Source organism: Schistocerca americana, chromosome 6 (assembly GCF_021461395.2).
Source record: "Schistocerca americana isolate TAMUIC-IGC-003095 chromosome 6, iqSchAmer2.1, whole genome shotgun sequence".
Lineage (NCBI taxonomy): Eukaryota > Metazoa > Arthropoda > Insecta > Orthoptera > Acrididae > Schistocerca > Schistocerca americana.
The window spans coordinates 259,320,426-259,392,514 of record NC_060124.1 but is presented as its reverse complement, the minus strand read 5'-3'; the positions used below and the strand labels follow the sequence as shown (position 1 = coordinate 259,392,514).

Sequence of the window (72,089 nt, the reverse complement as noted above, 5' to 3'; positions counted from 1 at the left end):
TTCTGACACGGTGTCGCGGACAGGAAGCATTAGCTGGCGCACATCAAGAGCCCTTTTCGCCTGGTGACCGTGTCGAGAAGAAGGCGCGCCAACATTCAGCTTCTGCAACAGCGACGGCCGACAATGAGTGACTGTCGCCGCCTCCTCGATCGACGGCTTCAAACCTTCAATCAACCAACAAGGAAGACTGGAAGCACGTAAAGTTTTAGAACTGTATGGCAGACCTCAGCTTTTCAAATTGTTCCATTTGCGTCGGAAAATTACAGCAACTTAGCAGGAACCTTTGTTGCTCATTGTCCCAATTGCATTACCAAGCAGGGTCCCTTCCTTTTCCGAAACGAACCCGAGTGTCGTTGAAATTCAAACGCCAGCATGATTCCATTTCAGTGCTTTAATTTCAAAGTTCAGTTAAAGTATTCATAGCTGGCTACAATACTTAGATTACACAAGCACAAATTAAGAGTGCTAGTTTTGTTACCATATTTTAGCTTACCTGTGACTGCAGCTCAGCTTGGTACGTACTAAATTTTACTGTTGTTAATTGTTCAGAATCATTTAATTCAAGTCCAAAGTTAAATCTCTTATTTATAAATTGCGTAGATTCAAGTAGCTTTTGAAATGATTGTTGAGGTAGTCCAAGACTAACCGTATTTTACTGAATTTCGATGTGCTTCAGAAAGAAAGCTCACTATTAACTTCAGTCACTAAATTAACTTTCGATTTTCCGGTTTTATTAATTCTATTGCTAAATTATGTCAGAGTGTAGCGAAATTTATTACTTCTGACAAACTTTCAGTTTTCACACTACACGTGTCAACCTTCAGTTGCCACGCTTCTAGTGCTAATTATAAGTGTAATTACCTTTCTTTTTCAGTTACTATAGTAATTGTCCTTAGGACTGGCTACCGTAATTTCCCCCAAATCTCAAATATCTAATTACCGCTAGTTAATTGTTAACGTAACGGCCGCACATTTACTTTCTTCATTAACTTTACCCCTTTTCAAAATTAATTTCCACCAGTTTCATTTGCATTTTTCCTTTCATTTAGATGTAACCCTTTCCTCCCTCTTTACCGACAGATTAACTTCGGTGACGATTGCTTTTCCCAAATTTCCATTAGGTACACGCGGTTTAATTTTTCACTGTCATTAAGGTCGATAAGTGAGGTGGAGGTTACAACCAGAAACGGAACTAGTGCAGGTATAGTGTTTGGGTTGCATACTTCACAAATCAAAGTGCCGCCGTTACATCACTGCTAAAGGGTTTCCTTCGAAGTCGTCGTAGTTCCGCGAATATTATGAGTCTGAGAACTCACGGTGCTGCGGTCGCTTCGCACTCGTCGACTCGTTATCTCTTACTGAAGCATACAGGAGTGTAAGGCTGGTAGCGCCTTATCTTTAATACGAAAGTACCAATCAGGTTCCTTTCGGAGCATGCTGTTGCAGCAGCTCGATACTTAGCAGTCATATACAACGCTCGACGAAAGATCCGTACCCAAAGACTCAAAAGTTACACAGGTCACACCAATATTCAAGAAAGGTAGTAGGAGTAATCCACTAGATTACAGGCCCTTATCGTTAACGTCGATATGCAGCAGGATTTTGGAACATATATTGCGTTCGAACATTATGAGTTTCCTCGAAGGAAACGATATATTGACACACAACCAAGATGGATTTAGAAAACATCGTTCTTGTGCTATTGACAAGGGATTTCAGATCGATTCCGTATTTCTAGATTTCCGGAAGGCTTTTGAAACTGTACCACACAAGCGACTTGTAGTGAAATTGCGTGCTTGTGGCATATCGTCTCAGTTTCGTGATTTCTTGTCAGAGAGGTCACAGTTCGTAGTAATTGACAGAAAGTCATCGAGAAGAACAGAAGTGATTTCTGGCCTTCCCCAAGGTAGTGTTATAGGCCCTTTGCTGTTCCTTATCTACATAAACGATCTGGGAGACAGTCTAAGCAGCCGTCTTAGGTTGTTTGCAGATGACGCTGTCCTTTATCGACTAATAAAGTCATCAGAAGATCAGAACAAATTGCAAAAAGATTTAAAAAAGATATCTATATGGTGCGAAAATTGGCAACTGACCCTAAGTAACGAAAAGTGTGAGGTCATCCACATTAGTGCTAAAAGGAATCCGTTAAACTTTGATTACACGATAAATCATTCAAATCTAAAGGCCGTAAATTCAACTAAATATCTAGAAATTACAGTTACGAACAACTTAAATTGTAAGGAATACATAGAAAGTGTTATACGGGAAGGGTAATCAAAGACTGCGTTTTATTGGCAGTAGATTCGGAAAATGTAACAGACCTACTAAGGAGACTGCCTACACGACGCTTGTCCGTCCGTCCTGTGCGGTGTGGGATTCTCACCAGATAGGAGTGACGGAGTACATCGAAAAAGTTCAAAGAATGGCAGCACGTTTTGTATTATCGCGAAATAGGGGAGAAAGTGTTACTGAAATGATACAGGATTTGGGGTGGACATCATTAAAACAAAGGCGTCTCTCGTTGCGCCTCAATCTTCTCACTTGGGGTGGACATCATTAAAACAAAGGCGTCTTTCGTTGCGGGAGAACCTACTCACGAAATTCCAGTCACCAACTTTCTCCTCCGAATGCCAAAATATTTTGTTGACACCGACCTACATAGAGAGAAACGATCGCCGCCATAAAATAGGGGAAATCAGAACTCGTACAGAAAGATATAGGTGTTCGTTCTTTCCGCACACTATACGAGATTGGAGTAACAGATAATTGCAAAGGCGGTTCGATGAACCCTCTGGCAGGCACTTAAACGTGATTTGAAGAGTATCCATAGAAATGTAGATGTAGATATAGATGCGTACACGATCTTGCTGCAATAGAATAGCACTGACAAGGCGAAATAACCGATTGTCGGGATCAGGCAGCCTTGAACGAATCTGTGATTTGTGAGATTGTGGAGGATATAAGACGAAAATTAATCGATGCAAAGTACACAATTTCAAATGTGTTTCATTTGAGGAAGAGTAATATCTAGAATAAGTTTTGCGCAGTGAAACGCCTGGTTAAATCCGCAGGACAGAACGTTAGCTGGAATTGTGGAAAGGGGCCAGAAATGAGAGACTGTCAGTTACACCCGAACACATATAACTTTATTTAGTTGCCCAAACTTTATTTAGTTGCCCAAACAATACAGCGCAAATTTCCGAGCTTAACTATCGACTGAATATGTCACACAATCTTATGGCTTAAGGGCACAACCTCTTTAACTTTTGAAACAGCTGAAGGCCCGTGATTTAAAACACAACTACAATAAGTTTTCAAAAGGCAGAAGGCCCAAAGCTTTATCTTTAAATAATTTTTAAAAGGGAGGCTGAACGCCCAAACAATCTAAGACTTAACAAGTAAGGAATTTTAATTTTAAGACGGCTGAAGGCCCATGATTTAAAACCCAACTAAAAGCATACAGATTCAGACTATCGGCTATGAGCCATTAAAATACACAATCAAACACTAATAAGAAAAGGCAGTACAACCAGCGGCGCTCAGAAGTTTCCAGGGGTCGGTCTGCACTTGAAATATTAACGTTCGCATAGGGGAGACAGGTTGTCGGCCCAGCTATATCAGATCCACCGGCAACCCAACCGTGAGACAGTCAACGTACCAATCGACAAGACGACTTGCTTTCCACCCGACCAGTACACAAGGAACTCCAAAGCCAAATCGTAAAAGGCGTAGCCGCCCACAACCAAGTATACATAAGCTGTCAAAACTACACATACGTGTTGGACAGCGACAACGGCCAGGGCAGGTAACCGGAACGCTGGCTGCCACAAGGCAGAAAATTCCGTTGGTGCATTTGGACTCCAAATAACCAAAATACAATTAAACTCCACCTGATGGTGGTCAAACTTTCGCCAACTCGAAAACTCACTGTTGATCACGGGAATACCCCCAACAGCCAACCATGAAAACCAACGGCACAATGTGAGCACACTGGCTTCGGTAATTAAATCACCACTCAACTTTGATGTCCTGGGTCGGTGAGCCACGAAGCTCGTAGCAATCGAAACAGCTCCCACACACTCCGACACTGCGAAGAGACCACCAGTGGGCCCGGCCATTTGCTCCGCGCGGAAATTTCCTTGCTGATCCACTCGAACTGACCGGCTGCCGCACACCGGCTAGCCGGAAACTATTAGCACCAGACCAAAAATAGTACAAGGGACGAATATCGATACACATCGCTGCTGCCACACGTAGAAAGGGGGAGCACCACGGCATAACCGCAATAACCGCTGGAAACCAAACGCGGAGTAACAGTCAAGGTTTAAACCAACGCATAATCCGGGGCCGGCACGGCTTACGCAGTAATCCACACTTCAGACGAAAAACACACAAATTTCGTTCAGTGCGAAAAAATTGCATGTATTGTTATATATTCCACCTACATCATGAGAAAACATTCGTGCTGCGTCAAGTGAATTCTGGACGCAGACCACGGTCACTGTTGTATCCCTGCGCCAAAAAAAGCGCCCTATTCCTGCACTCATTTGGTCATGGAAACTTGCGATTATGGGCTAACAGCGAATTGTGTAGATTATCATTAATTTCTGTGATTTATTTTAACAGTTAATCACGATTTAGAGATTGCACTTCATCCTCATGTCAAGTTTTCTAGTATTGTCGTTACAGCCTCGGTAACACCCCGAAAGCGTTTATATGTCAACATAATTGTTAGACGTTCTTGGAATAGACATTAAATATTAAAATAAATTTAGGGCAGTCTTCGAAAAACTTTTATCATATACACTCCCCTCCATAAGTTTGGAAACACCTAGTAATTATAGACAATGGAAAGGAAATACAGTATAAAAATGCATTTTGTTGTTTTCCAAATGTTTATTAAGCTCAAATAATACACAGGAAGATGCAAGAATTAAATTTTCGATTTCTCAAAATAGACACCCTTTGCTTTCATCGCTGACTTGCACACTCTGGGCATGCGCTGCGTCAATTTTGCCAAGGTTTTAGTGGGAAGTAATCTCCATTCTCCCACAATTGTGACCCACTCATGATTTCCCGTTTCCGGATCCTCCTGTCCAATTCATCCCATAGCAGCTCGATTGGGTTACAATCAGGGGACTGGGGCGGCCATTCGATGTTTTTCAATATTTTACGAACCTCTAGAGACGTCACATAGTTCTGACACAAGCGAGACTTATGTTTCGGGTCGTTGTCTTGCTGCAAGACAAAGCCTTTCCAAATCACACGCAAACCAAAAGTCTTAGCATGTCGCTGGAGAATGGCATGATAACCTTTTGGTTCGTTTTTCCATCTATTTTCACCAAATCTCCGACTTTATTTCCTCCAAAGGATCCCCATACCATCACAGAACCCCCTCCGTGCTTCACAGTTGGAATTAAGAACTGAGGATTCAGGCGTTCATGGGGTAAACGGCATACAAATTGACGGCGTTTACCTCCAAATATATCGAACTTGAATTCATCAGTGAATAAGACTCTTTCCCAAACCCCCGCTGTCCAATTTTGGTGTGTCTTAGCCCACCGATGCCTTTTCTTATTGTTAACAGGGCGTAACAGTGGTTTCCTTGTTGCTACATAAACTCGGAGGTTCTTGTCTGCTGGGCCGGCCGAAGTGGCCGTGCGGTTAAAGGCGCTGCAGTCTGGAACCGCAAGACCGCTACGGTCGCAGGTTCGAATCCTGCCTCGGGCATGGATGTTTGTGATGTCCTTAGGTTAGTTAGGTTTAACTAGTTCTAAGTTCTAGGGGACTAATGACCTCAGCAGTTGAGTCCCATAGTGCTCAGAGCCATTTGAACCATTTTTGTCTGCTGGGCGTCGTCTCACTGTTGAGTCACTCACCGGTGTATCCCTCGTTGCGTTTAGTTCAGCAGTCAATTCACGGACAGTTTTTAATCTGTTACGTATACTGGTCACTAACAATTATTTTTCCTGGCGTTCTGATATTTTACTAAGTGCTCCTGAGCGAGGACGATCTCCATAGGAGCCTGTTTCTCGATGCCGGCGTATGGTTTTGACAACTCCGCTGATGGAAATCATCAGATTCTTTGCTATTTGTCGGACACTGTTGCCTTCTTGGTGCAAAGTGATTATCATTACCCGTGATTCATGAGGAATCTGGCACTTTGGGGCAATTTTCAATTACTTTCGCGGCATGTTATACTTTTATGCAAACACAACTACAAGTGAACAGAAATGTAAACAACGTAACTCTACATAGCCAAATGCGTTCTACTCGCGCCACCTGGCGTGTTTGGTAGAACTGCTTGTACGGGTAACGTCGGTTTACATAAAACTGAGCAGTAGTAATATGTTACTAGTATGTTCCAATATGTATGTATATGTACAATAATTAAGTGTACAATACCGTACGTGTCATTATTAACTATTATTATTGGTTGCTATTCAGTATTCTAACCAATAACTCACATAGATCACTTCCATCTTGCTCCGTTGTAATATGCAGCATGGTATTTCCAAACTTATGGAGGGCAGTGTAAATGTATGTGTAATCAAAACAGTATTCACTGCTAACCAGTCAGTTGTTGTATTGGTATATGAATTGCTTCTGTCATTTAGGCAGGTCAGACATTTTGTGAAATTTCACCTCCACTTGAGAGTGGCTGTAGAGCCGAAATCATAATTGTATGAAACAGTAATTTTCAGTTGAATGGCGGAAATTTCTTTTGAAACGGTTGCTTAGCGAGAATGCTGCGAGTCCGCTGTTATACTGGCGAACTCGTGTACTCGCTCTCCTTTCTGAGCGAGTCGAGTCCACTTTTACCCGACAAAAGACTCACGTGACGAGTGAGCAGCGGAGACGGTGAGTTCGGAGATGACGTCACAAGACTCGCTGGCAAGTTTAATGCGAGTCTACGGAGCTCATATCTGGTCCGTGCTGTACTCTACGCCACAGTGCCGCCAGCAGTCCAGCAATATTGCAACATATAGTTCTTAAAGGGACGAAAACTATACTAAATTCGGTAGATCCCCAAGTGAGAATTTTAGGGTCCTTGCTCTTTACCAATATACACGGCCTGCCAAAAAGGTGAAGCACCCACAAAGGGAACAGGAAACGAAATGAAACTTCACGAATTGATAGACTATGTGAAATTTTCTTTGTGATAACAAACTCGAGTCAAATTTACAAGGAACTTGGCAGTATGAGCCCACTTATCGATATGATGTAGCACCCCGTCTAGGCTGAATACGTGCAGTGATTCGACTGGAAAGGGTGTGACACAGGCGTTGTACCTTCTCTTGATGTAAGCTGGCCTACAGTTTTTGTTACTGGTCCTTGATATCTTGGACGTTGTCACTGGGATGAGGATGATGTCCGAACTGATTCCAGACACGTTCAGTGGCGGATAGACCTGGGGATTTCACTGGTCACAGGAGTACCTTATCTTGCAGACACATGCCGTGAATAGACGAGAGTTGTCCTATTGAAAAATATCATCACAGTGGTGTCACATGAGAGGTAACACATGATGACGTAGGATGCTTGGAACATAACGTTGTGCCGTTAGAGTTCCCTGAGGCTCTGGCAGCCATGACCTGAAATCAAACCCGGTAGTTCCCCACACCTTGACGCCACCAGTAACACCACCACGCCTCTCCAAAACCTTGTAAAAGATGGGATATTTTGCCAGGTCGCCGCCATACTTGCCAACGACGGTCATCGGGGGCACTGAAGAACGCGATTCATCGCTGAACAGAGTGTGACGTCCTTCGACAGCAGCCCATGCTTTCTGATCACAGGAATCCTCCAGACGCAGTCGTTTGTGTTGCGGTGTTAAGGGCAGGATACCTACGGGTCAGTAATACCCAACTCCGGCAGCTCTTAGTCTTCGACCAATGGTGCGGATTGACACACAGTGTTGCAGAGTGTCCATTACTTGTAGAAACACATGTGAAGGAGATACGATATGCTTGGTGCACAAATGGCGAGCCTCTCTTTTCTGGCTCGCACATCGTGAACCCGAACCTTGACAACGAGTATTCCTGCCCTCATTTTCACGTGCAGTTCAACACTGGACCATTTTTGGATACGAATGCCCTGAAAATCTGGATATTGCGAGATTCGACCATTTGGCCAAATGGAGTCCCATGATGAGACCCCTTTCAAACTGTCATGTGCTGATAATTCTGTCTCACACGGGTAAGCGGCATATCTGTGTTCTTCGCAGTGATCAGTCAACATCGGACTCTGTTCACACTACTTATATATCCTTTGAGGCCTGGTAATAAGACTAATGCAACCTGTGACGCCGAATGTGTGTAGTTGTAGAAAGTTACATTGACGTCCGATCTTGTTTTCTGGGTGCTTCATATTTTACATCAGACAGTATGTAAAGGATCTAGAGCGTAGCGGTGCAACACGCCATATGAGCTTCAAAGCAAAGCTCGATTAGAACGCCTGCCGTGCCAGTACCCACGTGAAACATACTGCTCAGCTGCCGTAAAAGTGTCGCGCAACGGTAACCTAGCAAGTATCCTGACTGCTAAAATAATTAATGTAATAATAATCTAGGCCCTAGTAACAGAGTTATGGCGACGGAGTTCCCATATAGAAGAAAGGGAATGTGCGAAATCCAGTCACGAAATTAGGTTCGTTGACCAAGATATTATAAATGTTTTAAAGTGCTTTCCTCAACAACAATTTAAGTAAATGCAGGCTATAAAAAGTAGAACATATAGAAGAACATATCATAAACCACAGTAGTAATGACATTAACGTTCAGTTGGTTTACTGGGAGGTAAAACCAAACTGGCAAGAAGTAAGCAAATCAGTTTTGCCATTTCTCAAACGAAAGTAGGTCACATGTACCTGCTCGATTAATTACTCGATCCCAAGGGAAGTAAGAAACATAGTCTAAAGCCTAAGATTCTGTGGTAAAAAACTCTGACCTCTCTTGCAAACACATGCACCCACCATCTAACAACTCACGCTAACTGTATTGTAAATCGACCGTTCCCCAACTTCATAACTGACTCGTAAGTTTTGTCTTACCATTGCTGAACTAACGAATGTGGCAGCAAAGTGGCCATCATCACCGCTAAAGATGCTCCACTATCAGTCACGATACGGCCAGATGTATGTCACCAACTTCCAAGTCCAAGACTGCTTGCCAATGAGTAGAACAACCTCTCTCGAGCTCTGTCGGTGACCGTGTAGCCTCCTAGACTTGCTCGCTTCTTTCCTCGAGTTCTATATTACGTTTTCCGACAATTCCCCGAGTCAATCGGAGCGCCGGCTCAAAAGTTACTACCAATGAAAAGTGATTTGTCCAGATATCTACTACAGGAGCAGGCAGTCAAAGTAATACAAGTGTACTCCTTTAACACAACGTTAACAAAATCTTCAAAGTAATATTGAGGTAAAATTCTTTTAAGTCTCAAATTAAACTAAACACTTCCAAAGCGAATAAATAAACAAAAGTTCTTCGTGGCAATCAAAGTTAAAGATCCCGGATCCCAAAAACAAATAATGTGGTTTCTCAACACGTAGAATTAATTTCTCCAGGGATTTACACCTTGTAAGTACATTGATGGTGAACACGGGGTCCCGAGCTGATTCTGGTATAGCTTCCACATACTTATGCCAGATTCATCTGTTATTTATTCTTCCTATCTGGCTATCCACGCCCTCCTCTTGCTCTTTTCCCACGCCTATGTCATTAGGTTTCGTAGGCTAGTATGTCTTTCGATTCTCCAACGCTTCTTCTAAAACGCTTGGCAACAGGCTTTGTGACAAGCCTGCCGTAAAACCACTGTCACATACTTATGGAAATGCTGTCTCAAGGATTCGAAACCACAGTTAGGGCGCCCCCGAAAGCGAGGCGCCTTCTCAGGGCCCAGTCAGCGTGGCAAGAATGCAACGGTTACCGTCGCAAAGGCAGCGACGACTAAAAAAGCGAGCCCACGTATTCTTTCTCGCATTACCGAACTTCGGGAGAATGACTGAACGATGCAGCGAACTAGCTAAGGCACTCGAAAAGTGGAGCATCGACGTCTGTGGGGTGCAACAAATAAGGTAGAGTGGGCAAAACTTATATGATATTGTTTGTGGGTACAAACCGAATACATTGGAACCCGCATATCAACTAATGGCGTCAACATTGTCCTATCAAAGAAATTAAGTGGTTCTGAGATCGCCTTATGAAAATTTTCTGCATCGCAGAATGACGAAACGTCCATTTATTCAGTTCCTATGCCCCAAAAACCGGCCTGAGTGTAGAAACCAAAGACAAGAGGACTGGTGAGGTCCCAGCAGAAGACTACCTCAGCGTCACTGGTGACCTGAATGGACACATCGGACAAAGAAAAGATCATGACGCCCATCGTGGACATAGATATGGAGAGAAATACCATGACGGCCAGCGAATCCTGGATTGTGCAGAAACTCATGACCTGGTCATCACCAACACTTGGTTCAAAAAACGTGAAACTCATCACGCGCTATTGTGGATCAAATGCAACTCAGATTGACAGTGTCCTGTTCAAAAATCGGAACCATAGAGATATGTTACACGCCAAGGTTGTTCCATATGAAACCGTCGAAATGCAACATCGACCAGTCATCTGCAAGCTTAGAATAAACCCACGAAGACCTGGGTACTCTACCAGAAACGGACCATCAAGAATGAAATGGTGGCCCGTCAAGGGGAAGGAGGAGGACATTATGACAGAAATTACAGTGCTACCAATTACAACAATCGAAGAATGCTGGAGTATACTGAAGACCTCTGTTCACGAAGCCGCACGCAATATTCTCGAAACTACGAAACCAGGCCGACGAAGGATTTGTAAAGTCACTTGGTCTTGGAATGACGATGTAAGGGATGTCGTACGCAAGAATAAGAAATTATACCATGAGTTTCTTGCAGACAAAACGCTATCTCGTTGAAATGCCTACAAACAAACCAGCTGAGGCGAAGGTCGTTGCAGTAACAAAAGCAGAAAAGTATTCAGAACTCTACACGAAAACTAGACACACACAGATGAGAACGTGACATTTATCGACTAGTCAAATCAAAACATCAGGAAGGAGAAGACATCCAACACTTTTACGGTATCAATGACGAAATGAGTGAGCTGCTGGTATACCAAAAGACAGCAAGGGAACGCTGGCGGAGCTACTTTCAGCGAGTTTCGACCAAAGAATTTCTCCTTCCACCAATACCAAACATGTCTGCTGTTGAAAGACCAGTTAAGGATATTAACATTGCCAAAGTCGAGACTTCTCTGAAGAAAATGAAGAGAGGAAAAGCTACTGGCCCCGACGGTGTTCCAAACGATGGAATGTGGCAGATTGGCTAACAGATCTTCCCAACCAGATTAACTACAAAGGTGAAATATCAACAGATTAGCAGTGGAGCATTACTGTGCCGATCATTAAAAAGAAAGGAAGCTATGCTGAATGTTCCAATTACCGTCCGATCAGTTTACTGAGCCATGCGATGAAGATTCTTGAACACATTGTCGACAAAAGGATTCGTGATATAGACCAAATCAGAAGGAACCAAGTTAGATTTGTGAAAAGATGTCGCACAACTGGCACAATCCATGCTGGTTGGTAAATACCGCGAAAAGAACCAGACACTGCATCTTTACTTTCTAGACCTGGAAAAGGTTTTCTGTCGGGTACAAAATGACCTAATCTGGTTAGTGCTTTGGGACCATGGCTTCCAGAGTACCTTGTTAACTGGGTATGACTTCTGTATATAGAACCGAGGGGCCATGTCCAAGCAACAGCAGAAGCCTCTGATGACTTTCGGATCACAGTAGGAGTCCACATTTTCACCACTGCTGTTTATTCTTGTGACTGTCACATAAGATCTGCACAAGGCAGTAGCATGGACTCTTCTTTACGTTGATCATGTCATGTTGATTGCGGAGAACAAGTTTGATCTCCAGCACCAAATATAAGAGTCGAACGACCGACTTGCGCTTTCGGTTCAACAGAAGGAAAACTGAGTACATGACATCAGATTCACGAGAAGCTGGGACCATCAACACTGACGGAGAAGATTTACGAACACTAGAAAAATTTAAATACCTCGGTTCTACAATTACTAGCGATGGTCAGCGTACAGTCGAGGACAACGCTAGGACGTAGGGTGTCTGCATGAAGTGGCGAATGACAACAGGCGTCACTTCCGACCGTGGGGTTAAGGATCATCTGAAATCAAAGATCTACTGGACTCGTCCTGTTGCTACGGCACTGACTGTTGACGAGCTACAAAAGAGGCAAAACGATGATTGGGGTATTGGGGATCATGGAGACTAAGATGCTTAGACGGACGGTTGATAACACTCGTCTGGATCACCATCAGGAAACGTTTTGGGCTCGCACCGTTCCAGAAGAAAACGCGAGAAAGTCGGTTACGATGGTGCAGACACGTACTGCGTGCAGTGGAAGATACTGTTGTGAAGGTAGCACACAAAGTGTAAGTCATGGAAGAGAGCCAAGGGATGACGTAGACAGCGATGGGCCGACACTCTGCAGAACGACCTGAAGGCTGTAAATCTTCATCCAAACACGGCCGACAATCGAACGAAATGGAGACAGCGAATTCACTCAGCGGACCCTGCTACCAGGCCGGACAAAAGCTAAAAGAAAAGAAGAAGATCATGTGGAATTAATCACAATATTCTTTAAGGTAAGCCAAATATTGAAATATGAATGATGTTGAATTCGATGTGAAGCAAGATGCTCAGTTTTTGGGTTTGTAACCAAAGTCCACACTCTAGCTGAAGTCACAGAAACAAAACATTTTCAACGTATGTTACAGCAGCACTTCTCAGGAGAGGCACCGACTGTCAAACATTTTAGAAGAATGGGTAAGTCTGACAAGGATGGCCGCACAAAGTAATCTTGGTACTACCTGGTCGTTAAAGAAAACAAACAGTAGAAATTATACCAAGTCCCAGCTGGGATGTGGCCGATCAGACTTAAGAGTAGAGACAGAGGAGGTGGCGTGCTGTCCTGGAGGATGGTGGCAGAGTCCAGATTGGGGCGTAGAGGAGTTCCGGAGTTGGGAGATACCGCGGCGTCTGTTCCGTAGGAGCGAAGCTCGCGGCAACCCAAACGACTTAGTTGTGCGGGGTGCTACCTGCGCCTGATGTCTACAGCACTTCAACATTCATCCTCCCCTCCTCCTCCTATCCCCCCCCCCTCAACCCTCCCCTCAGGCAACATTTCAACTCCCAACCTTTGAATCTGTATGGAAAAGCCAATCAGAAACTTACTCGAGAATCTTACCCAAATCTGTTTTCAGGTTCTGTGCCCGAGTGTCACTTCCCGCCGTTAAGAGTAGGGAAAAAATAAGTAGTCCTGAGTGCTGATCCCTTTCATGAAACAAAGGAAAGCTGTTATCTGTTCAACATGGTCTTTCAGTTGCTTACCAGGGGCTCACCTATTTTCAGCAACAGAACGCTGTTCTAGTTTCCTCTCACCTTTAAGTATCTTCTGAAAAGACATTGCATTGGCCAGCTGAGTCCCTCGTATTGTTTGCAGTCGTATTGCCGGAGGAAGCCTCCGTCCTGGTGTTGCAACTCTCTTATTTCGCTAACAGTCTCCTCGCTGACTCCGACGTCCTCGTGCCCGTCACTTCAGAGTTCGGCCCCAGCTTCCACTGTCTCCTCTCCCACGTTTCTTCTGAGGCTCGACATTGTGGCAGGTAGGCTACGGCTGTAAATATCTCCCCGTTCCGCTAACACTGAATCCAGCACAGAGCTTCCCAGAAAACATGCATCCTGTGTCGTCAAAGTTATGCATCTCGTTGTAGATTACTGTAGTCGACGTAGCCTCCAGTGAATTGTTGGACAGTAGCATAGTAACCAAAAGATTACCGAGACCTGTCCTCAAGGCTCCATAAGTGTCCATTGTTCTGGGATATTAGTACTGAACCTCTACTACATCTACTTATATGGATATGGTGTCTATTCTTTCGGACATGTCCGAATGAACAGACACCATTGATGACCTGCAGCTGTATATAAGTATATCGTTCTGACAATACCGGTCATGACCTCCTTCTTCTGTGCGGATGCACACATATTCCCCGAACTCTTACGAGACTTGCTAAGAATGTCTTCCACGAGTAATAAGTGTGATGGGGTGGGACACTACGAATCTAGTGTGTGGACACACAAGGTGAGAATGTGGGTCTCGCCAGAGGCGTGCGCGAGATAGTCCCTGCAGTCGCGCTATCCTCTGTGCCCTCGGTGACTCAGATGGATAGACCGATGTAAGATCCCGGGCTCGAGTCCCCAGTCGGGGCCCACATTTTCACCTGTCACCGTTGATATATATCAACGCTCTTCAACAGCTGAAGATATTAATATAATTCTAATTTCTACTACATCTGTTAGAAGGTGCAAATGTTACTGAAAGTGTTGTTGCATACGCAGATGACATCGTAGTAGTTGTGTCTGCAGACTCCAGATCGAGACTTGAGGAAAAGACGAATGACGAGCTTGCTCAAATGCAGCATTGATGCGAAGGCAACAAACGGACTACAGCTGTTCATAAAACCACATACACACTTTTAAGGGAAGACTTTCTCTTGCCAGAAATCCTTCCCTGAGGCTTGACGGAATACCTGTAAAACGCAGTACTGTTTGTATATATTTGAGCAGTCTTCTAGACAAGAAAAAAACATTTTCTAGCACATGTAAAATCTGTTACTCAGAAAGCGGTTAAAATTGTGCATAAGATTGCTCGTGCTGGTACTACTGGCTATAGATTACCTTTGCATGTGGCGCGGTCGTATCACGAAGCTATTTTCAACGCCCTTCTAGGTTTTGCTGTCAGCGTCTGGGTGCATCGCCTTCGACTTGACAGCTACAAAACAATGCTGCGGCGGATTCAGAGGAGCGTACTTCTGAGGCTCACCGGTGCTTTTCGTTCTACGCCTGTCGAGTGATTACTGATGGTCCTGAGCATATGCCCAACGGACATCGCGGCACGTTACAGGGCAGCGCTGTATTGGTTGGGGCGTGGTCAATATGTGTACGAGATCACAGGAAATTCCATTATGATAAAAGATATTTACGAGCCTGAAAGTTATATGAATGGCGGTCTGACTGAGACTCTGGATGCACTGCAAAGTGGTTTTACAATATATTCCCAAGCATTAGGAACAGGCTCAAACTGCGCGACATCGCTCCTACCTGAGGAATGGTGCTGGTATTAACAGGTCAAAGTCCATTTCCCAATCATTTGCATTGAGCGGGATGTAGTAACACAGCAATCTGTAAATGTGGAGAGGAAGGCTCCGCCGATCCTGTGGTTTTCACTTGTCCTTTTTTCAGGTAATGAGAGATTGCAGACAGTTTGACTGTGATCTGCAGACAATTGTAAATGACCAAAACTTGTGGACTACAGTTAATATGATTGCACGTAGAATATCTAAAAGGCAGCTGCTTAAGTTTCAGTAAGAATGATATGACCACCCAATTTCAATTTTCTGTTTTATTTTTACATTAATAATACAAATGGATGCTGTTAACATAATTTATTACTATCTGCAAAATATAAATCATTGTATGTCATCATGCCTGTTTCATATGTACGACCTTTTTAGAGTTTACAGTTAACAGGTCAAAAGTTCAAGGCAATAAATTGAAATTGAATTGAAAATTGGATTGACCTCACTGAGGAGAAGTTTTATGCGTGTCTTTTCACTCTTCAAAGGATGGATTCGTGGGAAGCCGTCGTCGCTAGAGTCAGCGGCTGGGAGCAACAACGTGTAGAATGAAATTGAGGCAAATGGCTTCTCATTTTAATGGTGAACTAAAATAAACCAGTGAATGGAGCTACCATTCACAGCTACCTCCTCAGTGATACCTACGTAAATCACCACACGTGTATTGCTTCTCACCTCAAGTCACATGCCACAGAGATTAGCATGAGTGTAGAAACAACATCATTGAATGGCATTAAAAGTTGCCTGGTGCAACGATACAAGTCCGCCATGCAATTGTTACAGTATATTAAAGGTGTTAGGGACTTGGATTCTGTGCTTGTTTTGCCCGTGCGCTGGCTAGACTGGAAGCCATAAGGGGACGGTACCACTTGCAGGTGGAAACCTCTCGTGTATTCTCCGAAGTCACCCCCAGGTGACCAGAATAGCTCTGAGCACTATGGGACTTACCATCTGAGGTCATCAGTACCCTAGACTTAGAACTACTTAAGCCTAACTAACCTAAGGACATTACACACAGCCATGCCCGAGGCAGGATTTGAACCTGCGACCGTAGCAGCAGCGCGGTTCCGGACTGAAGCGCCTACAACAGCTCGGCCTGACCAGAATGGCATTAGCGAGCGACACCTAACGATGTCTAGAGTGGACGCGAAATACTGTCACAGAAAATCAGGAAACGGTGTAATCAATGTCATACACCAACAAACAGAATAAGAGAGAAATTAAAGGTTAATGTTTCGACTAGGCTGTCAGACACAAGGCAACTGACGCTTCGTGAACGTAAACCACGCTTCAGTTGCATAAATCACAGCTGAGTGATACCAAAAATTGATTAGCTGATTGTAGAACAGCTAGATTATGTGCATGCTTTTTTTTCTCTTGTCGCCCGTTAACTAAAAAAACCCAACTGATTGACATGAGGAGGAGCTACTACTTTCTTTCAATAACTTTTGCATTGTGTGATACTTCCTCTCCTCTCTGTACCTTTCTCAGGAAGTATGAGGCCATGTTGTATGAATGCGATGGATTTTGGAAGGTGAAAGGCTGTTCCAGAGGGAGTTGAACGATGAAGTAGGCTTCTCAAAAGAGAATCCAGGCAAACTAAATACAGGGATTTCTTGAAGGACCCCAGAAAGATCGGTTCTTGGGAATGTAGAGGGCAGAGGTTAGCTTTCAGTCAGTGGAAACGTTGCAGTTCAGTGTCCGTCGTGTCCGATAGGCAGCTATGCCGTTAACCGGGGCGCGCAGAGGACAGGACGGAGCTGTACCGGCGCTCAGTCTGGATGATGGTAAGATGTGATAAAAAGGTGGTTTATCGTCGTTGATACAGTTCGCGATTTATTTTGCTGATTCCTGTAAGAGTTCGGGCACTGTATGTGCATCCGCACAGAAGAAGATGGTCAAATGCCCGGTGAGCCTCCATACTTATCAAGAGGTCCGAAACGAATAATACGGTCTGCTGCGATTACGGGCAGCATGGGGTTCACGCCTGAGCCTCAGGACGTGCGCTAACAGCGCATGTCGGGTGTTTCAAGCGTCAACTTCGCGTCTCAATATCTCGGGATGTAATGGGAATATTGCGATGCAATCAACGCCATTGTGTATGTGCTTTGCCATGCTATGGATTGCTGAAGAAAAAATATAGGAGGTCCATTTAAAAGAAACATAAGTTTGTGTTAAAAAACACATATGCTTTCGTTTTAGAATGTTTCCAAATATGTACATTCATGGGCCCCAGCCCTACATTGATACCGGTGAAAGTCGTTTTCCAATAGCTGTTAATGTTCCAGAGATATTTTGGGTGGACAAGATAGCTGGGACACCCTGTATATATATATATACACTCCTGGAAATGGAAAAAAGAACACATTGACACCGGTGTGTCAGACCCACCATACTTGCTCCGGACACTGCGAGAGGGCTGTACAAGCAATGATCACACGCACGGCACAGCGGACACACCAGGAACCGCGGTGTTGGCCGTCGAATGGCGCTAGCTGCGCAGCATTTGTGCACCGCCGCCGTCAGTGTCAGCCAGTTTGCCGTGGCATACGGAGCTCCATCGCAGTCTTTAACACTGGTAGCATGCCGCGACAGCGTGGACGTGAACCGTATGTGCAGTTGACGGACTTTGAGCGAGGGCGTATAGTGGGCATGCGGGAGGCCGGGTGGACGTACCGCCGAATTGCTCAACACGTGGGGCGTGAGGTCTCCACAGTACATCGATGTTGTCGCCAGTGGTCGGCGGAAGGTGCACGTGCCCGTCGAACTGGGACCGGACCGCAGCGACGCACGGATGCACGCCAAGACCGTAGGATCCTACGCAGTGCCGTAGGGGACCGCACCGCCACTTCCCAGCAAATTAGGGACACTGTTGCTCCTGGGGTATCGGCGAGGAGCATTCGCAACCGTCTCCATGAAGCTGGGCTACGGTCCCGCACACCGTTAGGCCGTCTTCCGCTCACGCCCCAACATCGTGCAGCCCGCCTCTAGTGGTGTCGCGACAGGCGTGAATGGAGGGACGAATGGAGACGTGTCGTCTTCAGCGATGAGAGTCGCTTCTGCCTTGGTGCCAATGATGGTCGTATGCGTGTTTGGCGCCGTGCAGGTGAGCGCCACAATCAGGACTGCATACGACCGAGGCACACAGGGCCAACACCCGGCATCATGGTGTGGGGAGCGATCTCCTACACTGGCCGTACACCACTGGTGATCGTCGAGGGGACACTGAATAGTGCACGGTACATCCAAACCGTCATCGAACCCATCGTTCTACCATTCCTAGACCGGCAAGGGAACTTGCTGTTCCAACAGGACAATGCACATCCGCATGTATCCCGTGCCACCCAATGTGCTCTAGAAGGTGTAAGTCAACTACCCTGGCCAGCAAGATCTCCGGATCTGTCCCCCATTGAGCATGTCTGGGACTGGATGAAGCGTCGTCTCACGCGGTCTGCACGTCCAGCACGAACGCTGGTCCAACTGAGGCGCCAGGTGGAAATGGGATGGCAAGCCGTTCCACAGGACTACATCCAGCATCTCTACGATCGTCTCCATGGGAGAATAGCAGCCTGCATTGCTGCGAAAGGTGGATGTACACTGTACTAGTGCCGACATTGTGCATGCCCTGTTGCCTGTGTCTATGTGCCTGTGGTTCTGTCAGTGTGATCATGTGATGTATCTGACACCAGGAATGTGTCAATAAAGTTTCCCCTTCCTGGGACAATGAATTCACGGTGTTCTTATTTCAATTTCCAGGAGTATATATATATATATATATATATATATATATATATATATATATATATATATAAGAAGATAGTATCTGATCTTTCGGAGCCGGCCGCTGTGGGGGAGCGGTTCTAGGCGCTTCAGTCCTTAACCGCGCTGCTGCTGCGGTCGCAGGTTCGAATCCTGCCTCGGGCATGGATGTGTGTGATGTCCTTAGGTTAGTTAGGTTTAAGTAGTTCTAAGTCTAGGGGACTGATGACCTCAGATGTTAAGTCCCATAGCGCTTAGAGCCATTTGAACCATTTGTTCTTTCGGACATATCCGAAAGGACAGACACCATCTTCATATATATGTATTAGTTAAGTTTGTCGAGGCTACAGAAGTACGTAATGATGTCGTAAGAGTGATTATTTTGACGGGCGAATACAGAAATTTGTGGGTCTTAGCTCATTTCGTCAACGGGTAGAAATCCTAAAGTTTTCGAGTACCGGTAATTCTCTTTGTAACACAGACGCGAGAACATGCGACTCCCTTGGAACGAAAAGAGTAACAAGTACTTCCTAATGGTACTAGAACCCCGATCACGTTTTCTTTCTTTTTTATATATTGTTAAATCATTTTGTGAGTTTTGGTAATTTTATTTGGGTGTTATGTTCACACCACGGGTATGCGCCATGTCAAAACGAGCGCCATAGCAGCCATAGTATCTCGGTTTTGCAACGTTTAATCACGTTGAAGGATTAATATATTTATTCCGAATTAAGGGAGGTACATTTTGAGTAACTGATGTTGTTTTTCTATTGATTTGCTGTGTGTTAACGCTAATGGTTTTCTGTGCTGGGGCCGCGTGGTATGAGTATGTCTGTGGCTTATCTGAGGCAGGAAGATATTAGGGCAATGTTTCATGCCTCCTTAAGAGCAAATTTTTGAACGCTAATCCTGTGACTATTGAGGTACAGTGTCTATGTGTTTGAAACAGCCATGCGAGAGGTAGTGATCTGCATAATTCATTTATCCCCTGTGTTTCGCATGCAATCACATCTGATTCACAATAAACTGACTGTTACGGCCTTTAGCCACCCCCTCCCTCCCCCCATCCCCCACGGCCCATTGCAACTTACTGGCGAATCTTCCCGAAATACTTTAAAGCTTTGACCCTTCCCACAAGCACGTATTTGTATTAGGTTAGAGTGAACCTATCACGTCATTATCACTGATAACGTGGATTCATATTGTCACAATAAATCAAATCTTTTACTGTCTAAATTCTGTAATTAGGAAACGCCTCCTCTTGGCGCGCCTCTCGAGCGCAAATGAATGTTGCGTATGCCCAGGCATGTCGGTGTGTATCTTCCCAGCCCTGTGTGATCATTCTTTACTTTAATTTATATAGTAGTGCTATTTCGTGTAATGCTTCGCTGTGTACTTCAGCATGGGAATGTTGTGCCCCAGAGAGAGAGAGAGAGAGAGAGAGAGAGAGAGAGATGGAAAAGAGAGAGAGAGAGAGAGAGACCCCACCCTGTCTCTTTATAGCGTGACAATTGGTAGCGTAAGAGTAAGAGAACGATTAGGAATTTCATCACAACTCGACAGTAACAACAATGTCTGCAACGAGTCGAGAACATGTTCAAATATACATTAAATCTTCAGTTACGTTAAAGTATGTGTTGGACTTGCAGACAATTACCTTTCCTGTCCAAGTTACTTGATTATTGATTTCATTTCACAGCTATAAATGAGTAGGAGCCCTCCTTTAGCAATCTTAAGTGATGCTAAATTAATTAGTCATTCCCCTTTGGCAATTAAGTAGACGTCTGTTGTCAGACATGAGTAAAGCAAACGGTTACCAGCCCCATTATTGAGCGCACTGGTTCTGTATACGTGTCGCGTTATCCTTTGCATGAATTAGTACTTTGCCGTTAATTAAAATTAGTGCCGTCGTAATTAACCACACAACAGAAAGAAATTTTTACGCTCACTTTACCTCAGCTCACTGTAGAGGAGAAGGATAAATTATAATACAGTGCCACAGTATTATTACAAAAGCTCAGGTCAATCAAGGCACTCTTTCAGTTCCTTCATGTCTAATAGCGTAAAGCATAAAAAATAGCAGCATATGGTAAACTTGCATGTATAAGTTCTGAAAAATTATGTCACAAGCAGACAGTATGTTAGGATGACCACACTGTGGTGGCCTGACGTTTCTCAGGAAGGGCTTAAAATATCTACGAGAATGTGCTATCTCCCTCATTTCAATCTCAGCCCCGGTAAACCATTAGAGATTTGATGCACTGCATATGAGAGATAGATAGAGTGAGATGCCATCCTGCCAAATGTATGCGGTGTTAGAATTCTTTGTCTGTCTGCAAAGTATCAAAGCCCTTTGATATTCCAGCCACAGTTGCGAGATGTTTGTGGATTAATTGGTCTGAGACATCTCTGTTGTAACGGCCTTCCATAAACTTCTATCTTCACACATAAATAAATATGAGTACTTCTTCATTTCGTACAAAATAAGTCCACCTAATTTTTAACGTTCTTCGAAACATTTTAGATGCTTTCAGTTCCTCTTAGGATTTACGATGGTCCACGTTTCACTTGCACACAATGCTCCACTTTAAACGTAATCATTCAGGAATTTCCTCCTCATGTCTTTATCAATATTTGATACCAGCAGCCATTTTTCATTGAAGAAAGCTTCGTTCGTCCGGGCCTAGCTGCTTCTAGTATCTTCCTTGTTTTTAATTGCTAGAAAGAATGTTGGCTTCATTTCGTCTACTACTTTGTCGCTCACTATTTTAACATCAAGCAAGTCATTTTTTCTCTTAATTCGTCTCATATTCTTTACACTATTATTACTGTATCTGCATGGTTTTCACATGATAAAGTTAATATTACAATTTTCCTGAGCGTATTTCCCAAAAATGTTGTATTTGCACTTCCTCCTACGGCTGAAGAGATGCATCATTTAGTCGAAAGCTGCTGTGATATAACCTTCCCATGTGAGACACATGGTTTACTTCTCTTCGCCAAAAAATTCTTTAGAGCAATATTTACAGCTCTACTCCGCTTAGCACACATTACTATGCAACCTAAGCTTCCATATCACCGATGTACATTGTTCCTTTATTAAAACTACTAATTCAGATTACACGCTATTGTCAGATCTACTCCGCTTAGCACACATTACTATGCAACCTAAGCTTCCATATCACCGATGTACATTGTTCCTTTATTACAACTACTAATTCAGATTACACGCTATTGTCAGATAAGATTTCGTCAAATTAATTTATCTCTACTACATAGCATTCTCATGATGTATTGGCACTATCTAATCTTGATAAGCTAAGCGAGCCACTGATCTCTTTATAACTCAGTGAACTCACAACACACCTACGAGAGGGACTGTGGAAAACAAATGCGATTCTAAACGTGAGCATCCCACCAGTCAGGAAAATAAACTAAAAGGCTCTTGTATACAAATTCGTTGAGCTCACGTAGGACAAGAAAGGAACAAGAAAAACCCGTAATATTGTGAAACGAATTGAAAACGTCCTTGAGGCTATCGTCTACTGCGATTATTAACATTTATCATCCTCTACAAAATTAAAGGTTTGAAGATAAACGCTTTAAAAACTACGATAGGCTGAGTGAGGTCAGTCGATACCCTTGCTGTAGGCTATATGCGGAGTTTGCTGACGTGTAGTTGAGGCAGATGCTGACAGTTCAGTAAATTGGAGGACCTTGCAAGGAGCACGTAAGTAAGTAACACGAAACTTATGTGACATTCAAGGGAATACATGACGTCTCGATGATTATATCATATATAGAATGAGGGGCATCATCATAAACGAGCGACATACCCCAAGGTTAGTGTTTTAGGGCCACTGCGGGTTTGCAATATAATAATTTTTTACGTCATCTTCATAACTGCGGTCTTATATGGGCTTAAATTTAAAAGGCAGCAAAGAATGAAAGAATAAGACATTTTAAACGTAAAAAATCAACTGTGCAGTGGTGGTGGTGGTGGTTAGTGTTTAACGTCTCGTCGACAACGAGGTCATTAGAGACGGAGCGCAAGCTCGGATTAGGGAAAGATTGGGAAGGAAGTCGACCGTGCCCTTTCAAAGGAACCATCCCGGCATTTGCCTGAAACGATTTAGGGAAATCACGGAAAACCTAAATCAGGATGGCCGGAGACGGGATTGAACCGTCGTCCTCCCGAATGCGAGTCCAGTGTGCTAACCACTGCGCCACCTCGCTCGGTAACTGTGCAGTGAAACAGGAACGAAAGAATGAGCAAAATCAAGGTAGTCTATTCGAAAGCGAACACTCCCTGCGAAATCACAGGGGTAGTAGTATCATGTCGTTGCAATTCTGTATTATAACATACCTGGAGCCTCCACAAGATGGTCGTGACAATATCGCTGAATCCTGTCCCAATCTTCGACTGTATCCTTCCTGAGGTCTACCAGTGTGTGTAGAGGGCCATGCTACGACTCAATGCAAGTTTCATCTGGTCCCAAGCTTGTAGAATAGGGTTCATTTCAGCAGGCACTGGTGGACAAACTGTTGTGACCAGGCGAAAATATTTTCGTCCGGCCATAACTGTGGGTTCTTTGTTGGCTCTGGGAGAATGCTTATCAAACTGTAACACAACAAATACACTGAAGAGTCAAAGAAACTGATACACCTGCCTAATATCGTGTAGGGTTACACTTTTGTCACGTTGAACGATTCTCTTGAGTCGTCGTTGGTCCCGTTCTTGCAGGGTCTTTTTCCGGCGGCAGTGATATCGGAGATTTGATGTTTCACCTATTTCTTGATATTATCGGTACACTCGTGAAACAGTCGTACGGGAAAATCCGCACTTCATCGCTACCTCGGAGAAGCTGTGTACCATCGCTCGTGCGCCGACTATAACACCACGTTAAAACTCACTTAAATCTTGATAATCTGCCATTGTAGCAGCAGTAACCGATCTAACAACTGCGCCAGACATTGTTGTCTTATATATGCCCTCTTCACACCCTGGTAGACCGCAGCGCCGTATTCCGCCTGTTTACATGTCTCTGTATTTGAATACGCATGCCCATACTATTTTCTCTGGCGCTTCACTGAATTACTTCTCTTTATTACGTAAATGAATGAAAAGATTTACTTAATTTTGACTAACTTCTTTGCCACAGGAGTACTGGATAATTTACAACTGTCATTGACAGTGAAAACATCACCTGATGCACAGATTAACACAATGTTCACTTGCAGCACAAAATGCAAAATATACGAAAGTACATTTGTTGAGAGACTTACAACAACTCGTTGGTCCTATATGTTGACGTTGACTGCTTATGTGAGGTCCCAACCTGGGCTAACCTTTTGCGTGCTCGACGCTACATTGACTTCAGCGTGAGGGCGCTGCTGTGCTGAGCCCCGTCCGTCCGTCCCAACCTCTGCACAGTCGTCATGTAGGGCGGACGCACGTGACGTTGGGGGAGGGGCGGACATAGATTAGGAGGCAAGGAGGTTAACAGTGGACAATGGCGCCTCCCCGCCCACACTAGGATTGTCGATATTTTTAAGAAATCGGGTATCCGATGTACCAAAACTTCTAGATATCATTACAGGAATTGGAGAGATACAGCCTTATAAAATATCGGTTGCATATCGTAAATATACTGCCGACGCGACCGTAGCTCGACAAGTGTGAACAGCTCATAGTGGTTTGCCTTCCATGTATTCTATATCAAAAATTTTGTGACTAAAGCTTTATCGCTAAATATTTATTTTTATACGTGACATGCCAGTCTGAGTGTTTTACTTCTAATGAAGGCCCTCATAGCAGTGCCGAAACCTAGGTCGAGAGACTTCTTTTTTGTGACCGAGGGCTGCAATTGCTTTTAATTTTACTTTGTATATCTAAGTACAGATTTATTATTAAATATTCTGTACATCAATACAGCTATCAGCCTGCCTGACCGCATCAGAGCAAGAACTGAAAGGAAAACGATGCAAGTTCACACTTGGCGACTACCACTTTGCTAACATTGCTAATTGCATGGAAGTGCCACAATATAAGGCGTCCGATGGGTCCGTGGTTCGCTTTCGTCACAAATCGGTTGGTTGGTTGGTTTGTGGAGGTTGAAGGGACCGGACTACAAAGGCCATCGGTCCCTCACAAATCAGGTTTGTCTGGAGTATTTTATGTCGACTTCCCTGTTTTCACCGGCCGGAGTGGCCGAGTGGTTCTAGGCGCTACAGTCTGGAACTGCGCGACCGATACGGTCGCAGGTTCGAATGCTGCCTCGGGCATGGATGTGTGTGATGTCCTTAGGTTAATTAGGTTTAAGTAGTTCTAAGTTCTAGGGGACTGATGACCTCAGAAGTTAAGCCCCATAGTGCTCAGAGCCATTTGAACCAACCACTTCTCTGATAGTGGCTCAAAATGGCTCTGAGCACTATGGGACTTAACTTCTGATGTCATCAGTCCCGTAGACTTAGAACTACTTAAACCTAACTAACCTAAGGACATCACACACATCCATGCCCGAGGCAGCATTCGAACCTGCGACCGTAGCGGTCGCGCGGTTCCAGACTGTCACGTAGAACCGTTCGGCCACTCCGGCCGGCGGAGATCTCTTATTGCGGCCAAGTGCAATGTAGTTGGACGCATGCTGCGTGCACCTATCATGTGACCTTCAGAGTTCACTATTCCTTGCTGCATTTTAAGTCATCAACAGAATGAACATGAAACAAGCAGTCTAAATTTATTAAATGTTCAGCAGGCGTACTACCAGCGTCGAAAATATCATCCTTATAGTTAGTACAAGTAGGGACATTCGCTGTTAACTGTTCCAGGAAATGGCAGTTTTCGAAAGTGGAGCAAAGCTAAGTCAATGTGTATCACAAAAGATCGTTTGGACTGCTCGTCTAGCGGTAACTGTACGTATACCTCTCTCAAATCTGTGTTTGAAAAGTATCTACTCCAGTCTGACCATCAATTCCTCTGGACGTGGAAGAGGAAAATAATCCACTGCAGTCTGTGGGTTTACTGTTGCCTTAAAGTCAGCACACAGATGTAAACTATCTGGAAGGCTTGCCAAGAACGATGCACATTGGCTTACAGAAACCCCATTGTCTTGCCATCTTTGTGATTTCTGAGCAACTTGCTTACATACTGCATGAGGGACATGTCATGCAAGAAAAAATCGTGGCTGTGCGCTGTCCTTCATAGCGATGTGCGCTTCGAAGATCTTGCCCTTCATATTCCTGATTCTAATAGTTGCTTGTACTTACTATAAAAAGTTAGAAACACTGGTTTGTAACACACTGTTCTGAGAGCGTAAGTTGAATTAATCAAATAGCTTAAACAGAAATATATTTGCTCTGTTTTTATAATTGAGTACTTGAAATGAAACATACTTCGTATTCTCCGTAAAGTTGCTGGCAAACTACACACTCCAAGCACTGAAATTTCATGTCCACTATCGGCAGAAAAAAATAGAAGTACGCTGCTGTAGCTGTGCGCTACAGATTCTGACATAAGTGACTTTATTTATCGGGTAAACAGAAGCACCATATTACAGTGGAAGCTTTCCGCAACGTAGTAGTACTTGGTTCGGCTCACGCTCCAGTGTGTGGTGTCGCTTGCGCTGCGAACACGTGTTGACAGAAAAGCTGTGACTGCCGCGTGCCTAGCACCTGTGCCCCGCCTGCCTCGTAAACGTACAGTTAAATGTGACCTTTATGTCCACACTGAATGCAACTAACATTGCGACAAGGACAATCTTTCCGATCAAGCCTCAAAAAGCACTGAGAAAAATAATCTCTCTCAGTGTTTTGTAGCCCACATCGTGTACTACGAAACAAGAAGTTTTTACTCCTAATGTGGTTACTATCTGTCAGAGTACTCTTCTTAGTTACATGAATAAAATTCAGTACGTGAGTCTGAGTGACTAGAGCACTATTAACAACCGAAGCACAAGGAGCTCAAATGGTTCAAATGGCTCTGAGCGCTATGGGACTTAACATCTGAGGTCATCAGTCCCCTAGAACTTAGAACTAGTTAAACCTAACTAACCTAAGGACATCACACACATCCATGCCCGAGGCAGGATTCGAACCTGCGACCGAAGCGGTCGCGCGGTTCCAGACTGTAGTGCCTAGAACCGCTCGGCAACCCCGGCCGGCAACACAAGGAGCCTGAAAATCAATCTCTCGTCACTTGTTTGATATACCACAACAGACGGAAATGGTTTTAAATGGGAATCTGACCAAAAAAAAAAAAAATGGCTCTGAGCACTATGGGACTTAACAGCTGTGGTCATCAGTCCCCTAGAACTAACCTAACTAACCTAAGGACACCACACACGTCCATGCCCGAGGCAGGATTCGAACCTGCGACTGTAGCGGTCGCGCGGTTCCAGACTGAAGCGCCTAGAACCGCTCGGCCACTCCGGCTGGCAGGAATCTGACAGTTTCAGAATTGCGGTGCCAGTGGGTGCACCTAAAATATTCTGCGTAACAGCTTTAGGCGCTTCAGTCCGGAACCGCGCGACTGATACGGTCGCAGGTTCGAATCCTGCTTCGGGCATGGATGTGTGTGATGTCCTTAGGTTAGTTAGGTTTAACTAGTTCTGAGTTCTAGGAGACTGATGACCTCAGATGTTAAGTCCCATAGTGCTTAGAGCCATTTTGAACCAGCTTTAGGCAACATTACTTTACCATAGTTAATTTCACAGGAACATTTAAGCTTGCAGTCCTGTGAGACCTTTGAGTTCCGATAGCCACTGTTTAACGGTATGAGCAGACTGCTGCTTCAGGTGAAAAAATTTAGACAGAGCAGCTGCTATATGGACTTGACTGTGAAAATAGTCATCTAACAGTTTCACAGGGGCATCGTACGTTACGTTCTCGGGAACAGTTTTGGCTCACAATTTCACACAGTGTTGATAAACTGCGGGACCAATGGGTGATAAAAAGTAAGCATTGCGCTCCATACCTGTTATTTTGTAGGCGACGAAGTGTGCCTCTAATTGCGTCCAATAGCCCGACATCTCGTTGTCGTGGTTGTGGTGTGGGCGAAATTCTGGAGCAGCTTCAGGCGGCGGTGTTGCTTGTTTGTTGATTAGTGACGTCAATTGGCTGATAGTCAGCAGCAGGTGTTCAATCTGCTGGTCCCGAAACGGTGCAATTTCACTTACAGACATTTCCTGTGGCAGCTCAGACATGGGGAAAACTAGCAGGATACATAAATGCAAGAGAATACAACAGGAACAGTAAGAAAAGCTTGCACATCTCGTGAACAGACAGGCAGCTGGAGCCGATTAAGCCCCAATCGTCGTCACCATTTTATTGTGACGAGGCGGGACTAGGTAGTGTTTCAAAAAGAATGACCTAATTTAAAAGATCCGTATTTATTGAAAAAAACATATTGCAAACTTGGGATAAATACAAAATACTTACAAAATTTTAAGGTTTTTTGCTATGCTATTACACATATTCTATGTGTCCATTAGAAACAGCACGGTAAGCTGCTGTGGCCGAGCTGTTCTAGGCGCTTCAGTCTGGAACCGCGCTTCTGCTACGGTCGCGGGTTCGAATTCTGCCTCGGGCGTGCATGTGTGTGATGACCTTACGTTAGTTAGGTTTAAGTAGTTCTAGGTCTAGGGGACTGATGACCTCAGATGTTAAGTCCCATAGTGGTTAGATCCGTTTGAACTCGCACCCATGCCCTAGGGAGGACTCGAACCTCCGGCGGGAGAGGACGCGCCCTACAGTTTCAGAAAATCACTGTTAGATGTGTTGGTGGTAAAAGGAAACGGGTGGACTTAGCAATGCCCTGCCAGAGAGCATTGAAGACGATGTATTTTTACCCCACTTAATATTCAGTGATGAAACAACATTTCATGTTAGCGATAAAGTAATTCGACATAACGTGCAGCGCATATGGGGATTGCAGAACCTTTATGACATTATTGAGCATGAAAGACTCTCAAATAAACTGAACGTTTTTTGCGCCATTCCTCGTGAAAAAGACTACGGTCCCTTCTTTTTTTATGAAAACACAGTGACAGGAATAAGCTATCTTCAGATACCGTAGAACTGACTTTTTAAACAACTTTACGAGACACAGCCAAATATTATAAAAACTACTGTGCTACATTAAGAAAGGTTATTAAAAAGTCCAGAAGTATGTGCATCATGTCTGAGATTAATACCTCTGATAACAAAATCAAAACAATTTGGAATATTATTACGAGGGATAGAGGGCAACCAAGAGTACAGTGTAATGGCATCACCATCAAAGCGAATGGAAACTTGATAAACAACAAGCCGGAAGTCGAAAACTTTTTGAATAACCATTTTTTAAATGTTGTAGAGAAAATAGGATCTAAACGTTCATTAGAAGAAGCAAGGCAGTTAATGAAAGAGGCCTTACCCACACCTTTTGATATAATTGAAATTCCACCCACCTCTCCTTCTGAAATTAGGAAGATAATAAACTCTCTCAAGAATAAAAGCTCACATGGAATTGATGGCATTTCCAGTAGGATAATAAAAGCTTGTTCCCAAGAAATAAGTGGGATTCTTAGCCACGTATGTAATAACTCTCTGAAGCAGGGTATTTTCCCAGATAGACTGAAGTACGCCATTGTTAAACCAATGCATAAAAAGGGGGATACGCCTGATGTCAACAACTACCACCCAATCTCTCTACTGACTGCCTTATACAAAATTCTTGAAAAAGTAACGTATTGTACAGTAGCTTCACACCTTTGTAAAAATAAAGTTTTAACAAAATGTCAGTTTGGTTTCCAGAAGGGTTTTTCTACAGAAAATGCTATATATACTTTCACTAATGAAATATTAAATGCCCTGAGTAACCAGAAGTCACCCGTTGGGATTTTTTGTGATCTATCAAAGGCTTTCGATCGTGTAAATCGTGGAATACTTCTAGATAAGCTCAAGTGCTGTGGTATGAATGGGACAGTGCTCAAATGGTTTCAATCATACCTAACTGGAAGAGTGCAGAAAGTTGAAATAAGCAGTTCACATAATATGCAAAAAACTGGTGATTTCTCAAACTGGAGAACAATCAAGAATGGGGTGCCGCAAGGTTCGGTCTTGGGTCCTCTGCTGTTCTTAATATATATTAATGACTTGCCATTTTATATTCACGAAGATGCAAAGCTGGTACTTTTTGCCGATGATACAAGTGTAGCTATCACACCCAACAGACAAGAATTAAGTGGTGAAATTGTAAACGATGTTTTTCAGAAAATCATTAAGTGGTTCTCTGCAAATGGGCTCCCATTAAACTTTGACAAAACACAGTATATACAGTTCCACACAGTAAATGGAATGACACCATTAATAAATATAGACTTCGATCAGAAATCGGCAGCTAAGGTAGAATATTCAAAATTTCTAGTGTATGGATTGATGAGGGGTTGAACTGGAAAAAATACACTGAGGATCTGCTGAAACGTTTGAGTTCAGCTACTTATGCTGCTAGGGTCATTGCAAATTTTGGCGATATACATCTTAGTAAATTAATTTACCACGCCTATTTTCATTCTCTGCTTTCGTATGGATCATATTCTGGGATAACTCATCATTGAGTAAAAGAGTGTTCATTGCACAAAAGCTTGTAATCAGAATAATTGCTGGAGCTCATCCAAGATCATCCTGCAGACACTTATTTAAAGAGCTAGAGATCTTCACTGTAGCCTCACATTGTATATATTCACTTATGAAATTTGTTATTAACAATCCGAAGGAATTCAAAAGTAATAGCAGTGTACATGGCTACAACACTAGGAGAAAGGATGATCTTCACTACTCAAGGTTAAATCTAACTTTGGCTCAGAAGGGGGTAAATTATGCTGCCACAAAAGTCTTTGGTCACTTACCTAATAGCATCAAAAGTCTGACAGATAGCCATATAGCATTTAAAAGGAAATTAAAATAATTTCTTAATGGCAACTGCTTCTACTCTTTAGATGAATTTTTGGACATAATAAGTGGGTAATTTCCTCAACCCCCCCCCCCCCCCCCAAAAAAAGTGTTACGTAATATTTTGTGTAATGTAATATCTTGTATAGACACCTTTTATCAACCTGACACGTTCCACATCATTACGAAGTGTCGTAGTCATGATCTATGGAACAAGTACTAATACAATCTAATCTAACTCCGATGACTTCATTTTCCAGTAGGATGGAGCTCCACCACACTGGCACAACAATGATACTCTGCCTCAGCGCTGGATAGGGCACAGGGGACCCCGAGTCGCTGCCTCGCATTGTTAGACTCCAAGATCGTCAGACATGACCTCATGCGACTTTTACTTGTGGGGATATGTGAAGGAATGTGTGTTCTTCTCTGTTTTACCGCGTTACATAGGAGTACTGAAGAACAGGATAGCAGATAGTGTTTGTAAAATTTATGACAAATTTAGCTACTGTCGAGATGTTCGTGATGTTGCTGGTGGACACATAGAGAATTTGGAATAGCGTAGCTAAAACTTTAGGATTTTGTAAGCAGTTCGCAATTCATCCCTTATTTGTAGTATGTTATTATCAATAAATATGGAGTTTTGAAATCGGTGGTCATTTATTTGAAACACCCTGGACTTTTGTCCAGCCATAACTCTGGGTTCTCTGATCGCTCTGGGAAAAGGCTCATCAAATTAGTACACTGTGAGTTCACTATATTACATAAATTAAGGAAAGATTCCCTTAACTTTGACACACTTTTTTGCCACAGTACTGGCTAATTTACAACTGTTATTGACTATGAAAACATCACTTGAAGCTGTTCGCTTGCAGTACAAAATGCAATATTTACGAAAGCACATTTCATCTGAAACTGTATCAACTCGTTGGTCCTAGAACATGATGTTGACTGATTAACTGTCACCAACTGGCTGAGTGCTTGCATACTTGACACTGTGTGGACATCAGCGTGAGGGCTCTGCTACGCTGAGAGGAAAGTGTGGTCTTCTGGAGTGCCACTCAGTAGTTGTTGCGAACTGCAACGAGCCCTAGCTAACTGGACTATAGCACACCCTCCACTTGGTTTCCTACTGCCTCCTGGCAGAAGCCCTGTTTACCTGGGAGGTTTGTATTACTATAGTTATTATTTGGTTTGCTGCAATCACAGGAAACGTTTTATATCGTTAACGGGTATCAGCCACCATATGCCATCAACAGAACGACTGAGAGCAGATTCAGGATGGTCCCGAAGTGCAGCTATATCAGGATAATTACATTACTGGCCATTAAAATTGCTACACCACGAAGATGACGAGCTACAGACACGAAATTTAACCGACAGGAAGAAGATGCTGTGATATGCAAATGATTAGCTTTTCAGAGCATTCACATAAGGTCGGCGCCGGTGGCGACACCTACAACGTGCTGACATGAGGAAAGTTTCCAACCGAGTTCTCATACACAAACAGCAGTTGACCGGCGTTGCCTGGTGAAACGTTGTTGTGATGCCTCATGTAAGAAGTATAAATGCGTACCATCACATTTCCGACCTTGATAAAGGTCGGATATTAGCCTATCGCAATTGCGGTTTATCGTATTGCGACATTGCTGCTCGCGTTGGTCGAGATCCAATGACTGTTAGCAGAATATGCAGTCGGTGGGTTCAGGAGGGTAATACGGAACGCCGTACTGGATCCCAACGGCCTCGTATCACTAGCAATCGAGATGGCAGGCATCTTATCCGCATGGCTGTAACGGATCGTGCAGCCATGTCTCGATCCCTGAGTCAACAGATGGGGACGTTTGCAAGATAACAACCATCTGCACGAACAGTTCGGCGACGTTTGCAGCAGCATGGACCAACAGCTCGAGAGCATGGCTGCGGTTACCCTTGACGCTGCATAACAGACAGGAGCGCCTGCGATGGTGTACTGAACGACGAACCTGGGTGCACGAATGGCAAAACGTCATTTTTTCGGATGAATCCAGGTTCTGTTTACGGCATCATGATGGTCGCATCCGTGTTTGGCGACATCGCGGTGAATGCACATTAGAAGCGTGTATTCGTCATCGCCATATTGGCGTATCATCCGGCGTGATGGTATGGGGTGCCATTGGTTACACGTGTCGGTCAACAGAAAATGTTCGACTGCTACCCTGGCCAGCACACTTCCAGATCTCTCATCAATTGAAAATGTCTGTACAATGGTGGCCGAGCAACTGGCTCGTCACAATACGCCAGTCACTACTCTTGATGAACTGTGGTATCGTGTTGAAGCTGCATGGGCAGCTATACCTGTACACTCCATCTAAGCTCTGTTTGACTCAATGCCCAGGCGTATCAAGGCCTTTATTACGGCCAGAGGTGATTGTTCTGGGTACTGATTTCTCAGGATCTATGCATCGAAATTGCGTGAAAATGTAATCACATGTAAGTTCTAGTATAATATATATGTTCCGTATTATCCTCCTGAACCCACCGATTCCATATTCTGCTAATAGTCATTGGATCTCGACCAACGCGAGCAGCAATGTCGCGATACGATAAACCGCAGTCGTGATAGGCTACAATCCGACCTTTATCAAAGTCGGAAACGCGATGCTACGCATTTCTTCTCCTTACACGAGGCATCACAACAACATTTCACCAGGGAACGCCGATCAACTGCTGTTTGTGTATGAGAAATCGGTTGGAAACTTCCCTCATGTCAGCACGTTGTAGGTGTCGCAACCGGCGCCAACCTTGTGTGAATGCTCTAAAAAGCTTATCATTTGCATATCACAGCATCTTCTTCCTGTCGGTTAAATTTCGCGTCTATAGCACTTCATCTTCGTGGTGTAGCAATTTTAATGGCCAGTAGTGTATTTTAAAAGGGGTAACACCACGTATGACCCCTCAGTTTTTATACCTTTCGGACGAGTTATGGAGTTCAGACAGGGGGTTCAGTGTTTGTTACCTCGACCTTTTCTAGGCGCAAATTTCAATGCAGGCAGTTCACAGCTCATCGATTTACTATTTTGATTTTGTTGTCAGATGGACTACAAATCAAGAGGTGTGATAGAAGTTGCACTTTATAGTAGCAGCTCCTCATCTCTCCGTACTTGAGACGTGATCATGGCGACTGATTTCGCTAGTTCAGTAGGTGACGGCAGGGTAAAGAACCCGGGCAGTGTGCTATGACTCGTGGCGTGTCGTAAGTTGTGACACCTGGCTGGTGACTGTCTTGCAGAGCCCCCGGGCGGTCGGCTCCAAACCGGACTGCGAATGAGCGAGCGGGGCAGCTGCCGTCGTTGCGAGAGCAGCGAAAGGACCGGCACTGGCTAAAAGCCGCCCGCGTATAAAAGGGACCCACGCCGCTCCACGGGCAGTACTCGATCACCAGACCGACATACAGCCATCACCACTCCACCATGTACAAGCTTGTAAGTACTAACTCATTTTTCGACAAAAACCTCTTGCATTGGAAGCAAGTTCTTCCCACATGATTAAGGGTTTCAGTTTTTCTGCATTCTGACAATGTCTTTTGGGCTGCTAGTATTCTACAGTGATGGATTAGATAGTCAGCATTAAGTAAATGTGATACGCATATGGCCTAAGTCGAGATCTTGGAAATCTACATACTGTAGTAAGGCAACTTCTGGATAATTGACCACTCACACCATTCACACCACGCGAAAACCGCATTGACAATATCTATCAGGGCTCCCTCCCCACCCCCCATCCCCCCTCATAATGCGAGAGATGGTGGGACTTCGCTCCCCCTCACGTGAGTTTTTCTCCGGTAAAAGCTGAGTAAAAATAGGTAAAAATGAAATTTCTTTATTTATCGCGATTAAAAACACTTTATCGTAAACATGCCAACCCTGGAGAGTACGTAAAAAATTGATCGTTTATTGAAATATCATATACAGTAAATGCCTTTGTACCTTTATTTTCTTTGCAGATCAAAGACAACATTGTTTGTACCTTCCTTGGAACCGGATGACTACGTATCTTTTCAATGTCTTGATTTATGTTCACCAAGTGATTTCTGGTCGGTGAACTTCAGCTTAGCTTCCTTCCAAGAACGACTAACTTGTTTCTGGCGTGTCTGTTTCGACTTGTCGGCATGTCACTTAACATAGGCATTGTAAACGTTTTGATACACATTCATGTTGAACACAATAATATCGGCTATAGCTGTTGCAGAACGTCCGGACTGGCTCACTGACTGAAGCACAGTGATTTCTACCAGCGTGACAGGGAACTCGATGTGTGAAATCTGATACTTGAGTGGCACTTGTTCCAAATCGGGAAATCCAGGGCATGCACACGTGTAAAAGCATTCAACTCAGTTCGGAGTGCGTAAAGACCGGTGGGTACTTTAATATATTCTATGCTCGTGATTAATTATGTGAAACAAAATCTTATCCTTTACAATGGTGTATATTCTCTGAATCAAAATGTTGATGTGAGATTGTCTTTGCTCGCCCCCCCCCCCCCCCACCCTTTAAATGTGATTTGGTCAGATTTTTCCGGACGCCTCTCCCCCATCTTGTGCTCACGTAATTAATGGACGTACTCTAAGCTGAGTCCTATCATTACTAACGACAGTGTCACAAATTTCGTGTTATTCTTTTGACAAGGTGCTTCTGGATTTCCAGTCTCGAAGTGTATCATGTTGATTTGCTTGCATAGTATACTGTTATGTTCGTATGAAAATTTCTGGGCTACCAACCACAACATCTCCATGCAGAGAACAAATTTCTATCAACTCTGTAAGATACGCTCACTTTTTGGGATTAACTATTGGACATTAGAACATGCATCTGTGGATTTAAATTGCTCCATCTGCTGGTCAAAAACTGGAGATGAAAAGTATTTGCGACACTAGGGCCAGCTACCTTCATGGTTAAACTGGAGCACTTAAACTTATTTTACATAACTTATCATCGCTATGTATAGAACATGATTTCAAAGACCAAGACAAAATCTTGAGGTTGAAGACAGGACGAAAAAGCAATTCTAAAGAAACTGAGTTTCATTTGGTCTTAACCTGCAGCTACCTAGATTCATTGTGCTCACTAGCAAGTATCGTACAACAAAAATTTGCAATTTACACGCCGTAGTAGAAGTTTTGTCGAAAGCTCGGGCTGTAAACAATTTTTGTCATGTGTGAATGTAGAATCTTCCGGCGTATATTATTCATGAAGTGAACTTTGCCAGAAGATTATGCATATGGCACTCTTCGAAAAGTCGCTATACTTTTCCACCCAGCTTGAAATTCGAAAGTTTTCGTCAGTTTCTTCATGTAGTTTGAGCTAATTTACACTAACTAGACAGGTCGCATTGAGTGAGCGTCCTTGTACATAATTTTCTTCTACAATGTGTTATATAATAGACAAAGTCAGTTGCTCATAAAATGAAAATTTAGACTTTCTGTGACTGGTAAATATCACCGCCGTGTAGACAATATGTTGAATGAGATTAAGTTATAAAAATTATATTTGAAATTCTTGGTACTTAATGCCTGTACAAAGGGAATTTCTTGTCCTTTTATCCTCTTATATTCATCGGTTCACCACGTGGTTATTTTGATCCAAAGATCAAGTTACTGTTCTGAAAATGTTGTGGTTGTTGTTCTGCAACACTTAAAGGTACCTACATTCTTAATTGTTGCTTATTACTGGCTTTCAGTGAACTCTGTGTGAACCTCTGCTGGATAATATGTGTGTTAGGAGTCTTCTGGTATTTAAACAAAAACAAGGTAGCTGAAAAATAGTTACTAGAATTCAAAGCACGTTATGCAGGACGAATTTCTTGTTAAGGACAAATGTAACAGAGAAGAACTTGAGGAGTCAGTTACGGAACATGAAATTGCAGCACACGTGAGTGATTAGATCCATGAATAAAACTGCTAGACTGAAAATACTATGGTTCTGATTGTACTGTGCCCCGAGGTGCGATATACCTTAAATGTCGATCACCTGGGGCACCATGGATTGTGTAGTATATGAAATGCGCACACCAGTGCTGAGATTAACACGCTAGTTACAGTAGAATCCTTAGGACTGCTGGAATGTCATGTAAAAGACGATATCTGGAACACACTTAAGGAATTTTGTGGACTTTGGCGCAACACGTGTTTCTGCTTAATGAAAAATAACAGGAAATTAACTGATGTACAACAGTTGTGAGTCTTATAAAGTAGAAAAAATTCTTCTGTTGCTTCAGATCCGGGACTCAACTTCACACATCATAGACGATATTGCATGCTAATTGGCATAGATTGCAGACGATAGAAACCTGTTTATTCACTTTCTCGTTAGACTTCTTTTTTCTTTCTCTTGGATTCTGCGCAGAACCTCTACATTCCTTACCTTAGCAATCCACCTAATTTTCAACATTCGTCTGTAGCAACACATCTCAACTGCTACAATTCTCTTCTTTTCCAGTTTTCCCACAGACTATGTTTCTTTCATCAATCAAATGAAGTGTTTCTTCTGTCATCTATGGTTTCTTCGCAGTTGCCTTTTTTGTACCTACGGCCTCCTTTCCAACTTCTGTGATTGTTCTTTTTGGAGATGTCCATTCCTCTTCTGCCTACTGAGCTATTCGTTATTGCAGTATCTACAGCCTTAGAGAAGTTCAAGCGTATCTCTTCATTCCTTAGTACTTCCGTATCCCACCTCTTTGTGTATTGATTGTTGAACTTCAACTCTCTCTCCATCTGAGTCTATATCTGCTCTTGGGTACGCCTTACAATCCAGTATCTGATGTACTCCTGGCTTTTCCATGTATAGCTCCTCCTATTGTGATTCTTGAACAAAGTATTCGCTATTAGTCCTTGAAATTTATTGCAGAACTCAACTAGTCTTTTTCCTCTCAGTCCTAGTACCAAGCCCAAATTCTCCCGTGATGCTTTCTTCTGCTTCTTCCCCTACAACCGCAGTCAAGTCCCCCATGACTATTAAATTTTCACATCCCTGTACATACTGAATTATCCGTTCAGTATCCTCATATACTTTCTCTTTCTCTTCTTCTTCAGGGTGCGACGGTAGCATGCATACCTGAACTATCGTTGTCGGTTTTGGCTTGTTGTCGATTCTGGTGAGAGCAATCTTATCACTGAACTGTTTACAGTAACTCACTCCCTGTCCTACCTTCCTATTCGTAACGAATCCTACTCCAGTTATATATTTTCTGCTGCTGTTGATATTACACTACATTCATCTGACCAGAAATCTTTGTCTTCTCTCCGTTTCACTTCACTGACTCCCACTATATCTAGGCTGAGCCTTTGTGTTCTCGTTTTCAGATTTTCCAGCTTCCTTACCACGTTCAAACTCTGACATTCCACGCCCCGACTCGTAGAACGTTATTCAGTTCTTTTTCTCATGGTCACCTCCCTCTAGGCAGCTCCCACCCAGACTCTTCCGGAATCTTTTGGCAATGGGGAGCTCAGCAGGGCACTTTTTCAATTACAGGCTACATGTACTGTGAATATATGTTATGTGTCTTAAATGCAGTTGTTTCCATTGCCTTCTGTATCCTTATGCTGTTGATAATTGCTGATATTTCCGGTTTCACGGGTAGTTTCTCATCCCATGCCCTGAACCTCTGTCCACTCCTCCGCCCTCTTTTTGACAAGGCCGTTGCCGGAAGTCTTCGGCCACCAATATTGATTTTTATTCAAAATTTAAGAGGTGGGACGTTGAAACCCAGGAACGAGGATGTTTTGATTACTAGTCAAAGACGCTATCCCTGGACTATGGGTGAATTGGACACAGGGCCTCCATTTTATGCCATTTTGCTATCAAATGTGCAGCTCCAAGGCCGAGTGGACAACATATGTAAGTTTTATGTGGAGGATATGTGTCTGATGTAGTGGGTAGATTAGGGTTTAACGTCCAGCCACCAACGAGATCATTAGAGATAGAGCACAAACAAGGATTAGGGAAGGATGGGGTAAGTAAATCGACCGTGCTCTATTAAAGGAACCGTCTTGGCATTTGCCTTAAGTGAAAAGAAATCAAGGAAAACCTAAATTTGGATGGCGAGATGGAGATCTGAACAATCAGCCTCCAGCTTGAGAGTCTAGCATGCTGATCACTCTGCCGGGTCCATTTGTTCTAATTATCTTCCCAATAAGAATGTGTCGTTAATTTGCCTTAGTCTTATGAAGTCAGCTGGGGAGGGGGGGGGGGGAGGGGGGGCTATTTGAAAGACAAATAGCTGTTCCAGTTGTCATGGTAGTGAACTAGCGACTGTGACCCTACAATAGGGTGACCGTCCGCTTACGCATGAGACAGTAGATACAGCAGCTGATAGTTGAAGAGGCAATTCGAGGATGACAGCACTGAAGAGCTTTACTTCGTTTAATTTCCTTTGTCCTTATTTATTTTCAACAGGGATGATAACACATGTTAAATGTGAGGATCGTCCAGTATGAAAGGCTAAGCGTGCTTCTTCCTCACAGCTGATCCTGTCCGCGCTGGTGGCCGCCGCGTCCGCCGGCTACCTGGGAGGCTACGCCGCCCCCGCCTATGCCGCCCCCGTGGCCGCCTACGCCGCTCCCGTCGCCGCCGTGGCGCACGCCGCCCCCGCTGTGGCCGTCGCGCACGCCCCAGTCGCCTCCTCCGTGGCCAACACGTACAGGATCTCGCAGACTGCCCGCCTCGCCTACGCCGCCCCCGCCGTGGCCCACGCCCCTGTGGCCTACGCCGCCCCCGCTGTGGCACACGCCCCCGTAGCCTACGCCGCCCCGGCCTACGGCTACGGCCGCTACGCCGCCGCCGCCCCCGCTCTGGGTTACGGATACGGAGCCTACGGCTACGCCGCCCCCGCTCTCGGCTATGGCCACGCTCTCGTCCATTAAGGCCCACACCTGACTAACTGCACTTCGTGTGTAACACAAAACCAAATAAAAAGTTCAAAACTTCTAGCAACTGTAACACTCATTTCTTCCCTGTCTCATAATCCTTAGGTTCCGTTCGATATACGGATACATTCATTATTAGAAAACATCAGAAGAAACCTCTTGTGACATGTAAGGTGATTATTTAAGTTATATCGCCCAGTAAAAGGCAAAAACCTAAATGAAAAAAACTGATACACGTATTTCCTATTGTCAGTGATGGTCTCCCTTATGGCCCTCAATCCTTGTTTCTATTCGTCCACGAGACTCAGAGGGCCATAGACACGAGTTCCCAGGTAGATGTTGTGTTTCTTGACTTCCACAAGGCGTTCGATACAGTTGCCCACAGTCGTTTAATGAACAAAGTAAGAGCATATAGACTATCAGACCAATTGTCTGATTGGATTGAAGAATTCCTAGATAACAGAATGCAGCATGTAATTCTTAATGGAGAGAAGTCTTCCGAAGTAAGAGTGATTCCAGGTGTGCCGCAGGGGAGTGTCGTAGGACCGTTGCTATTCACAATATACGTAAATGACCTTGTGGATGACATCGGCAAGTTCACTGAGGCTTTTTGCGGATGATGCTGCGGTACATCGAGAGGTTGTAACAATGGAAAATTGTACTGAAATGCAGGAGGATCTGCAATAAATTGACGTATGGTGCAGGGAATGGCAATTGAGTGTCAATGTAGACAAGCGTAATGTGCTGCGAATACATAGAAAGAAATATCCTTTATCATTTAGCTACAAAATAGCGGGTCAGCAACTGGAAACAGTTAATTCCATAAATTATCTGGTAGTAGGCACTAGGAGTGATTTAAAATGGAATGATCATATAAAGTTGATCGTCGGTAAAGCAGATGCCAGACAGATTCATTGGAAGAATCCTAAGGAAATACAATTCGAAAACAAAGAAAGTAGGTTACAGTACACTTGTTCGCCCACTGCTTGTTATTGCTCACCAGTGTGGGATCCGAACCAGATAGGGTTCATAGAAGAGAGAGAGAAGATCCAACGGAGAGCAGCGCGCTTCGTTACAGAATCATTTAGTAATCGCGAAAGCGTTACGGAGATGATAGATAAACTCCAGTGGAAGACTCTGCAAGAGAGACTCTCACTAGCTCGCTACGGGCTTTTGTTGAAGTTTCGAGGGCATTCCATCACCGAGGAGTCAAGCAGTGTATTGCTCCCTCCTACGTATATCTCGTGAATAGACCATGAGGATAAAATCAGAGAGAGTAGAGCCCACACAGAGGCGTACCTACAATCTTTATTTCCACGAACAATACGGGACTGGAATAGAAGGGAGAACCGATAGAGGTACTCAAAGTACCCTCCGCTTGCGGAATATGGATGTAGATGTAAATGTAGATCTTACACATAAACAGAAAATTAAAGTCGTAATCGCAAAGAGGATACTGCAATGAAGTGTATTAAAAACAGGTCGTTCTAAAATGCTGTTTCAAAAAAACTATGAGAGATTGTGCGGTGCACGCAGGAAAACGAATTCTATATTATTGTGCACTGTGACTCACAAATTTTTTTACCAGATTTAGTTGGATTTTTACATAAATTACGATTGCACGCGTTGTTCCTCGACACAAATCTATGCAACAGGCCGTCTCATAATGATGATTTTGAGGCACCAAACATGTAATTGTAATATCTAAGCTTTCCCGACACTTTATGATATCTTCAGTGTGGATGCGCCCTGGGCTCGACCTTGTGTGGGAACCATGCGAGATGCTGCCAGCAATGAGGAAAATGGACGGGGGGTGTTACGGAAGTAGTGTGAGACAAGTTGGGGATTTGGGGTGGACGTAAAAAATGCTCGGATAGTCAAAAGCCTTAGGGAGGCCGTTCACGGAAGGTGGGAAATCCAGGTTCGACTTCCGGTCAGGCACAAATTTTCAGTCGTTGCCATTGAATTATTTCAATGCTCTAATACTGCTGACGTCGGTATTACTCTTTCATCCTGTAACTATTAAATAGTTTTCTGAACATGGTCTCCCCCTAATTTTGAGATGGCACACTGCGTCCAGTTCTGTACAAAAATGACAGTCATACCTACATTTGATGTAGTATATGAACAGGAGTCAATATACAGGATAGAATGTTCCAAAATTCGAAGTGGAAGAAGCATGTTACTCAGCTGCTCAAATAATTAAGTCCAACTGCTGTTGCTCTGCATATAACTGCTATTCTTGGAAACAAAGGTATCACCTCCTAACATGTTTTGCACATTTTTGCTCAGTAATGACTTACGAAATAAGTAAGGGGTAACTCATGACTTAGAAAGTACTGGCTGTACAAAACAGAGCAGTAAGGTTACGAGGCGTTCAGCTGCAGTCATCTTTAAGTACTTTCTCAAGGAGTTAGGGATTTTTATTGCATCTTCAGAATATTCGTTGATGGAATTCGTCACAAATCACCGAGCGAGCTGGCGCAGTAGTTAGCACACTGGACTAGCATTTGGGAGGATGACGGTTCAAACCCGAGTCCGGTGATCCTGATTTAGGTTTTCCGTGATTTCCTCAAATCGCTTCAGGCTAACTCGGGGACCGTTCCATTGAAAGGGCACGGCCGACTTCCTGCCCCATCCTTCACTAATCCGGTGGGGCCGATGACATCACTGCTTGGTTCCCTTCCCCCAGGTCAACCAAACAACCAACCAAAGTTGTAAATAACTACTCATGTCTACATATCTTGTAAATTGACTTGTTCGACAGCATTTCGCTGAAAGAATCCTTTAATGTAACCAACTAACGAACTGACTTTCCAGATACGTCCCATCATGTCAGTGGAGATCTTAATGCAGCTGGCTAGGACTCTAACTGCGCTTCCAGAATATTCTTCGGTACAGGAGCGACAAAGGTTTGATTTTCAACGTACCACTCATGAAGAAATTGTTCGGTATCTTGTAAGCCCAACGTGTTTACTAGGGTATGAGAGCATTGGATCGCAGTCCGTTCCGCTGTAAAGTTGTTGATTTAAAAACGGTCTCATGTCTCAGTGGAAATGAGATGGTGCACAACCCTGTTACAGTACAGAAATGTTCCTGGCGTCATTCAACAGGCGCAAAAGCCATTTTGTAAGAGCATCCTTGTATGACAGCCCTGACAATCGGTTCAATGAAGAAGAACGGGTCGTAGATCGTTTTCACTACACCGAAGACCACATTCACTTTGAGGAGTCACTCACATGTCGCCCAAAATAGTGTGTTTGCTCTTTCATCTTTCCACTCACTTCAAAGACAGCGTAGGGCTGAAAGTCTGGAAGATCATCTTGAAGATTATTATCTGCTTCCAGACATTCTTGCAGATCGATGTTAAACCTTGAACATCGGGTTTTCTGATTTCCTGGTAATGCTTGATGCAGTTGAAAGTGATACGGTTTTGTACTGTGACGCCTTCGTAACACACGACATTGCATGGTGTGAGGTACGCTCAGTTTCCTGCTGCCTCTTGTGTTTAATTTCTTTGGGCTCCTGAGATAAGTGAGATAAGTTTACCTGATTCTATTCACTGGCGCTTCTGACACTGCTGGATGCCCACTGCTTCTTCCTTTACATAAATAAACCCACCGTCGAACACGAGTTCCCTACGCCAAAGTATCCTTATTCCAGAAAATCCGTGAACAACCTTCAAAAGCCCTGTTCTTCCGATTCTTTTCTTCTAACATTCCTTGAACTACATTTTTCAGCAACGATTCGTCCTGCAACGCGCTCCACCATCCTATCTCTTTGGTTCAGTATATTCTTCATTATACATTATTTTCCCGTTGTCTCCTTACAGTGCATCTTTAATCCTGTAACTCATGTCAGAGGATTCCAGTAGTATCATTTCTTTGTTTATCGTGGTCCACGTTTCGCATCCATACAGTGCAGTTCTCCAATCATTTTTCAGGAATATGTCCCTGGTAAGAATGTACGTATTTTTTATAATGTTGGCAGCTGTTTCTTTTTAAGACCAAGTCGTTTTGGCAGGTGGAATCCATGCTGATTGTCTTTTCTTGCATCTTCTCTCTTTATTAACTATCCTTCACACTCAGCATATTTGTCTCCTCCTCTTCAGGAGTCTCTTGTCCAAGATTGACATTTAGCCATTCAGTATGTCCACCTGATGCGCACGTCATTACCATAAATTTCTCTTCGTTCATGTGCATATTGTAGCAGCCAAATATCAAACGTCCCACTGCATCAAGCACCCGACTCAGTTGCTATTGACCTTCGGCGACTATTGCTGTATCATCAGCGAACTACACCATGCTGATTTTGTATCCACAACGAACAAGTAGCATATTGAAATAGTCCTCTACTTATGTCATCGCCTCTTCGTATACAAGATAGTAACTACATCTACATCCATACTCCGCAAGCCACCTAACGGTGTGTGGGAGAGGGTACCTAGAGTACCTCTATCGGTTCTCCCTTCTATTCCAGTCTCGTATTGTTCGTGGAAAGAAAGTTTGTCAGTATGCCTCTGTGTGGACTCTAATCTCTCTGATTTTATCCTCATGGTCTCTTCGCGAGATATACGTAGGAGGGAGCAATATACTGATTGACTCCTCGGTGAAGGTATATTCTCGAAACTTCAACAAAAGCCCGTAGCGAGCTACTGAGCATCTCTCTTGCAGAGTCTTCCACTGGAGTTTATCTATCATCTTCGTAACGCTTTCGCGATTACTAAATTATCCTGTAACGAAGCGCGGTGCTCTCCGTTGGATCTTCTCTATCTCTTCTATCAACCCTATCTGGTACGGATCCTACGCCGGTGAGCAGTATTCAAGCAGTGGGCGAACAAGTGTACAGTAACCTACTTCCTTTGTATTCGGACTGCATTTCCTTAGGATTAACTGCAGCGCTACTCGAATGCCCCAGCTTCGTCTAAAATCAAACTACTTTCGGCTTTCCCTTCATTTTTTCGATGAAGCACTCTTCTGCGTCAATTTCACCGCCTGTCACTACACTGATTATACAATGATTTCTACATCTAACGTTTCTAGTGCTCACACTTTTGGCATCGATGAGAAAGCTGACAGAGTGGTAGAATGAGGTCGAAGCACATCTAACGAATTATAAGTGGTAACAACGTACCGGTCGGTCATAAGTTTTTGCAAGTGTCATCAGTTAAAGAAATTTAATGAAAGAACACCATAAGATGTTGCTTCACTGGCATACAAAAACTTTCGATCTTCTTGCTCTTTATCAAGTCGCTGAACACAGAAAAATGTACATCAGTACTAAAGTTCATTTTAGCTTCTGCACAAGAGAACTAGCAAATATATAAAATTTTTACAGTGTAACCGACAGTACATTAGAAGCCACCAACAGTGTTCCGTCTAGTCGCATATCTGAACAACTGTTAAGTTTAAACAACGGGAATCTAAAATGATAAAAATATAAAACTATGTAATATGGTGGTAAATACGGTAATTCGTAACAAGGGCTGTATGTAGCTAATACGTGAAAACAAAGTTCATACTTCCAGGAAAATGTATTAAATACATGCGAAATTATTACTAGAGTGCCACAACAGTAATGAACGATACACTGGCTAATGATGTTAAAGTCGCATTTGGACTACGTAAATCTCAAGGAAATCAAAGCCACAGTCGCAAACTACATTAACGCTAAAAACATTTGTTGTCTGATTACAAAGAGTTATCACACAGTAGTAAAGACGCGTGTCTGTATGTTTAGAAACAAACGTCAGCTGCTGCCGAGCCTCGCCGTAGTATTTAGACTGTCCTTTATGTTGTGGATTTGGGTTTATTGTACACCAAAGTACAGTGACAGAACTTCTCAGTATAGAGAAAAAAAACAAAGAAAAAAACATTGTCTGCGACAGAAAAAATAGGATATACACCTATAAAATGATTCTAAAGAGAGAATGCCATACATAATCAAAAATATATTGTATATGTAGATGTCTTGCAAAGATATGTTAATACATAATACAATCATATTCACGTTGTAAACAGCTCTGACTTGTAAAGGAAACGTTACGATGAGGTTATGGGGACAGCTTAGTTTTGTTTGTATACGTGCAAACTTGCGGAACCTTGACAACGTGTGTGGCTACGATAACGTTCTCGTTCAGTCCAACATCGGGCCACTGTCACATCCGAGTGGCCCTCAGATGTGCATAATGTCGATGTTGTGCTATTCGACCAGCCGGCTAGGTTGAGACCCGCAATGAAGCACCTCTCAAACTCGTTCAGGCGCTGACAACGCCGTCTCACACTTCTGCGACATCTCAGTTTTCTTCACAGGGATCACTCAAGATCCGACGCTACTCACGCATGTATATGCTATCAGACCTACTAACAACACTAAACACGAACAACGCTACTACACCATGGTAGCCGTTCTATCTGTCAGAGATAATTGCAAGTGATTGAAATGGCTCCAAGCACTATGGGACTTAACATCTGAGGTCATCAGTCCTCTAGACTTAGAACTACTTAAACCTAACTAACCTAAGGACATCGCACACATCCATGCCCGAGGCAGGATTCGAACCTGCGACCGTAGCAGCAGCGCGGTTCTGGACTAAAGGGAGAATTGCATCTCTAATCTTTTGCATATTCACCGAGTGTGTACAAATATGAAATTACGCCGACATCCGACCTCTTCTTTTGGACGCTTCACCTTTTTTGACAAAAAATGCAAAATGAAACAAAGAAAAAAAGCTAGAAAAATACGCCGCCGGAAAAAAATCGCAACACAAAAAAAAATTAATGTAGATTTATAAAATTTCAGAAATTTCGGGAATACATTTATCTAGGTAACATATTTAAGTGATTAACATTGCAGTATCACAGGCTAATATAAGCGTAAAATAAGCCACTGCAAATATGAACTGCTGCCACATTAATAATCGGTGTAGCCGCCAAATGTTGAATGCAAGCATGCAAACGTTCGTGCATTGTGTTGTACAGGTGACAGATCTCAGTTTGTGGCTTGAAAACATACACTCTATTAAATGTAACAATGCCTGATGACACTAACAGATTGAAAGTAGGGTAAGTTAGAATGCCAGTAGTTTTTGTTGCATGATTCCAGTGCGAGTCCTTTGCGACATATCGTGTTTTGAAAAATTCCCACACCGATACTTGTACAATACCTGTGCTAGCACACACTAAAGAACAACAAAAGTCCATACGTTAGTTATGTAGATTCTGACCAGAAACGAGTCAAACTGACCACCACAGGTTGTGTTCAAACCGATCGCCGGCAGCGGCAAAACATGCTTCCAATCAGATATGGACGACTGCTGCTAATATATCAGAGGAGATGTCCGAGCAGTTTGCAATAATACGCCGTCGCATGCCATTGGGTATCGTTGGTATGTCCTCGTAGACAGCATCTTTCAGCTTTCCCCGTAGAAAAAAGACCACAGGCGTCAAACCGGAGGAACGGTCTGACCAAGGCACTGATCTGCATCCAGTCGAACGATTTGGAAACAATTCGTGAAGACATACTTTAGTACTTGGTTCACTGTGGGCTGGACAGCCATCATGTTAATACCACAGGTTCCTCTTAGGTTGCAGAGGAACGTCTTCTAGCGTCCGTGGAAGATGGTCTGTTAGGAGACTGCAGTACTCGTGCACGTTCAGTGTTCTGTCTATTGGTTCACTATATCATACCACACATTTTCACTCCATGGGCGTTCCACCTGACAAAGCCAACAGGGATTGTCAACAGACCAATAGTGCATGTTTCAGTGATTTACCTGATCATGTTTGGTAAATGTGGCTTCATCACTAAATAAGATACATGGTACATCTGGAGTATCTGTCTTAATACCCATGTACAGAAGTTAACACGATTCTCATAATCGTTTCCATGCAGCTCTTGGTGGAGACAAATGTGATAGGGATGGAACCCACATCGATGGGGAATCCGTAGAACACTTTCCTGACTCGTGCCACTTTCTTGTGCGATTTTCAGCGGATTATACGAGGATCAATTGCAGTTAGTGTCTCACTCTTCTCTTGAGACTTGTTTCCTTCTGTTACGCTGTTAGGTGTTACACTACCATTTTCATGTAACTTATTGAAGAGGTTGACAAGTAATTCAAAAAATGTTCAAATGTGTGTGAAATCTTATGGGACTTAACTGCTAAGGTCATCAGTCCCTAAGGTTACACTCTACTTAACCTAAATTATACTAAGGACAAACACACACACCCATGCCCAATGAGAGGACTCGAACCTCCGCCGGGACCAGCCGCACAGTCCATGACTGCAGCGCAATAGACCGCTCGGCTAATCCCGAATAATTGCTGAGATGGTTGATATCTATAGAGATATCTTGCCACATACACCGTACAAGAATGAACTGCATTCTTCGTACTCTCCATACACTGCGCACATATCGACGTTTTCTGCATTGGTAAACCCCTTGGTACACTCACGACCTACTGCTTGAACTGTTACACAATAACTGACTAGCACATCGCAGTGCACTCAAGAAACACAAAAACACACTGTCAGCAGGCATAGCTACATCGTACCTAGCAACTAAGGAGGTTGAATGGCATGAAAATGGGTTGGTGGGGGAACTTTTCAAAATTTGATATCTCGTAAGCGATCTCACTAGAATCCTCCCACAAACATCATTGCAATTCTAATTTACCCTACTTTTAGTCTGTTGTTTAGTCCTTGTTTTATGTAAATGGAAACTCCTCCTTTATACTCAATTAAACTGACACTTTCCATCCCCACAGTTACATGGTGTTCAGACAAACAAAGTATATCAATCTCATTCTTATTTTTGAGATCATCTAAACGCACTAACAGCTCATCTACTTTATTTTTTATTCCCCTGATATTTTGACGAAGTAAATTGACACTATCCTTAGCTTTATCCCTATTTACTTTACATGAAGCTATTTTTATTCTATATTTCTCTATTATTGTCTGTCTGGACCTTGACTTCAACCTAAAATACCTGCCTGCCTGGTCCCATTAGCCACAGGAATTATCCCTTGTGTGTCTGTGGCCCCCCTTACATTATCTGCTAATAGAGAAGCTAGCTTATCGTTCCCCTTCCTATGGAGGGAATAGACAGTTTTGGTTCATTCAACCTAACACCAGTCGTTTGTTGCTGCTTGTTAATCATCTTATGTCATGGTGGTTACAATGCCAATTCAAAATGGAAATATGGAGGGTCGTCCATGATAAAAAAAACTGGTTATTAAAGACTGGTGTTCCCAATCCAGCAGTTATGGATCAGGACACCAGCACGGTGTAAAGTTTTTATGTGAACAGTCATCAAACTGATTGGTTCAAATGCGACTTAACTTCTGATGTCATCAGTCGCCTAGAACTTAGAACTAATTAAACCTAACTAACCTAAGGACATCACACACATCCATGTCCGAGGCAGGATTCGAACCTGTGACCATAGCTGTCGCTCACTTCCAGACTGTAGCGCCTAGAACCGCATGGCCACTCTGGCCGACCAAATGATTGGGATATTTACCTACCTTACATCATAACCATGTATAATTCTTAAGTATATAGCAGCATTGGGCTTTCACAATATGAGGTGGTATACAGTACAAAGATGCCATCATCTTTTGAAGTTAGTAAGCCTAAAATTTGGAAAAATGGGGAGTTGTTGAAGAAGATGTTACTTGATGTTTGTAATTGGGTGAAAAAGCAAACACAAAAGCGGTCGAATATCAAGAGCAATTTGGCAATGTGTCGGTGAATTAACTGAGTATATTATTAGCCAATGGGTCATGCTGGAAAATCCATACACACGAAAGGGTTAATCAAAAAAACGCCCTTTTAAGGTAACAATTTTCTTGTCAAGTCATAGAAATGACACCACCCATGAAATCGAAGTTGCAGTTACCAACAGGAACTTCTATTATTTATGTAGGGCACAAGGAACTGTGCATGCTTTGGCAGAAGTGTCATTGTCGGTACCTGTAAAGGGCGTTAAGGCTAAGAAGGGGAAAAGGATAGTAGAAGATGATGAGCAGGTTTTTTTTCCATTATTGAATTTTGATTTCTCTCCCCCTGGCTACAGCAGGTAATGACGAAATCCAGTAGTTAAGTAGTATTCTGATACAACTGCAGGCAGTAGCAAAATGTAACAAAGCAACTATGGAATGGCATAAACAAGTTGCCAAATTTTGAGCTAGATGTGTTGGCTAAACAAGGATGATATGGTAATTGTCTGCAGAATTAACGGTATAAATGAAGATGACTGTGGGAACAATTAATAGGTTCAAATGGTTCAAATGGCTCTGAGCACTATGGGACTCAACTGCTGAGGTCATTAGTCCCCTAGAACTTAGAACTAGTTAAACCTTACTAACCTAAGGACATCACAAACATCCATGCCCGAGGCAGGATTCGAACCTGCGACCGTAGCGGTCTTGCGGATCCAGACTGCAGCGCCTTTAACCGCACGGCCACTTCGGCCGGCTCAATTAATAGGAATTTGAATAAAGTACAGGCTCAACTGAGCTCACTGGATGAGAGGATGAATGTAACAACGTTGCTGCGACCCTTGTAATAGGCACTTAAGTCTTACATTTCTACAACCATGACAGATCTCAGCAGGACAACAGAAGGTGCAGCAAGAATTGATGGCAAAATTGCAGCTCATGGTTGAACCAATGGACCGGAGTTTGTCATCACCTTATCATATGTAAATGGTCTAGACTATTACTGATAAAGGTGAACTTATTGTGTTGGATCGGTCTTCAGAGGCACGTGTGGTTATGTATTACGGGAGCTTTCCAATGAAATGGGAAACTATGTGAAAATGCATGAGTTGTTGTTAATCTGCACAGAAAAGGGTAACTTTGTGCTGATGTTAAAGAATTGGCTATGCTTAAAACAGAGAAGGGGGGGGGGGGGAGAGAGAAAGAGGGAGAGAGACAGAGGGAAAGAGAGAGAGAGAGAGGGAGAGAGAGAGTGACAGAGAGAGAGAGAGAGAGAGAGAGAGAGTGAATTACGATATATCCAACTACAATTGTGCAGTACGATGCACAATCCTTTGAAACGTTGTTACAGAGGAAGCAGCAGGAGTGAATGGGTATGCACTGGGTTTCCTCTGGCCGCGCGGAGTGGCCACGCGGTTGGAGGCGTCATGACTTGGACTGCGCGGCCCCTCCCGCCGGAGGTTCGAGTCCTCCCTCGGGCATGGGTGTGTGTGTTGTTCTTAGCGTAAGTAAGTTTAAGTAGTGTGTAAGTCTAGGGACCGATGACCTAAGCAGTTTGGTCCCTTAGAAATTCACACACGTTTGAACATTTTGGTTCACTCTGTGTTTATTCTAGAGGCAGTGGCAATAAACTGCTACGGGCGGGACAGGCCCAAAGAAATGATGAGGTTGGAATAATTTAATATTAGCCAATGGTACAACGTATGATGCAGATGGTACGACGCTCCTTCTCCTGGCTACTAACACTGGAACGCCGCCAACAGCCTTGTCTCGGGGAATACATCGGTTCTCAGTAGATCACCAAAGCTGAGCAACGCTGGCTGTGGCCAGTACTTGGATGTGTAATGGTATTTGAATTACGTAACCTTTATGGTACCTCACCTGAACCTCTCGATACCAGTAATATTCTACTGTATTTCTGTTAATTACTTAACATATTTCTGAGACAACATTCAGATTTGATTTCACTTTTGATACATCGACATGTTTATATTGCAATGATATTATTCTTATGTGTATTCCTTCTTTTGTCACTACGATCTTTGACGTACTTGTACTCTGATATTTGGGCGCGTAAGCGATTATTATTTAGTTAGTTGTTGAGTTGTTAGAGAGTCGGACGTTGAGAAAGTCAAGTTTTGGACGTTATGTAGGAAAGATGCTTAACGTAGTCAGCTTATAAAATGTGCACTTTAAGAGTGACTGTGAGAGAGATGTTTTCAAGTATGTTTTGTATTGTGAAGTGATGTTTTATGTTTACGCGACATTGCAATAAAAGCAATTAAAAGAAAGTGTAACTTAATTTCGGAGTGCTGATTATTTTTTTACATCACCATTGTCCAGCAAAAGTGTAATCTTCAAGGATGGTTTGTGAAGCGCATCGACATAAATTTTGAATATAGCAGGATAAAACCTAGGCCTCTTTGCATCCGAGCTTGGAAACATAACCACCTAGATTTTCAACGATTGAGCCATGATTTTACGACGAGACCAGCGTGGGAAAGACAAAAAGATGAGTGCCTAGTTTTTTCATTATTACATGAAATGGCTATTAACTGTGCTCTAATGACACCTGCCACATAATATGACTGTTGTTGCCCGATAATGCAGTATTTAGCAGCGTGAGCAACACCACAATCGTTACTAAAATTTTAACCTTTGTTGTGGTAGGGTTGTTAGAGATGGGTTACCTCGCTGTTGCTACTGGAAATTTTCCCTTTGCATTTCCGGCAAAGGGGTGGTGGCGTAAGTTTCCTGACCAACAGGCTCTGCGCCGATGACCTGGATTGAATTCCAAACCTCTCCGCTAAGTCTCATGGAGCGAGGACATGTGAAACTTTTGATGGTGGTTTGCCCATCAGTTGTGGACGTTAAGCTCGGCGGTTCCCTTCATGCCAGTCGAAAGAAATAGGCTATGTCTCAGCATCGAATTTCCTTCTCTCCCTCCTCTAATAATCATACAACGCAGACATGACATCACATTACACACACGCTCATTACAGTCATCTACACGTACTAGATACACTCACCACGCAAATCTCCCATTTCGTCAAGAAAAGGCGCCAGGAAAAACCTTTTGAATTAGGCCGCTGCCTCCACCACCCCTCCCCTCCTGGGGTCTCCCAGCCAGTCTTGCCATACGACTTCACTTTTTACTACAATGAATCTGACAGCCTGCAATTTATTGCCAGGAGACGTCGCAAGATGTTTTAGCAAGCCGGAACCTGACCTATTTAAACGACAACCTGAAACCAGGACTCCTTCATTCTTTGGATGGATTTGTAGCCTTACAAGAGGGTCGAATTACCGCTAAGCGAATCTTCCAACGTGTATGGCAGAACCACGGCGAGTGACGACGCAACATTATGACCGTAAGTGTCACGGTTTATGTTACTGTCATGGTGCTGATTTAGTCTGTGTAACCTACACCTCGCTTTGGCGGAAAACTACCCTTCGCCGTGAATTCCCAGTGCATCAGCTACCAGTGGATTGGGTAAATTGTAGCGTGAAATGATTAGTTAAGAATAAAATAGGAAATTACTTGGTAAAGAAGGAAGCATAGTAAGCTGGACAAGATTGTTTACTGTGATATGGTTGTTGAAAAATCTGTGAAGATGGGGAGTGTAATAATCTTATTGTACTAATTATGAAAAGGATAGATTGCTACTCACCGTAAAGATGACACAGTCAGTTCTTGGGTTAGCTTCCACCCCTACCAACTCAAATATTTCAAAATATTGTTGCCAGAGTGAAGATCGTAAACCAAGATTCGTGCTGGGAGCGGCGCAACGAAGACTGTGGACCGACTGAGTTCTAGAATATGTAATCTGCTTATTGCGATTTGGTAATCGCTCTATGCTCTAAGATTGATTTAAGAAATTCGTACTTTTACTGTGAATGGCTGGAGGTTCTGCACACACACACACACACACACACACACACACACACACACACACACACAATAAGTAAAAAAAAAATTTTAAAGAACAAAAACAAATAATAACGTTGCAGATAAGTAACGAAAACACATCAATGGCAGGGTGGTGCCACAACGAAGTGTTGCGTCTTCCCTGTTAGAAATGCTGAAAAATAGAACGCATAATACAATAAACAGTGAAATAAACATGTAATCTACTGTATTAATAAGGAAGTAACACTTAAGAAACTCAAAATAACCTCGGGTATTATGAAATAATTCGTGGATACAGCCCACTATGCTTACACTGCGATAGCTGAAAGCAGAAAGAAAAGTGCGAACTGCCAGGCTTCACCAAGCTGTTTTATAAAAGATTTGAAGCCAGCGCCTTATTTTATTACCTTAGCGTTTACATTCTAAATCGTTTACATTTATATTCACACAAATATTGATGCATTCAGTGGAAAACAAATTTTATAAAAAAAGGGGTATTACATGTGAAATTTAAAATTTTCCCGGCGAACTAAATATTCAAAAATATTTCGGGCTTGCAGCCGGTCGTCGTTAGCTTCCATCCACGATATTTCGACTGGACATCTGCCAGCCATCCTCAGGTGAGCCATCGAAGACTGACGAAGACGCCCTCCGTTCCGCAATATATAGCGTGCAGCGAGTATTCCGTGCATGCGTCAAAATCATACATGTCAGATGCAGATAGATTGCCTGAAGAGCTTGCCACCTGAAGAGGGTTTTCAAAGAGAATGGATATTCTACCCGGCAAATTAGCAAGGCACTTGCAATTAAGCCAAAGAATCAAGGAGTGGAGAAAGAAGAGAGCACGCCTACTAAGTCTTTAGCTTTTCTTCCCTTAGTTGGCAACATTTCCTTCAAAATTGCAAGAATCCTCCACAGTTTCGAAGTGAAAGTGATTTTCCGTCCACCATCGAAGATTTCCGACCTGCTGGGGTCAGTGAAAGACTATCTGGTATTGCGGAAGGCGGGAATTTATAAAATATCTTGTCAGTGTGGCATGTCATATGTAGGACAAACATTGCGAACAGTGAAAGAACGTTGCACTGAACATCAACGCTGTACTCGCCTTTTGCAACCTAGCAAGTCTGCAATTGCTGAACATTGCATTTCCACTGGACACTCAATGGAGTATGACAAGACAACAATTTTGGCCACATCTACATCCTTTTGGGACTCAGTCATAAAAGAATCAGTGGAAATTCGCATGACAGACAATCTTATGAACCGTGACAATGGCTACCAGCCAGATAATGCGTGGAACCCCGTCATCTCTAAGATCTGCTCCAGACGAAGACGTCAGAGTACCCCGATGGCCGCAGCAATTGACAACGCCGAAGACAGCTGAGTTCTGCAGTTCCACCAGCGAGAGCGCTGCTGGCGGGCGGTGTGGTTCGTCTGTCAATATGATTTTGACGCTTGCGCGGTATACTCGCTGCACGCTATATATTGCAGAACGGAGGGGGTCTTCATCAGTCTTCGATGGCTCACCTGAGGATGGCTGGCAGTTGCCCAGTCGAAATATCGTGGATGAAAGCTAACGACGACCGGCTGCAAGCCCGAAATATTTTTGAATAAGGGGTATTACAAGTTACAGACAAGCACAACGAAAAGACTGTTACACACTGAGTTTTCGGCCAAAGCCTTCTTTAGAAGGAAAAGAAAGCACACACATACATTTACCCATTCCGGACGCAGCGGCCAGAACGAGCGGTGATGTACACCCATCAGCCAGAACGTTACGACCACTGCGACAGTTGGACGCCGCCTGGCATATTTGTGGGCTCGTGTCTGTTCACAACACGTAAGAAAAAAAAGAAAACGGGTCATACAACACTGACACGCCACTGAAACACTGCACAATAAAGTAGACAAAATGCAGGTGGGGTGGGGGAGGAGGATCCGGTTGAGTGAGGGGGGGAAAGGGGGAGGAGATGAAAAGCAAAAAGGGGCAGCTGAGGAGGGAGAGAACACAGAAAAAGGGAGAGCAGGGTGGACAGGAGAAGGAGTGCGGAAGGCAGTGGAGGGAAAAGCAAAAGGAGGAGTCAAAGAGAGGGTAGGCAGCGAAAAAAGAAACAGGATAGAAGGGGGGGGGGGTGAGGGAGCCCAGGAAAAGGACTGAGGGAGGAAGGGTGAGGTGAGGATCAGAGTTGATAGGAGGGATAAATGGAGGGAGACAGGGTATCATCCAGGAGGGAGAGTTGATGGAAGCCACCTTGAGAAAGGAGATGAAGGGTGTAGTGGTGGAGGGTAGGAGGCACACAACAGTGAAGGTGCGGCAGCAGGCAGAGGTTGGAGAGGAGAGGAGCAACCAGGGGATGGGGGGCATCAAGGCAGGGGAGGTGTAGAGGACTCAGATATGTCTGAGGGAAAGGAGCAGATGAGGGAAAGGAATCAGGTCATAGAGGATCTGTGTGGGGGATGGGAGGCGTATATGGAAGGCGAGGCGGAGCACATGGCACTCGAGGATCTGGAGGGACTTACATAATTTGGGGGGGGGGGGGGGGCGGTGGATATCCAGGCGGGACTGGCACAACAGAGGATGAGACAGATTAAGGATTTGTAGGTGTGGAGGATGGTAGAGGGGTTCAACCCCCAAGCCGAGCCAGAGGGGAGTTTAAGGAGATGGAGGTGGCTGTGGGCTTTCGATTGGATAGAGCGGAGATGAGGGATCCAGGTGAGATGACGGTCAATGGTGAGTCCAAGGTAGGTGAGGGTGGGGGAGAGGCGGGCTGGACGGGTACATATGGTATGGGAAAAATCAAGGAACCAGAAGGAGCGACTGGTATGACCTACGATGATTGCCTGGGTCTTGGATGGATTGATTTTGAAGAGCCACTGGTTACACCATGTGGAAAAAAGGTCAAAGTGATTCTGGAGAAGGCGTTGGGAGTTTCGAAGGGTAGGAGCAAGAGCAAGGAAGGTGGTGTCATAGGCATGCTGCTGCTGGAGGTGGACTGGGGGGGGGGGGGGGATTGAGGCTTATTGCTGTGTACAGGTGGTAGAGGAGAGGGGAGAGGACATATGCCTGGGGCACATTCGCAAAGAGGTAGAAGGTGCGCGAATTAGTGTTATGGATGGTAATGTAAGAGAGGTGGAGGGAGAGGAAGGAGGCAATCAGACATAGTTGATAGGAAGGGCATAGGTCTTGAGATGAGCAGGATGTACATGGAGTGCCTTATGCACTCATGTCACACCAACAGATATGAGCAGAGCAGGATATATGAAGTAGTTTTGTGAGTAAAATATATAATAATAGTGTTACTATCTTACTGTAGTGCATCTACATTACTTTTTGTTAAGTTATGTAGCTGTATTGTGTTTCATTAAGCTTTTGTGGTAGGTGTTTAGATTGTACGTGAACGGAAGTTTGCTATTGTGATATGATGTTAATGCTGTAAGCGCATGATGCGAATTCCTTTCCCCAGGTGGCGTTGCTACTGAGGACTTCCAAAATGCGTATAATAATACTGATGATGTTGCACCTCTTGTGTGGAGAAGTAATGAACACACTATAGAAAAAATGACTTGGAGTGCTGGTTTCAGAATAGTGAGAAGTTACATCGTACAGTCACCACTTGGCGGTAAGGGTAACTTGTAAATGATGGGAAGTAAGGAACGAAATAAGAAGATTGGAAGAAATCTTCGGTAGACTGGATCTCGAAGCTGAGAGAGGAGGAGTATTACAGGAGAGAAAGGCTGAGTAGGAGGAGTTGCGGGTTTCGTATGAGCTGTTAAGGGACTAGTTACATAATGTGATAGATATAGCGTCACATGCGAGGAAAGGGAATGGTTAGATACAGGCAGGAAGAAACTAAAGATGTTGGCTACAGCAGGTAATGACGAAATCCAGTAAATGGTTCAAATGGCTCTGAGCACTATGGGACTTAACATCTATGGTCATCAGTCCCCTAGAACTTAGAACTACTTAAACCTAACTAACCTAAGGACAGCACACAACACCCAGCCATCACGAGGCAGAGAAAATCCCTGACCCCGCCGGGAATCGAACCCGGGAACCCGGGCGTGGGAAGCGAGAACGCTACCGCACGACCACGAGATGCGGGCCGAAATCCAGTAGTTAAGTAGTATTCTGACACAACTGCAGGCAGTAGCGAAATGTAACAAAGCAACTATGGAATGGCATAAACAAGTTGCCAAATTTTGAGCGAGATGTGTTGGCTAAACAAGGATGATATGGGAATTGTCTGCAGAATTAACGGTATAAATGAAGATGACTGTGGGAACAATTAATAGGAATTTGAATAAAGTACAGGCTCGACTGAGCTCACTGGATGAGAGGATGAATGTAGCGACGTTGCTGCGACCCTTATAATAGGCACTTAAGTCTTACATTTCTACATCCATGACAGATCTTAGCAGGACAACAGAAGGTGGAGCAAGAATTGATGGCAAAATTGCAGCTCATGGTTGAACCAATGGACCGGAGTTTGTCATCACCTTATCACATGTAAATGGTCTAGACTACTACTGATAAAGGTGAACTTATTGTGTTGGATCGGTCTTCAGAGGCAAGTGTGGTTATGTATTACGGGAGCTTTCCAATGAAATGGGAAACTATGTGAAAATGCATGAGTTGTTGTTAATCTGCACAGAAAAGGGTAACTTTGTGCTGATGTTAAAGAATTGGCTATGCTTAAAACAGAGAAGGGGGGGGGGGGGGAGAGAGAAAGAGGGAGAGAGACAGAGGGAAAGAGAGAGAGAGAGAGGGAGAGAGAGAGTGACAGAGAGAGAGAGAGAGAGAGAGAGAGAGTGAATTACGATATATCCAACTACAATTGTGCAGTACGATGCACAATCCTTTGAAACGTTGTTACAGAGGAAGCAGCAGGAGTGAATGGGTATGCAATGGGCTTCCTCTGGCCGCGCATAGTGGCCACGCGGTTTGAGGCGTCATGACTTGGACTGCGCGGCCCCTCCCGCCGGAGGTTCGAGTCCTCCCTCGGGCATGGGTGTGTGTGTTGTTCTTAGCGTAAGTTAGTTTAAGTAGTGTGTAAGTCTAGGGACCGACGACCTAAGCAGTTTGGTCCCTTAGAAATTCACACACGTTTGAACATTTTGGTTCACTCTGTGTTTATTCTAGAGGCAGTGGCAATAAACTGCTACGGGCGGGACAGGCCCAAAGAAATGATGAGGTTGGAATAATTTAATATTAGCCAATGGTACAACGTATGATGCAGATGGTACGACGCTCCTTCTCCTGGCTACTAACACTGGAACGCCGCCAACAGCCTTGTCTCGGGGAATACATCGGTTCTCAGTAGATCACCAAAGCTGAGCAACGCTGGCTGTGGCCAGTACTTGGATGTGTAATGGTATTTGAATTACGTAACCTTTATGGTACCTCACCTGAACCTCTCGATACCAGTAATATTCTACTGTATTTCTGTTAATTACTTAACATATTTCTGAGACAACATTCAGATTTGATTTCACTTTTGATACATCGACATGTTTATATTGCAATGATATTATTCTTATGTGTATTCCTTCTTTTGTCACTACGATCTTTGACGTACTTGTACTCTGATATTTGGGCGCGTAAGCGATTATTATTTAGTTAGTTGTTGAGTTGTTAGAGAGTCGGACGTTGAGAAAGTCAAGTTTTGGACGTTATGTAGGAAAGATGCTTAACGTAGTCAGCTTATAAAATGTGCACTTTAAGAGTGACTGTGAGAGAGATGTTTTCAAGTATGTTTTGTATTGTGAAGTGATGTTTTATGTTTACGCGACATTGCAATAAAAGCAATTAAAAGAAAGTGTAACTTAATTTCGGAGTGCTGATTATTTTTTTACATCACCATTGTCCAGCAAAAGTGTAATCTTCAAGGATGGTTTGTGAAGCGCATCGACATAAATTTTGAATATAGCAGGATAAAACCTAGGCCTCTTTGCATCCGAGCTTGGAAACATAACCACCTAGATTTTCAACGATTGAGCCATGATTTTACGACGAGACCAGCGTGGGAAAGACAAAAAGATGAGTGCCTAGTTTTTTCATTATTACATGAAATGGCTATTAACTGTGCTCTAATGACACCTGCCACATAATATGACTGTTGTTGCCCGATAATGCAGTATTTAGCAGCGTGAGCAACACCACAATCGTTACTAAAATTTTAACCTTTGTTGTGGTAGGGTTGTTAGAGATGGGTTACCTCGCTGTTGCTACTGGAAATTTTCCCTTTGCATTTCCGGCAAAGGGGTGGTGGCGTAAGGTTCCTGACCAACAGGCTCTGCGCCGATGACCTGGATTGAGTTCCAAACCTCTCCGCCAAGTCTCATGGAGCGAGGACATGTGAAACTTTTGATGGTGGTTTGCCCATCAGTTGTGGACGTTAAGCTTGGCGGTTCCCTTCATGCTAGTCGAGAGAAATAGGCTATGTCTCAGCATCGAATTTCATCCTCTCCCTCCTCTAATAATCATACAACGCAGACATGACATCACATTACACACACGCTCATTACAGTCATCTACACGTACTAGATACACTCACCACGCAAATCTCCCATTTCGTCAAGAAAAGGCGCCAGGAAAAACCTTTTGAATTAGGCCGCTGCCTCCACCACCCCTCCCCTCCTGGGGTCTCCCAGCCAGTCTTGCCATACGACTTCACTTTTTACTACAATGAATCTGACAGCCTGCAATTTATTGCCAGGAGACGTCGCAAGATGTTTTAGCAAGCCGGAACCTGACCTATTTAAACGACAACCTGAAACCAGGACTCCTTCATTCTTTGGATGGATTTGTAGCCTTACAAGAGGGCCTAATTGCCGCTAAGCGAATCTTCCAACGTGTATGGCAGAATCACGGTGAGTGACGACGCAACATTATGACCGTAAGTGTCACGGTTTATGTTACTGTCATGGTGCTGATTTAGTCTGTGTAACCTACACCTCGCTTTGGCGGAAAACTACCCTTCGCCGTGAATTCCCAGTGCATCAGCTACCAGTGGATTGGGTAAATTGTAGCGTGAAATGATTAGTTAAGAATAAAATAGGAAATTACTTGGTAAAGAAGGAAGCACAATAAGCTGGACAAGATTGTTTACTGTGATATGGCTTTTGAAAAATCTGTGAAGATGGGGAGTGTAATAATCTTATTGTACTAATTATGAAAAGGATAGATTGCTACTCACCGTAAAGATGACACAGTGAGTTCTTGGGTTGGCTTCCACCCCCACCAACTCAAATATTTCAAAATATTGTTGCCAGAGTGAAGATCGTAAACCAAGATTCGTGCTGGGAGCGGCGCAACGAAGACTGTGGACCGACTGAGTTCTAGAATATGTAATCTGCTTATTGCGATTTGGTAATCGCTCTATGCTCTAAGATTGATTTAAGAAATTCGTACTTTTACTGTGAATGGCTGGAGGTTCTGCACACACACACACACACACACACACACACACACACACACAATAAGTAAAAAAAAATTTTAAAGAACAAAAACAAATAATAACGTTGCAGATAAGTAACGAAAACACATCAATGGCAGGGTGGTGCCACAACGAAGTGTTGCGTCTTCCCTGTTAGAAATGCTGAAAAATAGAACGCATAATACAATAAACAGTGAAATAAACATGTAATCTACTGTATTAATAAGGAAGTAACACTTAAGAAACTCAAAATAACCTCGGGTATTATGAAATAATTCGTGGATACAGCCCACTATGCTTACACTGCGATAGCTGAAAGCAGAAAGAAAAGTGCGAACTGCCAGGCTTCACCAAGCTGTTTTATAAAAGATTTGAAGCCAGCGTCTAATTTTATTACCTTAGCGTTTACATTCTAAATCGTTTACATTTATATTCACACAAATATTGATGCATTCAGTGGAAAACAAATTTTATAAAAAAAGGGGTATTACATGTGAAATTTAAAATTTTCCCGGCGAACTAAATATTCAAAAATATTTCGGGCTTGCAGCCGGTCGTCGTTAGCTTCCATCCACGATATTTCGACTGGACATCTGCCAGCCATCCTCAGGTGAGCCATCGAAGACTGACGAAGACGCCCTCCGTTCCGCAATATATAGCGTGCAGCGAGTATTCCGTGCATGCGTCAAAATCATACATGTCAGATGCAGATAGATTGCCTGAAGAGCTTGCCACCTGAAGAGGGTTTTCAAAGAGAATGGATATTCTACCCGGCAAATTAGCAAGGCACTTGCAATTAAGCCAAGAATCAAGGAGTGGAGAAAGAAGAGAGCACGCCTACTAAGTCTTTAGTTTTTCTTCCCTTAGTTGGCAACATTTCCTTCAAAATTGCAAGAATCCTCCACAGTTTCGAAGTGAAAGTGATTTTCCGTCTACCATCGAAGATTTCCGACCTGCTGGGGTCAGTGAAAGACTATCTGGTACTGCGGAAGGCGGGAATTTATAAAATATCTTGTCAGTGTGGCATGTCATATATGGGACAAACATTGCGAACAGTGGATGAACGTTGCACTGAACATCAACGCTGTACTCGCCTTTTGCAACCTAGCAAGTCTGCAATTGCTGAACATTGCATTTCCGCTAGACACTCAATGGAGTATGACAAGACAACAATTTTGGCCACAGCTACATCCTTTTGGGACTCTGTCATAAAAGAATCAGTGGAAATTCGCATGACAGACAATCTTATGAACCGTGACAATGGATACCAGCCAGATAATGCGTGGAACCCCGTCATCTCTAAGATCTGCTCCAGACGAAGACGTCAGAGTACTCCGATGGCCGCAGCAATTGACAACGCCGAAGACAGCTGAGTTCTGCAGTTCCACCAGCGAGGGCGCTGCTGGCGGGCGGTGTGGTTCGTCTGTCAATATGATTTTGACGCCTGCGCGGTATACTCGCTGCACGCTATATATTGCAGAACGGAGGGGGTCTTCATCAGTCTTCGATGGCTCACCTGAGGATGGCTGGCAGTTGTCCAGTCGAAATATCGTGGATGAAAGCTAACGACGACCGGCTGCAAGCCCGAAATCTTTTTGAATAAGGGGTATTACAAGTTACAGACAAGCACAACGAAAAGACTGTTACACACTGAGTTTTCGGCCAAAGCCTTCTTTAGAAGGAAAAGAAAGCACACACATGCATTTACCCATTCCGGACGCAGCGGCCAGAACGAGCGGTGATGTACACCCATCAGCCAGAACGTTACGACCACTGCCTACCGCGACGTTGGACGCCGACTGGCGGTGTTGTGGGCTCGTGACGTGTAACAAAAGTACGTTACCCGAGCAGACACGGAGGAGGATCATACTAGCAAAGTAATGGACTGCGAATGTGGAAATCCATTGAGATAAGCGACCTTGAGAAAGGCCAGATTATTATTACACAGAGCCTGTGAACGAGTGTCTCGCAAACGGCGAAATTGGTCGAATGTTCAAGTGCTTCTACCGTGAGAATCTACGGAAAGAGATAGGACAGTGAAACTACCAGTAGGCACTAAATAATTGGGCGCCCACGACTCTTCACAGGACGTGGAGATCTGAGGCTTTTCGGCTCTGTAAAGCATGGCAGATGGTGATCTGCGGCATTTCCGCCGAAAGAGCACAATGCTGGCGCACGCACAAGTGTTTCGGATTACACTGTTCATTGTAAGTTGTCGAACATGAAGCTCCGCAGCAGACCACTCCTGCGAGTTCACATTTTGACCCAACGACATCGCCAGTTATGACTACAGTGGGCACGGAATCATCGGGATTCGACCATCGATCAATGGAAACGTGTAGGCTTTTCGGGTGAATTACATTTTTGCTGCAATAGGTCGATGGTCGTCTCCACAAACGCTGTCGTCCAGATGAACGGCGGGTAGAAAAGTGTAGCGCCCCACGGACGCAGGCTGTTGGGTGCAGTATTATACTATGGGAGATATTCTCCTGCGCTTGCCTGGGACCTGTGCTAGTAATCGAAGACTTATCAGCTGCGAACCACCCGCATCCCTTCATGCTTGATGTATTCCCCGACGACGGTGTCATATTTCAGCAGTAAAATTGTCCCTGTGTCTGAGGCAGTACCGTGCTACAGTGGTTTGAGCAGCATTACAGTGAACTCATGCTGGTGTCTCTCAGACCAAATCAGCCTGATGTAAATCCTATGGAAGCCATCATCGGTTGCCATCATCGCCTAAGCAAATCAGTGGCCCGTTATTTACACTAATTACACGACCTGTGAATATGCATCTAATGCCACATACCTCCACAAACTTACCAACAAATTGTGGGACCCTTGATACGCAGAATCAGGGATATATTCAGTTCCAAAGATGGACCAACAAGCTGTTAACCAGGTGGTCCTAATGTTTTTCCTTATCAATTTAGAATGAGATATGCTTGTTTGGTTGAATGTGTGGTGTTTCCTTTTCTTTTCTGAGGAAGGCTTTGGCCGAAAGTTCAGGGTGTAACAGTCTTTCCGTTGTGCCTGTCTATAACTCAAAATGTCAATTTTACTGTTAGCAGCAATGTATCCTTTTCATAATATTTTTGACATTTCAACTTGGGCTTTCCATTGTCTTATGGTACTAGTTGGTATCATGTCCCTGTAGGGAAGCAAGGCAGTTCTCCGGACAGCCTAGAAAATGATGTTTAGAATTAAGAATACAAACAGTGAATCTTTTGGTTTAAGCTAATCTAGTGTAAGAGAAAAACTAAGTGTTCTGTATATAATTCCCATTTTGTAAATGTGCGTCGAGATTATGCTGAATTACCATGAGCAGAAATCAGGAGGCAGGATTTTCTGAAAGAGGCGGGGTTATTGCAAAGTCACATCCGAGCCACAGACTTGTTGTGGCTGGCGTGATCGAAAACGATGGTGTAGCAAAACAAGCACAGGCCACGCTTGAATAAATACTTGACATTTTCGGGCAAAGATATAACAATCTGTCAGCCACAGTCCCAAGGAGGTATCTACGTCAGTCGACGAGTCTACTTGGCTCAACGAGTCTCCACCTCCAGACTCGCACAGCTAGCTGCGGCCCTGATGTGGTGCCAGTTCTGAACCTGTGGACTGGAGCCCTCCAACCGGTGGGCCACGTGGTGGCTCACTTCAGTTGCTACTGGCCTTCTGCGCTGGAGGTCTACAGTTCGAACCTGAGGCAGTGCAGCCGATCAGCAGTAATCACCTGGGCAGGCAGACTGCTTTCTGCCTGCCTGTTCTCGTGTGAACAGCCACTGGTGCTACTGGGGGGTAGGTTCATACGCCTTGGGGACACGACGTGATTCATTCCGCTATATCGTGGCTGCTGGGAAGACTCTAGTCTGTATTATGAGTCGCCTCGTGCTACAGGTAGCCTTCTCGCGCATCTTGGGGACACGAGGTGATTCATTGCGCTATGTCATCGGCTTCTGCGGAGTCTCTAGTCTGAATTATGATTAGCCTCGTGCTTCTGCGGTCCAGTTCCACGCAGAACTCTGGCGCACCTCCTCGCTGACCGTACAGGGCTCACGTCCTGGGGACGTTGACTTCGCGGAGTATCATCACGATTGTTGAAGGTGATGCAATATGGGGCCCAAAGCCTTGCATCGGCCTATGTAATTAAGAAGTGGTAGCAAACAGGCAGCCACATACATAAGACGTATCTCGCATGGCAGATGAGTTGGGATTCAGTACCGAACTGCAAGCAGTTTCGGCTGTGGCCGAAAGGTGTTAGTATCTTACGGAATATGAAACTGCAATATGTGATCAAAGGTATCACGATACCCCCAAAAACATACGTTCTTCATATTATGTGCATTGTGCTGCCACCTACTGCCAGGTATTCCGTATCAGCGACCTCAGTACCCATTAAACATCTTGAGAGAGCAGAATGGGGCACTCCGCAGAACTCACGGACTTCGAACGTGGTCAAGTGATCGGCTGTCACTTGTGCCATACGTCTGTACGCGAGATTTCCACACTCCAGAACATTCCTAGATCCATTTTTTCCGATGTGATAGCGAAGTGCAAACGTGAAGTGACACGTACAGCACAAAATCATACAGGCCGATCTCGTCTGTTGACAGACAGAGACCACAGACAGTTGAGGACGGTCGTAATGTGTAATAGGTAGACATCGACCCAGACCACCACACAGGAATTCCAAACTGCATCAGGATCCACTGCAAGTACTATGACAGTTAGGCGGGAGGTGAGAAAACTTGGATTTCGTGGTCGACCGGCTGCTCATAAGCCACACATCAGGCCGGTAAATGCCAAACGCCGCCTCGTTTAGTGTAAGGAGCGTAAACATTGGACGATTGAATATTGGTAAAACGCTGTGTGGAGTGACGAATCACGGTACACAATGTGGCGATCTAATGGCAGGGTGTGAGTGTGGCGAATGCCCTGTGCGTGTCACCTGACAGCGTGTGTAGTGCCAACAGTAAAATTCGGAGGCGGTGGTGTTATGGTGTGGTTGTGTTTTTCATGGAGGGGGCTTGCACCCTTTGTAGTTTTACGTGGCACTATCACAGCACAGGCCTACATTGATGTTTGAAGCACCTTCTTGCTTCCTACTGTTGAAGACCAATTCTGGGATGGCGACTGCATCTTTCAACACGATCGAGCACCTGTTTATAATGCACGGCCTATGGCGGAGTGGTTACACGACAGTAACATCCCTGTAATGGGCTGACCTGTGCAGGGTCGTGGCCTGAATCCTATAGAACATCTTTGGGATGTTTTGGAACGCTGATTTCTAGCCAGGCCCCACCGCCCGACATTGATAACTCTCCTCAATGCAGCACTCCGTGAAGTATGGGCTGCCATTCCCCAAGAAACCTTCCAGCACCTGATTGAACATATGCCTGCGAGAGTGGAAGCTGTCTTCAGAGCTAAGGGTGGGCCAACACCTTGTTGAATTCCAGCATTACTGATGGAGGGTGCCACAAACTTGTAAGACATTTTCACCCAGGTGTCCGGATACTTTTGATGACGTAGTGTATCAGGTAGTGAAACATTATCATTTGGAAATAAAACTATATTTATTACCTTTATTACGAGTTTCAATAATTATTGCTGGTTTCTTTAATTGTTAGTGTGAATGATGGTGTGAACGTGAAGTATTAAATAAATGAATATTTTTATGTCTGTTAACTGAGTATACATTAGTGTGAGAACTGTGTACTTAGAGAGAAACTGTAAATTACAACGATCCAGGTTATGGTACTGGGGAAACAAGTAATATTTTACTGTAATTTTGTTGTTTAAAGAGAGAGTTATTTTAATATTTGTGGAATTTATAAATTTGATCTTTTGATAAACTGTTCATAAATCTATTAAGTTGTGATTGTTGAAAAGTAATAGATGCAGGATTGTGCGGTTTAATACTAATATTGGATTAGTTGCGATGTGTATCAGCCAGTCGGAGGACAGTACGTTCGCGTGTTGTGGGCTAAGAGAGTTGCTTTTTGAAGCCTAGGTAAGTTCAGATCTCAGCCATGATTGTATTCGGACGTGGATATAAGAAGCACGGAACAGATGTGAAAATTTTATAGAATAATAGTTAAAAATTGACCGTGAAGTTCTGCAAAGTGGATGCGTAGACACGAACGTGTGGAAAAGATGGACACGTGAAATTCCGATTTTAATAAGTAGACTGCGGCCTTTGAATAACCAAAATCCGCGTGCAGCGCTATACAAGGCGTGACCGTAGTAGTCAATCTGAGTAATGTTTGAGAGAGCATTCTGTCAAAGCCAATCCGTTTGTTAATCCTTTTGATAATGAGTTTGGTTAATTTGTATGTAGGAAGTGAGTAGGAGCAGGAAAAGATGAAAAATCTCTCAGTACAACTTTTTACGTAGAAGTACATTTAATAGAGAATATTAACCAATGACATATACGTAACTTTTGGTAACGATGAGCCCGTAGGTGCAAAATCGTATTCCCGTCGTTAGTAGTACATTGCTGAGGTTGAAGCGATGTTTCCAGGGCGTCTGCTCTTGATGAAATGGGCAAAATCTGGAGCGGAGCTCGTAGAGGTCTCCCGCTCCGGCTAGAGTGCGCTGTCGTCGGTGTCTGTCGTAGTGCCAACCGAGCAGAGCGCATCTATGTTGTGGCATCGTAGCTATCGATACCACCGTTAATTACCGTAAGCTGGCTGTTACGAGTAAGTGTGATTGCGTGTGAAAGACGGAACTGTAATTTAAGAGTACGGGCTTGTCGGTGTTTTGTATCAAACAAGTGAAAATATATCGAAATTTTCACTCGCAAACTACCTTTTAATCAATCGCTCAGCTAACCTGATACTGTAAATCATTTCGATGCGACTGTAGAGATGTATAGCGTGACAAGTTTCCGCTACAGCTTTTTCTAGCCGACGAACATTACGCATTTTCCTAATAGGGAAGGGGTGTGGACATGACTGCAGAAGAAGAGATCGCGGAAACGTGAGTGTAGAACGAAACACAAATAATCGCGCCCTTGCAAACACGACGGACGACTACCAGGTGTCCACTCCCTGCTTCATGTCCACCAAACCCACAGTGGTGGGCTATGGCATCCTGACCACCAACTATACTGTTCCACCGATCACCGCTACGGACGCAGGTTCGAATCCTGCCTCAGGCATGGGGGTGTGTGATGTCCATAGGTTAGTTAGGTTTAAATAGTTCTAGGTTCTAGGGGACTGATGACTTCAGAAGTTAAGTCCCATAGTGCTCAGAGCCATTTGAACCACCGCTCACCATAGAGGCCTAGCAGAACGGTCTCTATAGACCTCGTAAGGCCCGTGACATCACCCTCTTGATGTGCTGCTATTCCTGAGTGGGTGGCATTGCAATCACCTACATATGACGTAGCTAACACGTGTAGAGCACGCAGTCGGCACCGCACGTGGCTGATGCCAAAGTAGGCAAGCCGCTTATCGCTGAAAAAACCGGTTTTCTGTTACATCTCTAGTTTAACCGGACTGTTAAAACCGCTCAAAATAACCGGTTTCTGATATAATCGATTCTCGGTTTTTTATAGCTATTTTTCCAGCGATAAATGTAAACATCGCACAAAGCCTGAAAAATTATACGACTCCCTCAGACATTTGCGTTATACGTTTCAAGATACAGAGAATCAAAATGTTAAGTAAAGCAGGAAAATAAGAGAAAATTTATTCCTTCCACCGTTCGCTGCTTCGAAAGGTACTGAGGGTTTTAATGCTACAAAAAATTCACAAGCACTCTTCTACTGATTCTAATTCCTTAAATGTCTGTCAAAAGCCACTTTGTAATCTAGAATCATACCGCTATTTAGGCACTACGAAGACTCAGTGCTAACCAGGGTAAAACAAGGTTTGGAGAATATTTTTCGTGTTGTTTATTTCAAAGCCAACTGCAGATGGTTGCTCACGTCGGTACCAATGATGTGTGTCACTTTGGATCAGAAGAGATTCTCTCTGGTTTCGAGCGGCTAACAAAAGTGGTAAAAGTTGCCAGTCTTGCTTGCAAGATAAAAGCAGAGCTGACCATCTGCAGCATAATCGACAGGACCGATTGCGAGCCTCTGGTACAGGGCCCAGTGGAGGGTCTGAATCAGAAGCTCACACGGTTCTGCGACAGTGTAGGCTGCAGATCCCTCGACTTACGCCAAAGAGTGGTTGGACTTCAGGTTCCGCTGAATAGGTCAGGTGTCCACTATACGCAGGAGGCTGCTACACGGGTAGCAGGGGCTGTGTGGCGTGGACTGGGCGGTTTTTTAGGTTAGAGGGTCTCGGGAAAACACAAGAAGGGCCTCAGTCACAAAGGGTGAAGGCTGAACACAGGAAGAACGTAGATACAGGAACCATTGGTGTAACAGTTGTAAATTGTCGTAGCTGTGCTGGGAAAGTACCAGAGATCCAAGCGCTAATAGCACTGATACTCGAATAGTTATAGGCACTGAAAGCTCAGCCGAAATTTTTGCGAAGAACCTAACGGTGTTCCGAAAGGATAGTCTAAATACGGTTGGCGGTGGCGTGTTTGTTGCTGTTAGAAGTAGTTTAACGTGTCTCGAAATTGAAGTAGATATTTCCTGCGAGTTATTATGGACAACCAGAATAAAATCATAATTGGATCCTTTTACCGACCTCCCAATCAGATGATACGGTTGCTGAAAAGTTCAAAGAAAACTTGAGTTTTATTTCAAACACGGGCCCGACTCATTAGATAATAGTTGGTGGTGACTTTAATTTACCCTCGATACGTTGGACAAAATACATATTTAATTCTGGAGGTACGCACAAAATATATTCCGAAATTGTGCTAAACGCATTCTCTGAAAATTATTTCGACCAGTTAGTTCATGAGCCTACGCGAATAGTAAACGGTTGTGAAAACACACTTGACCTCTTAGCAACAAATAATCCTGAGTTAATAACGAGCATCAAAACCGATTTAGGGATTAATGAACACAGGGTTATAGTAGCGAGATTGAATATTGTAATCCCCAAATCCTCGAAAAATAAGCGAAAAATATACCTATTCAAAAAAGCAGATAAAAATTCACTTGACTCCTTCCTGAGAGACAATCTCCACTCATTCTAAATTAATAATATAAGTGTAGACCAGATGTGGCTTGAATTCAAAGAAATAGTATCGGCAGCAATTGAGAGATTTATACCAAATAAATTAACAAACGACGGAACTGATCCCCCTTGGTACACAAAACAGGTTAGAACATACATGCCAAATTTGAGCAGACGCAAAATCCCCAAGATTGGCGATCTTTTACAGAACCTCGAAATTTAGCGCGGACTTCAATGCGAGATGCTTATAACAGTTTGCTCATCGAAACTTTGTCTCGAAACCTGTCAGAAAATCCAAAGAGATTCTGGTCGTATGTGAAGTATGTTAGCGGCAAGAAACAATCAATGACTTCTCTGCGCGATAGCAATGGAGATACTATCGAAGACAGTACTGCCAAAGCAGAGTTACTAAACACAGCCTTCCGAAATGCCTTCAGTAAAGAAGACGAAGTAAATATTTCAGAATTCGAACCGAGAACAGCAGCCAACATGAGTAACGTAGAAGTGAATATCTTCGGAGTAGGAAGCAACTTAAATCACTTAATAAAAGCAAGTCTTCTGGTGCAGACTGTATACCAATCAGATTCCTTTCAAAGTATCTGATGCATTAGCTCCATACTTAACAATCATATACAACCGTTCACTCGACGAAAGATCCATACCCAAAGACTAGAAAGTTGCACAGCTCACACCAATATTCAAGAAAGGTAGTAGGAGTAATCCACTAAATTACAGGCCCATAACGCTAACGTCGATGTGCAGCAGGATTTTGGAACATATATTGTGTTCGAACATTACGAATTACCTCGAAGAAAACGGTCTATTGAGACACAGTTAACATGGGTTTAGAAAACATCGTTCCTGTGAAACACAACTAGCTCTTTATTCGCATGAAGTGTTGAGTGCTATTGACATGGGATTTCAGATCGATTCCGTAATTCTGGAAGGCTTTTGACACTGTACCACACAAGCGGCTCGTAGTGAAATTGCGTGCCTGTGGAATGTATTGTCAGTTACGTGACTGGATTTCTGATTTCCTGTCAGAGAGGTCACAGTTTGTAGTAATTGACGGAAAGTCATCGAGTAAAACAGAAGTGATTCCTGGCGTTCCCCAAGGTAATGTTATAGGCCCTTTGCTGTTCCTTATCTATATAAACGATTTGGGAGACAATCTGAGCAGCCGTCTTCGGTTGTTTGCAGATGACGCTGTCGTTTATCGACTAATAAAGTCATCAGAAGATCAAAACAAAGTGCAAAACGATTTAGAAAAGATATTTGAATGGTGTGAAAAGTGGCAGTTGACCCTAAATAACGAAAAGTGTGAGGTCATCCACATGAGTGCTAAAAGGAACTCGTTAAACTTCGGTTTCGCGATAAATCAGTCCAATCTAAAAGCCGTAAATTCAGCTAAATACCTAGGTATTACAATTACGAACAACTTAAATTGTAAGGAACACACATAAAATGTGGGGAAGGCTAACCAAAGACTGCGTTTTATTGGAAGGACACTTAGAGAATGTGTCAGATCTGCTAGGACGACTGCCTACACTACGCTTGCCCGTCCTATTTTAGAATACTACTGCGTGGTGTGGGATCCATACCAGATAGGACTGACGGAGTACATCGAAAAAGTTCAAAGGAAGGCAGCACGTTTTGTATTATAGCGAAATATGGGAGAGAGTGTCACTAAAATGATACAGGATTTGGGCTGGACATCATTAAAAGAAAGGCGTTTTTCGTTGCGACGGAATGTTCTCAGGAATTTTCAATCGCCAACATTCTCCACCGAATGCGAAAATATTTTGTTGACACCGACCTACATAGGGAGGAACGATCAACGCGATAAAATAAGGGAAATCAGAGCTCGTAGGGAAACATATATGTGTTCATTCTTTCCGCGCGCTATACGAGATTGGAATAATAGAGAATTGTGAAGGTGGTTCGATGAACCCTCTGCCAGGCACTTGAATGTGATTTGCAGAGTATCCATATAGATGCAGATGTAGATGAACCACAAGCAGATAATGGCATATACTGAGATCACAAAAGTATGGGATAGCGGTTTGCACGTACACAGACGGCGGTAATATC

General features: G+C 43.7%; 1 protein-coding gene across 1 annotated transcript; it reads left to right on the top strand.

The window, feature by feature from the left end:
- The first annotated feature begins 36,768 nt into the window (after positions 1 to 36,768).
- Positions 36,769 to 39,842, top strand: LOC124620083 (cuticle protein 12.5-like). The gene is made up of 2 exons (XM_047146750.1): positions 36,769 to 36,852; positions 39,444 to 39,842. The coding sequence occupies exons 1-2, from the start codon at positions 36,769 to 36,771 to the stop codon at positions 39,840 to 39,842; spliced, it is 483 nt and encodes a 160-aa protein (XP_047002706.1).
- Positions 39,843 to 72,089: the final 32,247 nt, after the last annotated feature.

Bases quoted from the DNA above. Each gene is read 5' to 3' on its own strand.
- LOC124620083 (XM_047146750.1), top strand. From the start codon at position 36,769: ATGCAGGACGAATTTCTTGTTAAGGACAAATGTAACAGAGAAGAACTT. The intron at 36,853-39,443 runs GTGAGTGATTAG...TCTTCCTCACAG, and splicing joins AACATGAAATTGCAGCACAC to CTGATCCTGTCCGCGCTGGT.